Source organism: Xyrauchen texanus, chromosome 28 (assembly GCF_025860055.1).
Source record: "Xyrauchen texanus isolate HMW12.3.18 chromosome 28, RBS_HiC_50CHRs, whole genome shotgun sequence".
Taxonomy (NCBI): domain Eukaryota; kingdom Metazoa; phylum Chordata; class Actinopteri; order Cypriniformes; family Catostomidae; genus Xyrauchen; species Xyrauchen texanus.
Genome location: NC_068303.1, coordinates 35,191,728 through 35,247,253, shown reverse-complemented (window position 1 = coordinate 35,247,253; position 55,526 = coordinate 35,191,728). Strand labels below are relative to the sequence as shown.

The 55,526-nt window shown below is 38.9% G+C and overlaps 1 protein-coding gene across 1 annotated transcript; it reads left to right on the top strand.

The window, feature by feature from the left end:
• Window positions 1–1,919: 1,919 nt before the first annotated feature.
• LOC127621819 (thyrotropin receptor-like) lies at window positions 1,920–44,203 on the top strand. Its single transcript, XM_052095564.1, has 10 exons — window positions 1,920–2,141; window positions 13,404–13,475; window positions 15,610–15,684; window positions 28,311–28,385; window positions 32,578–32,652; window positions 32,764–32,841; window positions 34,293–34,361; window positions 35,688–35,765; window positions 40,183–40,371; window positions 42,215–44,203. The coding sequence occupies exons 1-10, from the start codon at window positions 1,978–1,980 to the stop codon at window positions 43,611–43,613; spliced, it is 2,274 nt and encodes a 757-aa protein (XP_051951524.1). The 5' UTR covers window positions 1,920–1,977; the 3' UTR covers window positions 43,614–44,203.
• Window positions 44,204–55,526: the final 11,323 nt, after the last annotated feature.

The following is a 55,526-nucleotide window of genomic DNA, read 5'->3' as shown; positions in this document are numbered from 1 at the left end:
AATAATCACTTTGCTTTAAGGCTCAGGCACCTGCCTCTGGCTTTATACAGCGAAGTCAGCACGCACAGCGTTTTACATGGGGTTCCCATAGCGTAAGCTACTTACGCAATAGGAGAGACCTCTCGATAAGGGAACGACTCGGTTACTAACGTAACCTCGGTAACGTAACCTCGGTTCCCTGAGAGAGGGAACGACTATTGCGTAAGCTGCCGTGCCTGTGCTTGGTCAGTCGCTTCAGTCGATTGAACCTAAAGAACCGGAATGACGGGATGCTCATTATATAGCCCTCATATGCTAATTTCAGCAGGCTATGAGCGCGCGAAAGCGGGGCCCCCGTCATTGGTTCGAGCAGTTGCCGCAGCACAGCCAATGACTGAGCTGCCTTGCTCATCACTGTCTGCTGTGCAGCTGCAATGCGTTTTACATAAAGACTTCAATATTTCTCGAGAAACTGAGTTTTCCCATAGCGTAAGCTACTTACGCAATAGTCGTTCCCTCTCTCAGGGAACCGAGGTTACGTTAGTAACCGAGTCGTTACACCTATCGCAGTTATTCTCCGTATAACTGTTTTTTTTACATTACTTCTTAATCAGTAACATACAAGTAAACCAGGTGTAACTTAGTGTTACCATGTTAACTGTAACACCTGCGTACACAGTTTTTAATAACACAATAACCATAACGCGTTGTTCATTATAAACGTGGGATTAGGAATTATATTGAGAACGTCATAACGTTATGGAAAACATGCCGTAATGTACCCTGAGTGTAAACATTAGCCACATTCATTGTGAAGCGTGCAAGCGATTTGCAAAGATTAATATAAAGGTTAATAAAAAGTTACACTTACTTCTTCTGGAGGTGCAGAGGGAATATAAATAGTTGGTACCGAATCTTTTTTCAGCAGCAGCTTCTTAGCAAAACCAGCTTTATGCTGACCCTCGTTTATAAAGCAGTCTGGTGAAAAATGATTCGAGCAAACATGAACGCATTGACGTTGCTCGTGGGGAATATTCCCATCGTAAACAAAACTCTGCGTCTTCAGCGGTTCAGATTTAGGAACATCAAAATGACTGCTGTGTTCGTTATTACACCGAAGAACAGAACACCACAATCGCTTGGCGCCATTCTGCTCCAGTGTATCAACAATGATGACGGACTATGATAGACAGCTCGCTCACGAGCGAGGGCGGGTCTGTGTTGAAACACTGCTGTCAATCAACAATCCTGGGAGGGGCGTCCGACCGTGTGACGTCACACGGTCGAACGGCTCGATTTGAGGCAGGGGAAAATATATAAGGAGATTAAAACAAAAACACTGGATGGATTTTTATCATAATAGGATGGTTGTGTACAGGTACAGCCAACACACATTTCAGTACAATCAACTTGAAAAAGTGCATGTACCATTATATGACCCCTTTAAATACGTATTTAATATCAAGTTACCATACCATGGTTGTTAGTGTACTGTACACCATGCCTGCAAGAAGCTTACCCTGATATACATTTCCATGTTCATGTGGGACTATAATTACAACAGCCAATATTCTTTTAATTATTATTATTATTATTATTATGGAGGGAAAAATTGTCTTACACATTTTACAAATGTACTGTGTATAAAGGCAAATCTATTCATTTTAGAGACTGAGTGAATGTTTTGTTTTATTTAATTGTATTTATTTATTTATCTTTAGACACTAGCCTACTACACCACTGTTCTTTATGCAAATAAAATGGGTGTGTTCTTCTTCCGTTATAAAGATTTGACAAAACTGTTTTTATGTCGAGTAGAACTATTTAGTTCCCATAGCAACCGCAAGAGCGCAGTCCCCCACCTCACTTAAGCAAGTTTGAGCCTCAAGAGTTCTCGTCAACGTTTGTGTCACTATTTGATGCTCCAGAAGCAGCGGGGAGCCAAGAATCTGATCCAGTGTCTGTGCGGTGGATGAAGAGAGATTTATTGTTTAAATCATGGCGACACGTGCGTTGTTAGTGCTGATGCTGTCACCTGTGTGTGTAATCGGACAATATATTTCATGCCCTCATGGCTGTGAGTGTTCCCAGTGGAAAGCCTTCTCTGTCTCATGCATGGACGTAGATGTTATTCCCACTTTTCCCGCAAAGACAGAAGTATTGTAAGTATAATTTTTTTATTATCAACTATAACACACGATTTTAAATGTTTTTCTGTCATTTGGGAAGCTTAGAAGATTCAATTCAAAGTGTTAGGTAATAATTACATAATATCAGTGTACTAGTTTGTAAAAACTTTCATTAAGCCTCATGTTGGGATTTTAGAGACTATTTTAATAACTTGGAAAATAGGCAAAATTCACAATTCCACCTTGATTCAATGTGTTTTTCTGGGGGTCAAAATGACCCAAAAGAGAAACAACTTAATTAGAAAGGATACATGTCACATCCCTGAAAATTGCCTACTCTGTGAGACAACAGAGGGTAAAAGCTTCAACAAAATCTTCCTACTTGGATATAATTTAGTCAGAGGAACTTATTACATAAAAGAATCTGAAGGGAAAATAAAATGTTTATTTAGAAATGACTATTATTATTTCTGCATAACATAAAAACATACATTCCGTTTCAACAACATGAGGGTTAATAAGATTAATACACATTAGATTATAATGGTTAACAGATTTAGTGTCATGTCTATATTCACATAGGCCTAATAATTCTCATATGGGCTTTTTTAATGAACATAAACAACAAAACTGTTAAAGATTAGGCTATATGGTAAGACTTTACAAGTTGGTTGTAAATGTTAACATTAGGTAATGCAAGAGTTAACATCAACTAACATTAAAAAAAAAAAACATAAATAAAGCATTATGAACAAACATTAATTAACAATGAACCATAGTATACTTAAAAATTAACATTAACCAAGATTATTAACTGCTGTAAAATATATTGTTCATTGCTAGTTTATGATAACTAATGCATTAAGTCATGTTAAACATATAAAACCTATAAGTGTTACTGGCTGGGCAGAAATTATTTAGCCTAATAATAAAAGTCATTAAATAATTGTAACAAGTTCAATTATATTTAAATGTCATTCTAAAATGAGGAATATGGAAATATTTATAGCAACTTTAAAAACATCACACATTATTTGTTAGGTACAAAATCAGGAGAGGTGTATGATATCAGTTTATTCTCTGGATAAGAGAGACACAAGAAAGGATCTTGATTACTTCCACACGGACTTAAGAAACACAGGATGTACCAAAAACAAAACATGCTCAGAGCTGTTTCTTTATTTCTTGTTTCAACTTAAACCTCTGATGCTTGAATTACTAAATCACAAAGGAATATAATCAATAACCAGAATATAATCATTGCCAATCTTTTTTCTATTTTACCTAATGTATAATACATTTTCACCTCTCATTATTACCAGTATAAATGAAATGCAATATAAGAGATTGTGTCATTATCTGAGGCGTTTGAAGTAATGAAGAAAGGCTGTGTGTGCATACACAACATTCCAAGCACCACATACACAACCCCCACATACCACACACACATCCACACATCTCACACACTCTCACACACGCTCATTCACATGTGGATATTGTGTGTCAATATAGTACATCCCTATTGCTCCCTGTTCTATAAAATATAAGCATTACAGGTTACAAAAAAGTCTTACATTAAGCATAATATTGTTGAATTGAAATATCTTGATGTGATAGTTGCATCTTTGTTGTTATTTTAAATACTTTTAGAAATAGTCGCTGTACTGCTAAATTGAAATTTCAATAGAAATGCACAACTCAAAAAAAATATATATATATATATATATATATATATATATATATATATATATCACTGTAAACCCTAATGCTCAAAATAATTAATGGTATTGAGTAGGGAAAAATAAAATCGTACAAATTAGTTCAAATAAATTAACCTTCGTTAGTATTTAGAACTTTCTTTTGAGTTCTCGAAACGGACAATTTTAAGTAACCTGAATCATTAATGTTTTGAGTTTAATGAACTTGTCTCTATAACTTCACTCTTAAATTTAACTGAAACTGGGAAGGGGATTTTTATTTCCCAGCATGCTTTACATGGCACTCGACGGGGAGAGTAATTGTTCAAATTAAGTGTTATATAGTGTGTCTTTGTGCAAGATGAATGTAAAGAGAGTTGTGTTGTTATGGGAGTTATTATTATGGTGAAGAGTGGAGCTTGAAATTAGGTTGAGGACAGGTACAATATTAGATCGTTCAACAGAATATTGATGTACTTGTTGAGCAATTGCTATGCTAATCATAACATGGTTTATCCAATTAGCAAGCATTCAGCATGCTAACATTCACTGTACTAGCTTGTTCTAGCTAATACTAGCTAGGTTCCATATCTACTTGACATATTTAAGATGTTTCCAGGGGTGGAAATTTCATCAAAATGTTGGGGGGGGGCAATAAATATAACAATTCTCAAGAGCAATTTTTGAAGGGGACACCAAGGGGTTTTGTTGTTGCCCGTTTGCATTTGTATTATTTTATTTCTAAACAATTATTTTAAGAATATATCATTATATTATTTACAATGCACATATTTTAATGATATTTTAGGGGACAACCTCAGATGGGGTCCTGACCCCCGCGATTTCCGCCTAAGGATGTTTCTACCTGGTAATTATAAGTTCAGCTAAAGAGTTACATTTAAAGTTAAGTACCATTAAAATGCACGAGTAGTTCAAAATCCAACAGTTCTGCTTACTGAATAATGTGCAGATTTTACAGATTAAGGAAACTGATACTTTCACCAAAGTGGCATTCAACTGATCACAAAGTATAGTCAGGACATTACTGATGTAAAAAACAGCACCATCACTATTTGAAAAAAAAAGTTATTTTTGATGAAATCTATAGACAGACCCCATTTCCAGCAACCATCACTCCAACACCTTATCCTTGAGTAATCAAGCTAAATTAATAATTTGATACTAGAAAACCATTACCATTGCCATTATATCAAACACTGTTGAAAGCTGTTTGGTTCATTAAATGAAGCTTAACGTTGTCTTTGTGTTTGTGAGTTGCCACAGTATGCAAAAGACTGGCTTGTCTTAAGGTTAATAGTAGGTCAAAAATGGCAAAAAAGAAACCGCTTTATCTAGAAACTCATCAGTCAATCATTGTTTTGAGGAACGAAGGCTATACAACACTTGAAATTGAAGATTTCATACAAAGGTGTATACTACAATCTTCAAAGACAAAGGACAACTGGCTCTAACAAGGTCTGAAAGAGACATGGAAGGTCAGATGTACAACTAAACAAGAGGATAAGTACATCAGAGTCTCTAGTTTGAGAAATAGACACCTCACATGTCTTCAGCTGACAGCTTCATTGAATTCTACCCGCTAAACACCAGTTTCATGTAAAACAGTAAAGAGAAGACTCAGGGGTGCAGGCTTATGGTAAGATTTGCATAGAAAAAGCCACTTTTGAAAACAAAAAGAAAAGGTTAGAGTGGGCAAAGAAACAGACATTGGATAACAGATAATTGGAAAAGAGTGTTATGGATCTTAACCCCATTGAGATTTTGTGGGATCAGCTAGACTGTAAGGTGCGTGAGAAGTGCCCGACAAGACAGCCACATCTATGGCAAAGTGCTACAGGCCAAATAAATCGCCACCACAGAGCAGCTATTGCAATACATCCACGTGGCAGACAATCACACATTTCATTCTGTGTATGTAAAGTTTTGGTGGTACATTTGGTACTTCATTAACACAGAAAAGCTCATATCTTCTTGAGTTGTTGCCTACTTACGGTGGTAAACAGCTGCTGTTTGTACTCACATTGATGACGCAGTCGGACTGAAATAATATGATGTGTAGAGAGACCAGCGGGGCAAAGGGAGAGGGGAGGAATCGAACTCTGATTCGGTTTAAGCAATCAAACCAAGTGTAAAAACACTCCGAAACTATCTTTACCGCACCTATGCAATTGATTCAGCATTTATGTGTGGAATGGTGTTATGTTAGATAAATACTACATTCATATTAACTGTATGCATTAATTAACCTAGCAACTGTTCAGCGTTAGGATAAACGATTATTTAATGTTAGCGTGGCGAGCAGAGCGAGGCCGGGAAGATAAGTGTTTAAATGAGTTCCACCTGTGTGCCACACTGGTCTCACATTTCATTGAGGAGTGGTGGGTGTAGTTGAGGAGAGGAGACAGCTGCAGATGGAGAAAATCACTTTTCGATGTAGTTGTTTGTGACGTTATGTTGAACATGTCTGCTGAAATGCAGCACATGCATTGAATATTATGGCTGAAAAACCTTTTTGTGTAACATTGAAAAGTGAATGTACAATAAATGTCTACGTGTTGTGTCAAGCTGGTCCCAGCTTCCTCCTTTGCCATCCTTGAATTCGTTACACTGGTGCCGAAACCTGGGAAGGAGGAAGGATGCGCGATCAAGGAGTCATCGCTGCTGACTGAGGATCACGACGCAGAGGGAGTGCTCGATCTGGTGGCACTGGAGCACTGTGTCAACCGGCAACCAAAAGGGACGGATGAGGGGTCCAGTGCCATCGCCTGGCATCACTGATGGAAGCAGTACAGCGGGCTGAGGGCCAGTCGACGACACTCAGTGGCCAGTCTCTTTCTCCTTTCTCTCTCAGTTCTCCCCTCTTTCCCTCATCCTGTTCCCACTCCCAGGCACGTGCAGGTCAGACCCGGAGACCATCCTGATGCGCCAATGCTCCCTCCCTAGAAATGGGGGGGGGGAGGTAGGACACCGACCTGAGTTTGGCGATGGGGTTACATGGCGAGCAGTTTGAGGCTGGGAAGTGGTGAATGAGTTCCGGTGGGAGTATTTGAGGAGAGGAGACAGCAGCAGACGTAGTGGTTGTGTGTGGCGTTATGTTGAACGTGTCTGCTGAGAAGCAGCAGGTGCGTTGAATGTTACGTGACAGGACAATAATTTGAAAAAAGAAAATTACTTTGAGGAAACACCAAGGGACCAACCAAGTTCAATATCTTTTAGTCTTATAGGATCTCTTAACGCTAGTGGAGAGTCTGGGACCCCCTAGCCCTCTCTCAGTTTGAACAAATGTGGGCAACAGGTGTTTCAATGGCTTATGCCGGTATCTAGAGATCAGGGTGACCAATATAATGAATTTGTATACATAATAATAGCAAATGAGATAACATTTCTGAAATTAAATTGAACATTATTTTACACAAAATGTAAAAATGGGGTGTCGACATCATTGATCTCCAAATCTTTGGTTTTTCAGCACATTGAAATCGAATGTGATGTGCTGTTTCTGAACTGTGGACACAAACATGTGCTAGATGCGAGCTCAGGAAGGGGAAGATTATCATTGAAAAATATTGTAATCTTTAAGTAAATATTGATGGTAATTTCATTTTTGTGGTGAATTTTTGCTTTAAATGTGAAAGCTATTTAAAAATACCACATAAAGTCATCCATCATGTCTGTTAGGAAGACATTGCTGAAATCCAGTGCTTTGTTATCTAGTCCCTCATGCCATGCTCTAATCCACACACTCCGTGGGTTTGTTTAGCCATCTAGAAACATTGCTCCATTATCTCCTTTTCCCTTCCATTTCACCTCATCAGGCACCATCACATGAAATTACCCCCAAATCAGTGCGCCAATTCAGGCCGCCAATGCCGCCATACTGCAGAGCACCGCATTCCTTCCTCCTCAGAGTGCTCACTTGACAGGAAAATGAAATATTCAGTGCCCCTCATGTCGTTCTAAACCTGTATGATGTTTATTTTCAAGAATGTTAAAGAATCCTTACACAACTACATTCTGTATAATGTTCATAGTGACAACACCAAGCGCCAAAAAGAACAACAAAAAAAGCACCGTAAACGCTCTTAAAACGTAGTCCATACAACTCTTGCACTCATCTGTTCTTCACTATTGTATGACTTGAAACTTGTAATATAGTGGACAAGTTGTTTTGTCTATTTTTGTCATTTTTGGAGCTTGGCAGATGTAGTTATTATGAGTTGTCCTTTTATATTAAATAGTGTTATTACCTGTCATTCAAAATAGTTAAGAACTAGCTTAAACTAGCTTTACCTTGAAGACCAATAAACTACCTAATACATTTCTAATTAAAGCATCTAATGAAAGAACAAGACCTGCTGTCCCACAGGTAAATCTGTGTGGTTTTACAGAGGTACTTCCATTTGGGGTGTTGGTACTTCACCCTTGTGTCATTAAAAATCTGTATGACTTTTTTTATCAGCTGAACAAAAATAAAAAGGAAATTTTTCAAATGTTGCTCCATTTTCTGATTTCAATACAGCAGGAGTTGATAGTGCCTTCACTTTAAATCTTAAAAAGCACTCAAAAGTGTCAAAAATGTGGCTCCTGCGACTCATGCATCATATTCCAAATATTCTGAAGGCTTACGATCTGTTTATCATTCATTACTTGTATGATAAACAGACTGAAATGTAAGTAATTATTCACTCAAGTCAAATCAAATTATTAATTTACTCTTTTATAAATTGCCGCTCTGACATGACGCTCTGGTGACCCTCTTACCTCATTTTGGAAGATTATCTTTGGATAATATGATGCTTGATCCAAAACACAGAAGTGACTTCAACCACATAATTTTTTTCTCTTTACATTATAAATAGCGGAGTGACCATTTGCACTAGGTGTAAATAGCACCTGCCACACAGTGCAGCTATATGCATTCCAATAGTCTGGTGGGAATACAGAAACTGAAGACAAACTGTCCCCCTAGTGTAACCACGGTGTGGATGTGCTTTTCCTGTGTGGATGACCCGGGTTCTAATCCCCCTTTTGTCCCACTTTTTCCCATCCTGTTTCCTGTCTCCACTCTTAAAATTTCCTTTAATATGAAATAATAATTGGGGGGTGTGGGGTTGGGTTGTATACAAGGAAATGTTTTTAGGTCACAAACTGGTAATTTCAAGGGTATTTTGCCATAAATGGAAGCGCAGCGTATTTCTAGCGGGAAGACTAGCAGCTGTACATCATCACATCATTAGCTGGGTAACTCCTAGCCAATCGCATGTAAGCCATTGCTTTATAAGTCTGCTCACAATCTATCACATTGCTGTTTCAGTGTGCTAACACGGCAACCTATACCACCCCACCACCACCAGTTGAGCCCCGTAGGGGGTAGGCTCCTCGCCCCTGCCTCCTATCTCCGGCAGGATATGATGGTTCCGAGTGGGGCCTACGCCAAAGAGAGACATTACTTTTCTGTTTTACATTCATCAAATAAATGGCATCTTAAACCTCACTCAAGCCTGCGTGTATTCCCGATAGAAATGTGGTTTATGAGGACATTTCTAGTGTCCCCATCATTTTAAATTGCTTAAAAAACATACTAAACGGTTTTGTGGGGGTTGGAGTTAGGTTTAGGGTTAGGGGATAGAATCTATAGTTGTATAATATAAAAATCATTATTTCTATGGAGAGTCCATGTAAGGATAGCTGCACCAACGTGCGTGTGTGTGTGTACTCCGCTGTATGTCACTTTGACTGTGGAAAGGAAAGCACAGACTCTCTTCAAAGTTTGAATAGCGTGACCACCTGCTTTCTCCAAAATCACAGTCAAGAGCTGGCTTATGCCTTTAAATGCAATGTTTACTTTCTGCCACGCACTTGTAAAACTCTCAAGTGGGTGCAATTTTTGAGCCCTACAATTAGGAAAAGCAGTGCATAGCAGAGTGTGTGAGGAGTCTGTGCTTTCCAAACATTTCAATTAAATGAAATCTTTTATTTAATTTACTTTGATGCACAAGACAAGTAGTATATTACAGCCAATATGCGTTAGTTAAGGCAGAAATGGACATGTATGCCTGCATGATGGTACTGTTTGCTGTCAGCCTTCTAATAACACCTTTATAAATGATGTTGGTTTACCTCCCTCCAAACCAACTCATTTTCCTAGTTTGCTTTCATGGTTTCCTTCTTGAATGACAAACTGAGGGAGTAATTTTCTTGGGTTTGGCACACACTCATGTCCACTTTGTAATGCAGTGCAATTATTTGGATTGAGGTTGAGGTGAGCTGGCCAGGAGTTTGGTGTAAAGTGACGGGATCTGTTCAGTGTCATAGAGTTTGTTTAAATTGTCAGGGTGGTCCTCCTTCTTTTGTGTCTGTTTACCTGTACCAGCTATGGACTGTGAATTAGCCCATTGTTTGTAGTTGTACACTACCAGTCCAAAGTTGGATACACGTGCTCATTCTACTCACTCATTATTCCTGTTTTACACAATTAAGAATAATAGTAAAGTCATCAAAACTACAAAATATTGCAAATAAGAATGGGAAGTAGTGATAAAAAAGTTTAAGTGATAGTTCACCCAAAAATCACCATTTATTTACGCTCATGTTGTTCCTCACCTGTATTAACAGTACCCACTTTTTGACTACTAAAATTGACTACCTAGTAGTTTCTGAATATGCTTATACAAACAACAGTACCTTGACAATATTATTAGTTATGTTTGCCAGGCAATTTTAAGTTGCTGTCATAGTCTGTGCAAACAAACTATTATAGAGACGGCATTTTCATTTCTGTTGCAATAACAGGTTAAATACTTGTTTGATTTGGCCACGATTAACGCACAGATGATTTTGTTTAGACTTGCCACTTCAAAGACCTGTTTCATTCACTCAAGGAGAAAACAGGCAGTACAAATCATTTCACTTCAAGACTTCGGTGTAGCTTTGCTCAGACCCTGTGTTGTGTCTTCCAGACTAGAAGCACACAAATTTCCAAACTGGACTTTAGATGGATACAAAGTCTCTTTTGTATCTTATCATGTTATATCTGTTTTATATCAAAGTTCTGCATTCTTCATTATTCAACAGAAGTAGTGACTAAAAATAAAAGACAATGTCATTAATGGCATATTTCTCATAGCACTTATTCTAGAAACCGATTCAAACTTTATAAAAGTAATTACATGATATGCCACTTAATTAATCGATTAATTGCATATATCAATATTTGCTGAAAAATATCACCAAATATAAATAATTCAATATAAATGAGTTAAAATAATAAAAATATTATGTCGCTGAACATAACCCTATCACTGACCCAGGTTGGACTGGGTCAAAAAATCATCCCTGAAAATATTCATCCCAATCGACCCATGCGTTCTCCCACGATGTCTTAGTTGTCTGATGGGGGAGGGGTGATATTATTATGTATAGTTATATTATTATTGAATCGCAAAGACAGTTAGCAATAATAATTATGTGCAGCAGTCAAATGTGATAAATAAGAGTGGGGCAATTTTGTAGTTGCACGAGTGTCAGGATCCCGACACTCTTGTTGTGTTTTCATTTTGCGTTGGGATCATGACACACAGGGGTGCCGATAAGGGGGAACAGGTGGACCTTTAATTCCCGGGCTTGAGGGTCCCGGAGTAAAGAGGGGGTCCACAGAAAGGCTGTTACATATTGTAGAGCACATCCAGACGTGGTCCTCCTCGGGAGACATTGAAATAAACATGGAGACAGCGTGCAACCGTGAATGCCGTCCGAGTGGCGCACGATGGGATAACTGTCTGCATAACATTGCCTTACTATTGTTCATTCTCCTCACCTGCCCTCCTTGTTTCCTCTTTATGTTTATTCCTCTGAGTTCAACCCTGCTCTTGAGCTGCCACACCTCGTTGTTGCTCCAGAACCACCTGACCTTCCTAGAGCCTCCCTTGGTCAGCCCCACCAGCACTCCTGTGGTCTCTAGCTTTGCCGGTGCTACCGTGGTCACCTGCTCCACAGCACCCCCATGGTTTTCACTATTCGGGTCCCCCCAATCCGTTCTTTCCGCACCCCCCTGACATTTTCTGTCGGCTTCTATCTGTGTCTCTGCTCTGATGCTGCCGAACGTGGTATCTGCTCTGGAGCCGCCCTCTTAAGTTTCCCCCTGCATCCTGTTACTTGCCCTCCAGCCCGCCAGCACCCCGTGGTCTCCAGCCCCGCCAGCACCTTATCTGTTCACTGTATTCCCGTTTTGCCAGCCCCCTCTGGTCTGTCATGCCGGCACCCCCTGGTCTGTTCCCTGTCTTCCTGATACCCCAAACCTACCCTGTTAGGCTGGTCCAGTCCTGGACTGTTAGGCTGGTCCTGCCCTGGTCTGTTCTGTTGGGTCTACCCTGGACTTGTTCTCCTACCCCCCCCCCCTCCCTTTTTTTGGAGTTGTGTGTCTGTTTTTATTTGACACTATCCTCCTCTCTTCTCTTTTTATTTGTCTTGTACTAGTGGTCATGTTCGGACACCAGGTAGTCATCCCTTCCACCTGACACATGCATCAGATGTGTATGAAATGTAGTTTGAAATGTCAATAAAACGCATCTCGAGACCATGCACTCTGCTTCGTCCAGCTGTCTTTGAATAGCGGTCAGTTTGTCGCCTGTACAGCTGGAGTTGCGCTTACTTCCCCTGCTGACTGTGACTCACAAAAACATCAAGGTGGTACTATAAGCTTGAAATGCTTAGTTGTTTGGACAATTACTTATTATAGAATTTATGTTTGGTCAGGGGGCATTATTATTTCCATTTTTCATATAATGAATTACACTGAATGAACATGTTACTGTTACTTTTTAAATTGCTGTCATTTTTCAGAGATAGAAAAAATAAATAAATATTAAAAATGAATAGACTCTGTTATACAGTACATTATATATATATATATATTTACTAAATAGCCTCTGCCAAATATTAAATACCCCAATCCAATCATTTTGTGTAGTTTGCACAAATTCTCTGCAATAAGTGCAAATAGTGTTAGATGCTAACATACAGTATAGGGGCATCACTACATCATTTTTATTGAGTATATTTAGAGTCCAACAGACACCCTACAACAACCCCTAGCCCTAAACCTAACCCTATCCTTCCCATACAAACATGAATCATGGTTTTACTACAATAACTTAAGTATCACCATGGTATTTTGTAGTAAAATTATTGTAACCACAGAATTAAACATGGTTACTAAATGCACACCATATTACTGTAGTAACACCATGGTTAATTTTACCTGGATCAAACCTGTCTCACAACTGCCGTCACCGTAACCAAATCACTGCATATTATACTGTACTATTTATTATTATAAGCATTATTAAAGAAATATTAAGACTGAAGACAGGAAACAGTATGGGAAAAAGTGGGACAAAAGGCAGAATCGAACCTGGGTCGTTCACACAAAAAAGCACACTGTCATTACTGTTTGTCTTCAGTTTTTTTGTGCCTTTTACACCTAGTGCAAATAGTCACTCCATTAAAATGTTGATATCTATCTGAAATTTAACGTGCAACATCAGACAAATCTGTGTTTGTATCTTTTCAATTCCAGAAGCCTCCATGAGACAAGACTGACCACAGTTCCCCAAGATGTCTTTGTAAATATGGTCAATATCTCAAGAATGTGAGTTAAAGTTGTTATTTTTTATGTTAGAGTAGATAGCTACACTAAAAGTATTTGTGAGTAAAGAGAACTTAAAGTGGTTGCAGAACTAATGAAATGTGTCCCTAGCATTCAGCATATTAAAGATTTAAAAGCTACTGTACTAACTGTATCAAACTAATGTGATATTTAAGCAGTAAGGTACAAGAGACCACACTATAATGTTAATATATTCAAGGTCATTGTTAGGCACGACACACAGAAGAGTTATTAATTTACTATATAGCACGGCCTTCAGTGCCTTTCTGGTTTTTATAAAACAATTACTTTATAATAACAATATTTATTACACAAATATTTACAATATAACACATATTTTCATAAAAATCTTATATAGGCTAACACATTACAATAAGGTACTACATAGGTTCTGCACTAGGTATCACAAGCTACCAATGAACAACATTTATTAATCTTGGTTAATGTTCATTTATAAATATAATACTGCTCATTTGTAGTTCATGTTAGTTTATAATGCATTAACTAATATTAACGTATACAAATTACGTATATATATTTGTATAATATTAATCAAGATTAATAAATGCTGTTAAAGTATTGATAAAGTTTGTAATGCTAAGCAGAGATGAGATGAGACGATGGATCTACATGCAGTCTTTTTAATGGAGATGATGAAAAAGTTGAATACAAACAACGTGGAGCCACACACACAACTAAATAGTAACATTAACACATAAGAAACAACGATCATAAGAACAGAAGGACTGAAAAGGGAGAATGGAAGTGAGGGCACATATATATATATATATATATATACACACAGAGGACTGATGAGGGAACAGGGAACAGGTGAGGAAGATGGGGAACAGATGGCTGTGATGAGGGCAGTGCAACATGGGAATTGTAGTATGGGGCAAACTAACAACAGAAGACAATAACCATCTCAAAATAAGAGTCCTTATGAACAGAAAGGAGACACACTGTGACAAGTATAACATATACAATATCAATGGTTGTTGCTCGGCTGGCGCATGGCTGTAGGGCACAAAATATTTAGTTACCTGTAGTGATGTCAAAAGTACTGGTACAATGGTACAAAGTCAATACATATAATAAAAATAAAATACATAAAATAAATCAGTTGAGTCCCTGCACGCTGTCTGACTGACAGCAGCACCAGAAGGATTTGTAAAAATAATGATTGTTTTCAAAGAGGTTTCCAGAACACTTCCCTGTCTGCCATTACATTTTTCCATTAAAAAATCCCACACTTTAGCTTTAATGAGTTATGAAAGACAATGTAAAAGTCAGCTGATAGAAGCAGTTCGTCAATTAGCAAGGATTCAATCTGAAACTGAACTGCTGTATAAATGGATGAGCTTGTTGACCTTAATGTTCTGAGCGACTCTGTGCTGAAATGGAACATGTACAGTATGCTTCTTATTTTAATTGCAGAAGATTGCTCATCTCAGCACTAATTGTTGATATTTTATTTATGGCTTGTGTTTTCCATCTAATAATAACTTATATATATATATATATACCTTATAATTGTTTTGCTACCTCTTCAAATTCTTTTTGCTCATCATTGTAACATAATCCAGCAGAGCATCAGCAAGTATCACCACCTATCAGAGATGAATGCTGTCTGATGACAGTAGGAATATAGGAAAACTATCTGCAGCCATAGCTGAAGCTATATATATTTTTTTTATATATATATTTCCAAGTGAAAGTGTAGTTCCATTGTGGATATTGTCATATGGCATCATGGCTATATAGTATGGAGTATTGATATTTTATAAATGTACTTAAAAATTAGATGTCATTTTTCTGTGAACTCTTTATTTACCATTGCCTCTAGTATTAAGACCTAACTCAGTACATCAATTATTTCATGTTAAGTTATTAGTTTTAATTTACCTTGGAGCAAAAGTAGGTGTCCTTGCTGATGTTATTTCCCCAGAACAGAAAAAACGCATATAATTGGTTTTGACGGACCTCTTAATTTCCAACAATGATGGAATGAAGTTCAGTTTTATAGTTTGATGGTGGCTCAAAATAACTTTTCTTTTAATTCTTTTAAAATGAACTTAAAATATTTTAACAGGATTTCCCTCTCTTCTTTTCTCAGCTATATGTCCGTGGATATCTCTCTGAGCAGGTTAGAAAAGCATTCCTTTTACAACCTGAAGAAGATCACTCACATGTAAGTCAACGCATCTCTATAGTCCCTTTGTCAAAACCAGTTATCCACGCTCCAAAAAAAATAAAATAAAAAATATTTAAGACTTTACAAACAGTTTCCATTTGTAAACATTAGTTAACATTGATAACTAACATGAACTAGCAATGTACAGTACTTTTACAGCATTTTAAAATCTAGATTAATGTTAATTTCAACAAGCTGTATAATATTAGTGAATGCACTATGAACGAACATGATCAAACAATGAACAATTGTATTAACAAAGATTAAAACATAAACAAAGATTTATAAATGCCTTAAAATATATTCTTCATTGTTAGTTCATGAGATCTAAAACATTAACTAATGTTATCAAATGGAACCTGATTGTCTTGATTTACTTTTCAGCATTGTGTACTTAAGGATTTCCATATAATCGTATTATTTTTGTCCTTCGACATGGAACACACGTCACATTTCCTGTCTTGCACTTGACATGAAAGTGAAGAGCTACATGAATATTTAAGAAGTAATCTGGAAGTACTGGTATAAAGTGTGTCCTTCAGAATAAATGCAATGCAGGTTGTGGAAACAGTTGATTTTGTACAACAGAATTCTATTTTTTAACAGAAAAAGGCCATAAAAGCTATATACACATAGCATGTTATCAAATGGCATCATATTACTATCTGCTGTGTTTGTAATATACACTGCACGGGAGATGCAATATACTAAAAGGAAGCACCAGACGAACAAAAAGAAGAACAAAAGGCAAGATATTGAGATAATGATTAATTTTACACATTTTACCAAACTAAGGTCAATTTTCTCAAAACAGCTATCTAAACAACAGATGGAAAAAAAAGTCAGAGCAAACAAACAATGAGGAAGAAGAAGGTGAGCAAGATTAAGAGGTGTAGAATGAGTTGGTAGAGGCTGTATATGGATTAAATGCCTACTCTTTGCAAGAGCATATTGAGATGTGAGCAGAGAGAAAGAGGATCGCATGGTGGAAGAAAAGACAGAAGACACAGTAGAAGCTCAAATGTTCTGGAGAGCCACTCTAACTGATCATGTTATAAATCATGTTCTCTCTCTGAGACAGACAGAGAGTTCAGCTTAATTTGAAGGACTTCAATCTCAACAAAAAAACGAAAAAGAGACAGAAATGGAATTGTCTGCATGCCACAATCCATGTCACTGGTCAACAGGACCCAGAACTACCATCTGCGTTTTTCTGTGCTGTCTTGGGGCCATACCACTAGCACTGGAACAAGCAAAGATATTCTTATGTTTGTGGACAACATTCAGTTCCACCAGAGAGTGCCTGGGTAGTTTGAAAATCAACCCCAGTTTGTGATAGTGTTTCTTTCTACACTGAAAACTGAATCTATTTATAAAAATATAAAAAAAATTAAGATATGAATAATCAAAAGATTTAAATGAATAGAATTAACTAATTCAAAGAACGAAAAAAGAAATAAAATAATATAGGCCTAAATGCTCAAGCACACACATTCGTACTGACTGTCTGCTCAGACTAACAGCCTAATGTGTTGTTCCTGTCAATCAGACACACAGTGGCAACCAATGAACCAAAGAGGTGTGAGGGAGGGCGGAGCCAACTTATTATGTTGTTCAGATAGTATTCATTTTGAATTGTTACATTTCTATGCACTTTGTTTATATGCATTAAAAAGTTATACTTTAAATGCACATTCATTTCAATTTGTGGAATGCTGCAGTTTTGCATATTGTTCTTTATTTTTCGTTGATATGGTGCAATATTCTATTATCAGTACCGTCGCTCCCTATAAGCAGACTACGCAGTATGCATAGGGTGCCAACTCCCTAGGGGGGGCACCATCTTACCCTAGGAAGGCACCAGAAAGTCCACTGGCTGCCCTTACTCGCACGTTATACGTTATGCAAGGACAGAATATTTGGCCACACTTTATATTAGGTGGTCTTAACTACTATGTACTAACATTAAATACATACAAGACTATGTATTTACTGTGTAACTACATGTTGTTCTGCAAAATTCCCACATTTGCTGCTACTGAGGTTGAGGTACGGGTAGGTTTAGGAGTAAGGGTAGGGTTAGGGTTTGGATTAGGGGTTAGAGTTGAAGTTAACAGTGTAACTACAAATGTAATTAAGTGAAAGTACTTTAATTGTAATTACAATACAACAACTTGTATGTACATAATATGTACATTGTATCAAATGGTTAAGTACATAGTAGTTAAGGCCACCTAATATAAAGTGGGTCCAAATATTTTTGTTCAATGTGTCATAGTCACAGTCACTAGTCAGCGAGGACCCAACATCACCATCTGTGTTGCTGTCAGCTGTGCTGCCCTAAGAGACAGTCAAAACAGTGGTGTCTGAGGGATCTTCTACTAAAATATGAAAATATTTTATAGAGTTGCAGTTGGTTATGAATGTTAAAAGATCATCTGTTCGTTTTGAAGCATAATGACAGCATATCATTTTTTAATTCAAATTATTTTTATATTTTGTTATGCATTCAGGTACATGGGGGCATAGAAGCCCTTGTGACTGAGGAATGATACTGTATGGGTGAGAGAAAATGTAGAAAATTTAAAAGTCTGAATGGACCATTTTTATAATGTATTTTCATTCAAGTTGGAAAGACTAGGCTACAAACTAGTGCTTTTATTGTCTTTCTTTCTCATCCATGCCAGAGATGATGACATCTGATTAATTTCACAAAATTAGAACCTAGAAATAGATAGAATCTATTTGTTTAGGCTGGTAACATGCTGATTAATAAAGCTAAATTTAGAAGGAAACAGCGTTAACATATGCGGCGCCTCAAGTCTACTCAAATGCAGGGGAAAAGAGGCAATATGTGCAGAGCGGGACAGGGCATAAATGAAGCGTGTTCGGTGCTAGAGAAAAATATCCAAGAATACAGTGCAGAAAGATCAGATCTGGTATGCACAGCACTGTTGTTTTGTCGCACTGTTCACTTGAGATGATGAGAGGGCGCAACCATCGTCATGATGTCTTGTGGACCATATGGAATCAATCGGTGACTAGCGTAGCCTAATCGTTAGCAAGGCAGCTAACGTTAGCAACATACATACAGTCTGAGAAAGCCAAACTGTTTACATTTTTAGCGACACGCACCTGATCGTCTAGATGTTGAAAACAGACTAAATATCGAAAATTACTCAAAAGCTTAACATCGATATCGTGGATTTTTTTATCGCAATAAATGCCGAGATACTTTATCGCCCAGCCCTAAATGAGAGGATAGTACTCTCTGCTCCGTTTAAAATTTGTAATCGTTTTTAAATAAATTCAACTGAATTCTATTGAGCCCCTAAGGGGACGTGTTGGTTGAAAAAAAAATGTGGTGAGGAGTTTTCTCATGAAACTTTTCCATTCTCCCAAGAAACTTTTGCGTTCCCTTGCAAAACATTTGCTTTATCTCGAAAATAATTTTGTGTTCTCTTGAGAAACATTTGCGTTCTCTCGCAAAATTAGCATTTTCATGACAGACTTGTGCTTGTACATGTATGTGCATTCCAGCATTATTCAAGTTATTGCAAGTCAATCTCGTTCAACAAGAAGAGAAAGCGAGTGCATTGAAAAAAATTAAGTCCTAAAGACAAGTTTAATATTTAGGCTATGTACAAAGCATGATCCTCAATTTATGAACGTGAAAAATGAAGACTATGCCGTTAAAATTACATTAAATGTGAGTGGTCTAATTGGAATGAATGCTTTGGTGCACATTGTAACACAATAGTTTGACATTTTGTGCCTTTTTTCTATACCTTCCTAAAAGTCAAGCTCAGCAGTTGTAAAAAAATATTAATTGAAAACAATAAAACGGGAATTATAATTACGTGAACTGGTAACAAGAAATGCCAAATTGAGAGTTAGGGCTTTTAACCTCGATGCATCACCAGCAATAGATAAGCATAACCACAACGCAGCAAAAGTAGCTCCATCGGGAGCTGCATTTGGACTGGAGGGTTTCAGCCTTTTCATAGCTGGAGCAGCCCCACCACTGTGCCCATGGAGACCATGAAGGATAAGGATGTGGTAGCTTGCATATAATCACAAATGGGATGGGAGCTCTCTGACGCCTGAAGGCGCTGACCCAACTACATCCAAACGGCAGAGCCAACTCGACGACCGAAGGAGCCCATGGTATATGCCATGGTATATGCCCACTGATGATGCCATTGCATCTACACTACACACTGCTCTCTCCCACCTGGAAAAAAGGAACACATATGTGAGAATGCTGTTTGAAGACCACAGCTCAGCATTCAGCACCATAGTGCCCTCCAAGCTTGATGCGAAACTCCGGGCTCTGGGCTTAAACAGCTCACTGTGCCGCTGGATCCTGGTCTTCCTGTCAGGCAGATATCAGGTGGTTAGAATGGACTGCAACATCTCCTCATCACTGAACCTCAACACTGGAGCCCCGCAGGGCTGTGTTCTCAGCCCACTCCAATGCCATCATTAAGTTTGCTGACGATACGACGGTGGTAGGTCTGATCACTGACAATGATGAAACAGCCTACAGAGAGGAGGTGCACACTCTGACACGCTGGTGTCAGGAGCACAACCTCTCCCTCAACGTCAGTAAAACCAAGGAGCTTGTAGTGGACTTCAGGAAGAAAGACAGAGAACACAACCTCATCCCCATTAATGGAGCACTGGTCAGCAGCTTCAAGTTCCTCGATGTCCACATCACTGAGGAACTCACATGGTCCATCCACACTGAGGCCGTTGTGAAGAAGGCTCACCAACGCCTCTTCTTCCTGAGATGGCTGAGGAAGTTTGGAATGAACCACCACATCCTCACACGGTTCTACACCAGCACTGTAGAGAGCATCCTGACTGGCTGCATCACCACCTGGTACGGCAATAGCACCGCCCACAACCACAAAGCCTTGCAAAGGGTGGTGCGAACTACCAAACACATCATCGTAGGTGTGCTTCCCTCCCTCCAGGACATATATAACAGGCGGTGTGTGAAAAAAGCTTGGAGGATCATCAGAGACTCCAGCCACCCGAGTCATGGTCTGCTCTCACTGCTACCATCAGGCAGGCGGTATCGCAGCATCAGGACCCGCACCAGCCGACTACATGACAGCTTCTTCCCCCAAGCAATCAGACTTTTGAACACTTGATCTCTCACGATCGATAATAAGCACTGCACTTTATTAATCTTATATCTCACACTGGACTTTCATAATTATATTCTCCACAATACTACTGTATATATATATTTTTTTAGATACTCTTTATTTTTAAATTTTTATTGTATGTGTATTCTATATTGTGTGTATTGTTTACTGTACATTGTATATTGTGTTGTGTAATTATGTGTACATTTGATATGTAAATTGTGTTGTGTAAATATGTTGTTTATTGTAAATTGGTATATGTCTCGTCACTGTCACGGTTATAGAATTGATCCAGATCGATGGATCGTTCCACCCCTAATATAAAGGTAGCATAAAAGTAATCCATACAACTACACTGGTAAAATACATGTCTTCAGAAGTGATATGATAGGTGTGGGAGTCCATTTTAAGCCCTTTTTTACCCTAAATTCTCCTCTCTGCCCAGTAGGTGGCGATATGCACGAAGAATGCGAATTGCCAAAAACAAAAGAAGAAGAACTCTTAGGAGAGAAGAGCGCTTAGGAGAGCTATTTGAAAGTGGAGATTTTATAGTACAAAAGGGTTTTAAAATGTAGAAAATCTCACCCAAACCTGTCATATCACTTCCGTAGACATGTGTTAAACCATTGGAGCTGTATGGATTACTTTTATGCTGCCTTTATATGGTTTTTCATCTTAAAGTTTTTGACCCTGTTGACTTCCATTGTATGAACCTACAGAGCTGAGATTTCGGGTGAACTATTCCTTTAAGTATCAAACTTAAAGGAATAGTTCACTTTCCATGTGGGTATGCTAAAACCAGAATAAAGGAAATAAACGTTACTCAATTGTAAAGGAAGGAATAGGGAAAACCTTCATACATACCTGCAAGGACATGGGGAAAGTACCTTTAAATACATCTGAATTGGGGGTAACATGACACTAGCAGGCAGGGACGAACTGGCCATTGGGAGAACCGGGACTTTTCCCAGTGGGCCGGCCACAAAACAGGGCCGAATGGGCCGCAATAAGCTGAAATGGGCTGCTGCGTTATGCAGAACGGGCCACAAAACGGCGTCGCGATTTGTAAAATCCCGGGCTGATTTCTCTTCCCAATCCGCCCCTGCCAGCAGGAATCACTGGGATGGACCTATAGAGAGAGCTGTAGTGAAACCGATAAAACATCCTGTAGATATAATGGATCAAGCTCTTGTAGACACCTGCTGAAGGCTAACATATCTGTAGAAACCCCTATTTGTGCATAAATAAACATATCAGCCAATGCTCCAATGCAAGCATATTAGAATAGTCGAGATGCTCCTAAGGGAGCAGAGTAAAACATAGCAGCTTTATGCAAAACGGTTAAGTATAGGAAAACAGGTCTGGAGTGGAGGCCTTTTGTGCATTAATCTACACCAGATTTGAAGAATTAAAACTAAGGCAATAAACAACACTAAAATTAAAGTGGCAGTCACCATAGCCACAAAAGATAAAAATATAGAGCTGCTGTGGCAGCTTTTGTTGAATAACATCATTAAATGGGATGGGAGAGCTTCACTTAATGAAGGTAAATGTTCTGAGCTGAGTAGTGAGTCAACAAAGGCTCGCTAGAGTGAGGTAAGTGGCAGTTTATATATTCTGTGGGTTGATTGGCAGATTAAATGAGCAAGCTCATCCCAAACCTTCGTTTATAAGAACTCCATTTATTAGGTGGGAAGTCATGTCAAGTCTTTTAGTAAATCTATAGACTAAAATGTTTTAACATAATATAGGGAAAAAGTTGTTTCGATCAATAACGACTCAGGGTACGTTCCATTCGGATGTGACCATCTCTTTGCCCTATTCCATTCTAAGAGCTTCGGAGAGCTGAAAGGTGTGGTGCTCAAAAATAAGGGCAATTTGGAACTCACTTTTTAAGTCATTTGTATTTGAATTTGAGTTTGGAACAACTCTGCAGCTTGGTAACCATGATTGTTCTCACTTCGAAGTGCCCTGTGGAAGCATAATTTATGCCACCCACTTGGCACGCAGTGTCAGTGTTTTAAGCAAATCTGTTGACTGAATGATTCAGTGACTCGCTCATAACACATTCACTTGTTGCCATTGCCACCTATACAGAAATATGATATATGGCCATATATACATATAAAATTAGGCTACAGATATTAGAGCATATATAATTTTCAAATTCCACTAGTATTGAGAAAACATATGCTACATAACCAGTACTGCACAAAAAGTCTTAAGATGGTTATTTTTATCTTCAGCTTTAGTGTGTCAATAGGAAATATAAATGTTAGACTCCCAAACATTACTTTTGTAAATAGAAAAGATTAGAATAGAGGAACAGGGAGCCCTGCAACAATGTAATGGCCCCCACAAATCCCCCCACTGAACATCATGTCAGTCTGAGATTACATATAGAGACAGAAGAAATTGAGACAGCCTAAATAGAAAGAAGAATTGTGCTGAATTTTCCAAGAAGCTTGGAACATCCTTTCTGCCAACAACCAAGAAAAACTTGTGTCCAGGTGTATCTAGGAGAATTGGTGCCATTTTAAATCCAAAGGTGGTCACACCAAATATTGATTTAGCTTTTTTAATGTTTACTGGACTTTGTATGACATTAAGTGATAAATGAAAACTATTTATGTCATTATTTTTGGAAGACCAATTTTATAAAAACCATATATTTTCCATATTGGCATATATCAGAATTCTGCACTCAAATAATAATAGAAAGATTCATGCATTTTAATTTCATAACAAATTTCTATCAAATTGAATTGTGAAATTTTTAATGAATTAAAAAAATATATATAATATTTAGTTATTTATTAAAGATCTCTCTTTTATTATAGATAATTCAGATAGATTTTGGTATGGAATTGAAATTTGTAAATCCTAAAATATATATTTTTGGAGTGTTTATGGCCTAATGATGCAATAAAGAAAGGATTACTGTATCCTCTCAATCTTTTTACATGATACAGTATTCCCACAAAACGTAAGAACCGGCACCCATCATCTCGACTTATCTCTCATAAATGCTAATGCAAACTTTTGTAAGCGATAAATAATTAGCAGATTCCTTTTGGGCTTATATACGTTTAGCAGACTGATTACACTGTGAATTCGGCAACAGTAGGTTTAAAGTTCTGCTGCTGAAATCGGTCTGCACCTACTGAAATTTGAATCACTGCCCCCAGTGGCCGAAGCTGGAAGTGCTGTGCACATGTGAGCTCATGTTTGGGGTGAAATGTCCACAGAAGTGGTGGTAAAAGCCAGTTGTATGTTGTGTTTTAGTTGTAAATGATGTAATATAGTCAGCGGGAATGCATATTTTATTAACTCTACCCCTAACCTAAACCCCAAACCTAAACCTAACCGTGAGTGTAATATAATTTTAAAGCCAAAATGCAACCTTCAAATAACACTCACCATTGATTAATGTGAGTGTGATTAATTCCTGGTTACCACGGGACTATGGGTCTTGGAGATTGCTAAAGCAAGACACTCTCAGTAGCTCTAGAGAGAACACATGAAGTGATACAAACAAATGTGGATGGTAGGTGGTGCTTTCAGTAATTTGGGTGAATGGGATTGATTTCAGGGTATATGAACTTTGGGAAGCAACATCGGAAGTCGATTTCCTGTATAATCATGTTGCATTCAGAGCTCTTTTAAAATAAAACTTCAGTGATTACAAAAGCAAACTTGTTAGTGGTCTTTTTAAAGTTTACTTCATATACAGTGCATTCAGAAAGTATTCAGACCCCTTCATTTTTTCACATTTTGTATGTTGCAGTCTTATGCTAAAATGCTTTAAATTATTTTTTTTTTTCCACATCAATTTACACTCCATACCCCATAATGACAAAGCAAAATCCAGATTTTGATAACTTTGCAAATGTATTGAAAAGAAAAAACTGAACTATCACATTGACATAAGTATTCAGACCCTTAACTCGGATGATTACAACATCAAGTGTTTTTGGGTATGATGCAACAAGCTTTGCACATCTGGCCATTCTTTTTTGCAGATCCTCTCAATCTCTGTCAGGTTGGATGGGGACCATTGTTGGACAGCCATTTTCAGGCCTCTCCAGAGATGTTCAATCGGGTTCATGTCCGGGCTCTGGCTGGGCCACTCAAGGACATTCACAGAGTTTTCCCTAAGTCACTCTTGCCTTGTCTTGGCTGTGTGCTTGGGGTCATTGTGCTATTGGAAAGGGAACCTTTGGCCCAGTCTGAGGTCCTGAGTGCTCTGGACCAAGGGCCGGAATCACGAAAATGTTCTTAAGAAAAAGAAATAAGTTCTTAGAATAAATTGTAAGTTCGTAAGAATGTTCCTAAGTGCAATTCTTGAAAAAGTCTCAAATATTTTTTTAAAAACACCTAAATTTTTATCTTAAGAATAAAAAGACAGGCTTTGACATTGCCTGATCAGCCTGCTCATGGGCTTGCCTTGTCTAATAGCCTACAACAACTTCAATTCTTCAAAAAGGCTAAGCTTTCTTTTTTAAGTAGCAAGCACCTCGCAATAGTTTTTTAAAATATAAAGTGTGTCAGATATGTTAGTAAGGAAAAATGTCTCCTTGGGAAGCTTGATAATAATATCACGTCGGAAAGTACGAGGCAGGTAAATGAGAAAGAGTGGCGGAGGCTGTCTCCACTGTGCCAACTCGGAGGGATGTGGACGGAGGGTGAAAAAGAAAGTCTCTGCTTTCTAGTGTTATAATTATTATGTTTCTATGAACTCTAAAGATTGTGGAAAGAGAGCACTATATGTAGAACCTCTGTTTGAATTATGTAGCATGATTGGTCACCACATTAATAAGCTTCAGAACAACATTTATTGTTTGAATTTGTTGATAACATTTACATGGTTTACAAGCTGAAAATAAAAATGTCATCATACACAAAATATTCAAAATGTTTTTCGGTCTAAAATAACATTTCTACGTACAGACTCAACATGAAAAACAAAGTAAATTCATTAAATATCTTACCTTTTACAATTTAAGACAACTGTGAAGTTATCCTAATTTACGATGTTATTTAAGAAAAAAAAAATTGAGAATTTGAATTCTTCTTAAGTTTTTTCTTAAGAACAATCTACGAAAAAAGATAAGCACTTTCTTAAGAAATTTATTTGGGAATACAAAATATTCTTAACTTTTTTGGTAGAAGTAGTTGATAAGAAAATGGTCATTAAGAAGAAATTTCTTCTTAAGAACGTTTTGTGAAACCGGACCCAGGTTTTCATTAAGGATATTACTGTATTTTGCAGCCATTAGATTTCCTTCAACCCTGACCAGTCCCCGCCGTTGAAAAACACCCCCACAGCATGAAGCTACCACCACCATGCCTCACCGTTTGGATGGCATTGCGCAGGTGATGAGCGGTGCCTGGTTTCCTCCAGACATGACACTTGGAATTAAAGCTAAACAGTTCAATCTTCGTTTCATCAGACCAAAGAATCTTGGTCACCTCCCTTACCAAGGCCCTTCTCCCCCAATTTCTCAGTTTGGCTGGGTTGCCAGCTCTAGGAAGAGTGCTGGTAGTTCCAAACTTCTTCTATTTAATAATTATGGAGGCCACGGTACTCTTGGGAACCTTCAGTGCAGCCGAAAATGTTTTGTAGCCTACCCCAGATCTGTGCCTCGACACAATCCTGTCTCTGAGCTCCGCAGGCAGTTTATTTAACCTCGTGGCTTGGTTTTTGCTCTGATATGCATTTTCAGCTGTGAGACCTTATATAGACAGGCGTGTGCTTTTCCAAATCATGTCCAATCAGTTGATTTTGCCACAGGTGGACTCCAATCAAAGTGTAGAAACATCTCAAAGATGATCCAGAAAAATGGGATGCACCTGAGCTAAATCTAAAAGTGTCATAGCAAAGGGTCTGAATACTATGTGATATTACAGTTTATTCTTTTTAACAAATTTACAAAATCTTGTTTTTGTTTTGTCATTAAGGTGTATGGAGTGTATATTGATGTGGAATGTTTTTAAAACATTTTAGCATAAGGCTGTAACATAACAAAATGTAAAAAAAAAAAAAAATGAAAGCGTCTGAATACTTATTGAAGGCACTATATATTTATTCTAAAATGTACATAGGCAGAATAAAATAATAAACAAGAAAAAAACAAGAAAAACAGATCTTCTTTCCGGAACTTTATGATAAACGCATGACTTCAATAGAATATAAACGCATGACTTCAATAGAATATGTGTGGGTCTATATCTGAATATGATATGTAAATATCATAATCATATTATATGTAATAATCAAAATTATTTTTAACAGAGAGCATGAAGATTTAATGTCACTATTTATAAATAGTTTTAGTGTCAGTATTTTTAATAAATGTGTTAGCTGTAAATAATTTAACTTAATTTAACTTAATTACGAGTTTGTTTGCATCAACATGATCACATGTTGTTTCCGTGTTGGAACTCTCGGAAACAGTGTTGTTTCCGAGAGTTCTGGTTACCTCAGAATCGGCCATCTCCTATCAGCAGGGGTTAATTTGGATTCTCGAGGACGCAGAACCGTGGAGTCGGCAGAACTGTATGAGCGGAGGTAGGTGGGCGGTTGGTCGTATCACACATTTTTTCCCACTGGTTGCACTGCTTGAAGCAGGCAGCAGTGCAACTATAGGTGAATATAGCTGATCAGGTTCTGATGCAAGACTACATCAAGGTTCTTGACGTCAAAGACTAGATTTGTTTTGTTTTTTGGAATCGGAGGTGCAGAACGCAGTGCCGAGGTGCCGGAACTCCATTCCAGACCATTCTGCCCCAATTTAATCCCTGCCTATCAGCCATGTTTGGTTAGGATAGGTTAGGTTAGGTTAAGGTTTGGGGTTATGGTTGGGGGGACAGTTTATAAAATATACATTCCTCTTCACTGTATTAGAGCCTGTACAGCTGAAAACAACTCGCTTCACAACTTGCTTTTGACACCCCTCCGTGGACATTTCATTGGAAAGTGGAGATCACACATGTCCATACGCCCATCAACACTTACGCTTTGGCCACTGGAGTCAGTGTTTTGAATTTCGATAAGCACGGACTGATTTTAGTTAAACAATAGTCAACCTACTGTTTCCAATTTCACTGTGAGATCAGTCTGTTTGGATGGCTGTATTTGGAGGACATTGATTGGAGAAAAAATATGACCACTTCTGGTTCATTTTAATATGTTTTCATGACATGTCCTCTGTGTTCTTACTTTCCTGGACTTTTCTCTTATTGTACAAGACAGTTTGCTTTGAATTACCCAATCTGGCTGAGTAACTTGTAGAAGAGCAAATGAGGTCGAAGTTTGAAATGAATTCAATTACATTCAAGTGTAATGCAATTGATTTTTGGGAAGCACAAGGGTGTTGTGTACTGCACTCACATTTTAAAAAGACATATCAGTGCATGTTTTACATTTATATTGAGATCAATCATTCTTTCTCTTTCTTTTTTCAGAGAAATCAGGAACACGAGAAATCTGACATTCATCCATCCAGAGGCTTTCAAGAATCTCCCTAACTTACAGTATTTGTGAGCAAAACACTGTCCACATACTGTAATTTTATACATTGTGTTATGAGCAGGCCCTGGTGGAATCTACAGACTTTCCCCAAATTTTCTGCACTGAATTCTGTGGAATGGAATAAAACATGGTAGATAAGAGTACTACACTCTTATTGCAAACGTGAACAAATACTCAAAAAACAAGCAAGCAAGGGCCGAGGGATGTGAAGAATTTTATTAATGACATTCCAATTCAGTGGAAATCTGTAGAGTTGCATGTCGGCCTGGTTATAAGTTGTGTTGTGATGAATTTTAGCCATTTTATCTTCTTCTAGACTTTTGACTTTGGCATAAATACTGGTCTAAATTGCAGCTTATTTTGGCAAAGAACCACCCACTTAGACAAGAAGAGACCATCTGACTGACATGTAAAACAGCCAACCATGCATGCCACCCAGGGGCAGGTTTATCTGATACCATATTAATAGACCAGAGTGTTTTTTTTCACAGACAAAAAAGTTTCAAACATATACTGTTCAAGGTATACTGTTTGCGAACGTTCAGACACCCAGCTGTGGGAGGCGTTAAGAAGTACATTTAAATACGAGGACGCTAAATGTAAAACCTTAATTAATGTGATATTAAAATGTGTTACTAATTACTGTATGTGTAATTCTATGAATACAATTCACACTAGATCAGTAAAAGATGCTTTTTTACCCACTTGATGATGATTTAAAGTAATGCAGTAGAAAACGTCTCGGTTACTGATGTAACCTCCATTCCCTGATGGAAGGAACGAGACGTTGTGTCGATGAGTTGACACTAGGGGTCGCTCCGGCAGAGCCCAGACATCTCTAATCTTGAGAAAATGGCAATAGAAATTGGCGTGTGAAATTTGCATGCCACTCCTCCGGACATATAGGTATAAAAGGAGTGACGCTGCAAACACACATCAGGTATCGCACTGAGGAGCCGAACCAAAGACCCGGCCCTTTCAGCAGTTGGTTCAGTGTTGTGGCAGGAGGGACACAATGTCTCGTTCCCTCCATCGAAGCAGACAAAGAGCTGCTTGGAGCTTCTAAAGCGATCCAAGTAGATGCGAAGAGCGCGCACCGGATAGCATGCGGCGAAATAACATTTGTAAAGAAATAAGGATTCTTCACCCGACCCTCCAGCGGGGGAGGGAGTGGTCTGCTTACCAGCTCCCGTAGTGCAGTTTCCTGAGTCCCGGGGCTGCCCATCTCAGGGGCGGTTTGAAGCCTTCTTTGGGTTCGTCCGTAAGGCGGGTGGCATCGCAGTCCTGCGGGTAGCTCCGCGCCGGGGCCGGCCCCGAGGGGGCGGGCTGTGGCGGGGCTGGTGTCGGTGTTGGCACTGCAGGGGGATGCCCTGGGCGACAAGCAGACGGAGTGCGGTGTCTTTGGCTCCGCCTGGGTAGGATGTGCGTTATGGCCTTCATCTGCTTCCTCACCGCATTGAACTGCCGGGCGAAGTTTCCAACGGTGTCGCCAAACAGCCCAACCTGGGAGATGGGGGCGTCAAAGAAATGCACCTTGTCAGCCTCTCGCAACTCGACCAGGTTGAGCCAGAGAGCATAGCCGTGAGCGGCGCTCTGGCCCCAGGAACGAATCATTGTGCCGCGAGGGTTCGGGGGGGGGGCAGAGGATTCCCCTCCAGCCCGACACTCGCGGCTGCCCGGGCAAGCATGGACGTCAGCTCTGCGTCGGCCTGCGACTGAGCCGCCGCACCCGAGGGTGGGTTCCAGCCGAGTCCTCGGCTTCAGACATGACGAACCCGCGTGACAGGGAGTGGGAGGTTCATGGGTCAATACCCGGCGGAGAGGCTCCCATTGAGGTCCCCATATCGCCCCCAGTGCTAACCGACCCCGCATCATACCCGTAGGTAGAAGGACCGAGTCGGGAGCCGCTGGGGTGGCTTGCACTGTTACGAGGGCGAGCCGCGACCGCAACGTAGCCATGGTCATGTCCTCGCAGTGAGGACATGAACCATCCACGAACGCTGACTTCGCGTGGGTGGCACCAAAACACGACAGGCAGCAATCGTGGCCATCAGACGGAGAGAGACATCAACCGCAAGCAGGAAATTGACACAAACGAACAGGCATCTTGAAAAAGACGTTTGCGGCACTCTTTTAGAGAAAATATTACTCTTTTGTGTGTATTATATATATAGGTAGGTAGGTAGGTAGGTATATATGAATATATATATAAACGAAGTTGTTCACTCCGTGAACTTTTTTTGCTGCTGAAGCGCCCAGGGGTGTGTGCTCAGCACAACGTAGTGTGTGAGGGGGAGAACCGCTGGAAAGCGCCGTAGATCCAACAGCGTGTAGAGATGAATGGAGGCGGCAGAGGAATTCAGCTCTGTGACTTGCTCACTCGGCTCCGAAGAAGATATCTGATGTGTGTTTGCAGCGTCACTCCTTTTATACACGTATGTCCGGGGAGTGGCATGCAAATTCCACACGCCAATTTCCATTGGCCTTTTCTCAAGATCAGAGATGTCTGGGCTCTGCAGGAGCGAACCCTAGTGTCAACTCATCGACACAACATCGAGTGAGTGACAGATAGGGAATGAGCAATTTGTCTTGTTTACAGTCTGAATTCATGACGCTAATGTGCTAACACGCTATTCGCTGCCATAATATGGTGCATAATTGGTGCGATTAAACTCTGTTATTGTAATTTATGGTGACTGATACGACTGCAAAGATTGGTGTATAAGAGAGTGTTAATTGGAAGAATATAGACAAAAGAATGATGATAAGAGGTGCATACCTTACTATGGGCGGATGTGTGAATGGCTTTGTCTGCAGAAGGTACATATGTGAAGCAGCATATAAAAAAAAATTTAATGGGCACTTAATGAGTATTTGAGTAGATTTTATTCCCTTTGTAGATAATTAAACAAAAAATATGCATGACATGTTCTTGGAAATGTCTCTACGCAAATGATCATGCAGATCATCCAGTGGGCAAATTTGCACCAGCTAAATAACTGCACTCCGGTGTATTCATGTTGACTGAACTTAACTGACTGAACGCCGTGAATGGGAATTAGCTGCTGGCTTCAAGGTAGTTGGAGCTTCAGGTCACACCTCCCGATGATGTGGACCAATGGCAGTACGTTTTATCAAATTTAGCAGTTAAGAACCACCGAAACAAACTCAAAAACAGATTTAGCTCTAAATGACGTAACACCTCTTCACTCATCGATTTCATATAAAGTATATCAGGGCATTAAGTGTCAAAAAGAAAATGTATCTTCTATTACACTCTAAATATTAAAAGATTCTCAAGGCATCACTTGGGGTTTCTCAGCTGCCAGACAGGTGTAATCCTTTGAAGATTCTCAAACACCCTTTCAGTTTTCTGAAAACATTCCATGTGTACTCAAGGAACTTATAGTATACTACAATTAACTATAATTTCAAGATCCTTGAAATGATGGGGTTACTGAAGGAACCATTGACTGTCTTAAGAGTTCTTGAAGGAACTTAGGGTAAGCTTCTCAGACAACTGAAAAGGTGTCATGTGTATCTTGTCATTTTTACAGTTTATCTTCAGTGTTACCTGGCAAATTTTGTCTAATCCAGTGCCTAGTTGTTCCTCACTAGCGCTCATATGATCAGACCAGTGCATTTTAAACACAATTTTGTCTCTCTGTAGACCAATAAAAACCTATGAATCCAGAAGTTGCATTTTAATGGGACAATCTAATTGGATCTTGCAATTTTCGCGAATGTTTTGTAGTTTTGTGCGTAATAGATACTAGGTGCTCAGTGAACAGACTGTGGGTAGTCCATCTGAGGCAGATTTATTTAAAAAAGCTGAAATTTTCACATTTTGTGGCATGACATATCATATGACTAAAGGGGCTCCCACAAGACTCACGTTGGGGCGTCAACACACCACTCAACGCAAGCGACATTGATCTCCACGTGAAAATCGCAGCAGAGGACATCTCATTTTGATTTTAGCACTGGCATCACCTTTGTAATGATACGTTATCTGAATGATCCCGTAATCATTTCCCGGTCCTTCTGAAAATTAGTGGCAACAAGGTCAAAGTTGAAATGGTAAAGCTGAAGTTGACGCTTCTCTCCATAGAGCTCAATGTATTCGGCAATGCTGACACAAGTCATGTGAAAGCCCCTTATGAACACAGAATGGCAACCTGAGATATGTTGTGTTTTCAGAGGCTTATTCAACACGGCCCTCACCAACTTCCCTGACCTGACCAACATCCAGTCTGATGTCTCGTACTTTCTGCTGTGAGGAGCACTTTAATGCTGCTGTTTACATACACATGTGTTTATGTTTGATGAAGTGTTTTTCTTTATTTAAATTGTTTTATTTTATTTTATGTTTTGCTCTTTCTGCAGAGAAATTAGTGATAATCCCTACATTGCTGAAATTCCAGCTAACGCTTTCCTCGGCATTACCAATGACATGCTGACAGTGTAAGTTCCACATTTCTGTCTTACTCTGTATAATTTTCTCCCAATGTGGCATGCCCAATTCCCAATGTGCTTTTAAGTCCTCATGGTCACGTAGTGATTTGCCTCAATCCGGTGTAGGAGGACGAATCCCATCTGCCTCACGTGGCTTGCTGAGTGCGTTGCCACGTTGCGTTGTCTTCATGCCATCAACCTCAGCATCCACGCTCAACTCACCAAGTGCCCTCCGAGAACTAACCACATTATAGTGACCACGAGGAGATTACCCCATGTGACTCTACCCTCCCTAGCAATCAGGCCAATTTGGTTGCTTAGGAAACCTGGCTGGAGTCACTCAGCACGCCCTGGGATTTGAACTAGCGAACTCCAGGGGTGGTAGCCAGCGTCTATACCACTGAGCTACCAAACTGATTAAAGGAGTTAAATAAAATGATTGATTATCAGAAGTAGTTATTCCATCATCTGGGTTAACCACTAGTTGATGGTAAATGGCAAGTTTATAATCAGACACCAATGTTTGATCCCTTCAATGTTTGTCATATTCCGACTTAAGCTTGTCAAGGAGGCACACATGGGCCTCAACACTTTGCATGTAAATTACAACGATGGTGACAATCATTAAACACACCATTGAGTAAAATGTTGTGCTTTGAATTATTTTGCTACAGTGCCATGAGCAAAGTACATGTAGCTCAGCGAGTATTGACGCTGACTACCAGTCCTGGAGTCACAAGTTTGAATCCAGGGTGTGCTGAGTGACTCCAGCCAGGTCTCCTAAGCAATGAAATTGGCAAGGTTGTTAGGGAGGGTAGAGTCACATGGGGAAACCATCTCGTGGTCACTATAATGTGGTTCGTTCTCGGTGGGGCGCATGTTGAGTTGAGCTGGGATTCCACGGTGGACGGACTGAAGCCTCCACACGCGCTATGTCTCCTAGGTAACGCGCTGAACAAGCCACGTGATAAGATGCACGGATTGACGGTCTCAGATGCGGAGGCAACTGAGATTCGTCCTCCACCACCCGGATAGAGGCGAGTCACTACGCCACCATGAGGACTTAGAGCGCATTGGGAATTGGCATTCCAAATTGGGGAGAAAAGTTATGTACCAGCTACTGATATCATTTGCCGAACTGTAGACTGTTTATGGTTGCCAAGCAACATAGCAACTTGGCACATTAATAGGGAATGTGTGCTCAGACGTGTATGTTTATTTGTATTTTTCAACAAAATTCTTAACTACCCATTATAAAAATGAATTTTGGGGGTTTTAGTGATTTAATGATATTCAGAGAGTTCTAGTTCCTGGTACTTATTAAATCATTCAAGAAAATGTGTGACATAGAAATGTCTTTACATATCAATTTATTGTCAAAATGTGAGCCATAAGCAGACACTGTTACTAGCAATAAATAACAAAGGATATAACTCTTGTTATTTCTTTTTGTACAACAGGAGGCTGTACAGTAATGGCTTTACGAAAATCCAACATCATGCTTTCAACGGGACAATGCTGGACTCAGTGTAAAGTTCTTTACACTATAATCTTATGACACATATGATCAAATAAAGATCATTAAATAGTGTCTTCTTAATCACTTCTCATGGGAAAGTCAGGAAGGGAAAGGGTTCTAAACCAGGAAGCCCCCTATTTCTCCGAAAATAATGTACTTGATTAAAAATACACTTTGTGGGGTACGATTACTCACTATTGCTGTTTCGAAAATCTGTATACTTATGTCTCCTCTAATTAACCTCTGCTCTCAAGAGTTTTCTGTTAAGGATATGAGATATTAATTTAAGACCCCCCTCAACCTCTCAAAGCCCCCTAGGTTGTAACCTGTTGCTAATTTCTGTTTTTGCACGTGTTTACATTGGACTGCTAAACCAGGACAAAGGCACAAGCTGAAAGTGGAATACTGAAATTCAATTTCAGGATTATAAAATGTTTTGTCATGTTGGGACACATTTTGCCCTGCAGCAAGGCTTGTTAGGGTGTTGCATTGTGCTGTAGAGCAGGGGCTTTTCCCAGTGGGCCAACTGTGAAACGGGACTGCAATATGCCAAAGTGGGCCAGCTGTGAAACGGGACTGCAATATGCCAAAGTGGGCCGTGATAAACTGAAGGTGGCAATGAAATGGTGTTGCAATATGTCGAAGGGTGTCGCGATATGCACAAGGGGACAGCGAAACACATTGCCAAAACTAATTTTACAAACCATGAATATGGCTGTTAATGGCAAATCTTTTTTCATTTCCTCGAAAAACAATTATTCATGCTTGCCCATGCGAAAGTCAGCAAACTAGCTTATACGCTAGGGTGTTTTAAGTGGTTTGGCCCAAGTCAAAAGACCCCACCCTGAAGTCTCTATTTTTGGATGCTATATTTGGCTTGGGTCCCTTCTTCAATGCAAGTCTATGGGATTCTTTTGAAATTTGTAAACTTCCCTCTTAGTGAAATAACAGAAGACCTTTTTTCAAAGGCGGAACAATTTGATGCGATTCTTGTCCATAGCACAAATTACATTTAATACATTTAATTTGAACAAACCACTAAATTTAAGTTTAAACAATAGTATGATAATAGACACATGATTCAAAATCCTTATACTTCAAGGGATAAGTCAACCCAAAATTTAAATGCACTCATCATTTTTATCACTCTCATGTTGTTTTAAACTTGTATGACTTTGGTTTGGAACAACATAAGGGTGTGTAAATGATTAAAGATTTCCCATTTTTGGGAGGACTGTCACTTTAATTTCACAAAATGGAGATGACATTTGATGACATTGTTCACCATAATCACAAAACTGATATTTGTTCTTTTTTTTGCTCTTTTTCTTACCAGGTACCTTCACAGAAATAAGAAACTTACGGTGCTGGATGAGAGAATGTTTGCTGGGAGCAGCAGTGGGCCAATGCTCCTGTGAGTGCTTTTGTTTCACTCTGAAATCACTTGAGATTCTGTGTCTGCAGTGCTATAGTTCCTCTTAGCTCCCAATGTTTGCTGCCCTGCTCCACTAATGATTTGGTTCTATTTTGGGGGCATAATAGGACAAATTAAGAAGGTTTGTTATTAAGATTATGTCTGTGGGACTATAAATAAACATGTTGCAGTGATGCCCCTATACTGTATAGTAGTATTTAATTAGGGGTGCATATAGCATCTAACACTATTTTGCACAAAATATGCTTTTTGTTGCTATTTACACTAAGCAACAAAAGTCTCTGCCTTCTATATATATTTTATACTTATCTAAGCTGCATATTAACACATTGTAATGAGAACCTATAAAGGACAGTGTTGGGTAAGTTGCTCTAAAAAGTAATTAATACTAACTACTAATTGAATCATCTTTGAATCATAATTAGATTACTGATTACTGTGTCTGAAAAGTAATTGCATTACTTATTACTAATTACATTTTAAAACCCTTATCTACCTCTACCAGATGAAAAATACAAGGATAGACATGAAACTGTTCTTTTAATTCTTTGAAATAAATCATACAAAATCAAATCAATTATTAATGAACTGGCCAAAGAATTTAAGGGGTCAGCGTTAAATTAGAAAACATATATTTTAACATTAGATGTTAAATTCACTATTGTTTTATATAGAATTGTTCTATAGTCTATACAATATTTAACACAATTACATCAGAAATAAGTGTAAATAAATTACTGAAAAATTAACAGTAATCCCTTACTTAGTTATTTAATTACAGTAATTAATTACTTAGTAACGCATTACACCCAACACTGATAAAGAATGAATTTTTGCACCTTACTAGCTATTGGTATTTTACCTAATAAGTTCACTGTTAGGAAAAAAACAAATGTAAAGATGTCATTTTAAACAAGTCCGTAACTAGTCCCTCACTTGTCCAAATTTTAGTCATTAATTACGGTCTAATTTCTGATCCCTAAAATAAAGTGTTTCTGATTACTTTAAATATCTGGCTAAGTATGTGTTTGTAAAGAGTTCGTTTAGAGATTAGATTGTTAGTCAAAGTAATAAAATATAATTTTTAATGGTTGCAAATAATCGAAAATCAGTTTTATTTATTTATGTTATTTATTGATTATTTATAGTGTTTACAAGGCAGCACTTTAAAGAAAAATTCCTCTTGGCGGCCTGTTTAGGTCAGTGAGTATTGACGCTGACTACCACCCCTGGAGTCACGAGTTTTCTCCTAAGAAACCAAATTGGCTCGGATGCTAGAGAGGGTAGAGACACATGGGGTAATCTCCTCGTGGTCACTATAATGTGGTTCTCGCTCCGGTGGGGCGTGTGGTAAATTGTGCGTGGATCGCAGAGAGTAGCATGAGCCTCCACATGCTGGGAGTCTCCGCGGTGTCATACACAATGAGTCACGTGATAAGATGCAAGGATTAATGGTCTCAGAAGCAATTGAAGCTTGTCCTCTGCCACCCGGATTGAGGTGAGTAACCGTGCCACCACGAGGACCTACTAAATAGTGGGAATTGGGCATTCAAAATTGGGGAGAAATTTTTTTTAAAAAGTTCCTCTTTCTCTTCTCAATTTTCTGCAGTTAATTTGACTTTTACCTGCACACTCAAACTTAGTTTTTTAGATATTGTCAGCCTTATGTGTGTTAAACTTTATATTTTTAGGAAATTATTCTTAAGAAAAATATGATATGCTAGTTGTGGCCTATATTTAAAGTCCTCTTTGAAGTCATATGATAAATGTGTGACAAATCACACAAAATCTCATTCAAATTTACTGTGTTGGTTTAGGTTTGGCGTAAGACTAAGGTTTAGACTTAGGACAAATCATAAGAATTTGGTAGTGCCAAAATATAGATTTTTAAAATGTTGTTTGTTGGTTGGTTGATTTTTCTCTATGGGAATAAAAGTTGTTTGTTTTTTGTTTGAGCCAACTCATACAATGTCTTATGATTCTGGTTAATTCTGGTTAACGTGTGGTTATATGTGCTTTAAGCGATTTTAGCCATTCTAGAATTTCCACAGACTGAGCCATTGGATTAGCCACGCCCCCACTTTCCAAAACCCCCACTCCAAAGATACCTATTTAGAATTTTTGAGACCATTATCGGCAGAAACGGTAGTCAAAACAACAGCAGCAAAATAGCACCCTCAACTGACAACTGTTATGAGCAACATGGCATAAAATGGCATTAAGCCTCAATAATTCGCTGCAATTATAATATAAGAATGTGCAAAATGATTGACAGGCAGAAAGCGTCATTGTACACAGCCCGTGGAGAAATTTTAGTTTGCTTTATACAGAGTCTAGAGCTATCAGAGAGACAGATGAGATATCTCAGGACCCTTATTTCAGCGATATCTTTCAGGGAGTAGGCACATGTTCGGCATACTATTCCATGAAAACATTGCTTACAGCATCTTTAGCTCATAGACAGATTTGATATATGGCAATATAAAATAAATATATGTTCACATAATGATTTTCACTGGTATAAAAAGTCACATACTTGCACATGAATGCAATATTTCAAAATACTATAAAAATAGAAATTTTCACATATATAAAGCATATTTTCCCAATTACTAGTGGAACTTGAATATGTAAATAAATGCTTATATGTGCAATATAATTACTATAATCATATATATGTTACCAACTTACAGGGTGTGTGTGTGTGTGTGTGTGTGTGTGTGTGTGTGTTCAATCATTCAAATATCCTGTCCGCTCGATGCAGGATGTTGACCATAGTAACATCTTATCTGCCTGCTGAAAACATAGTTCTTTAATAAGTTAATAATATGGCCCCTGAGCTACACTCTCAGGAGTCAGTTCAGTGTGAAATCATCGCTATGAGGTCACCGACTAACTATCTCAAAATTACTAAATCAGACACTAGCAGGCTCCAGGTTTTTTTTTTGTTTTATTATTATTCATGTTGCACAATAAGCTCTTTGGAACATCTGTTTAAAAATAACAAGCTGACATTATAATAGATATTTATTTTGTCTCTCCATGTGTGAGGATCCGATAGTGAAGATATTATTTGATTTATTGAGAAAATAAAAAAATATATAGATATAGTCCGATTTATTCATTTGAGGGAAATGGTCGACATCAGATGATACTAAAACTTCTTAACTGTTTCTACAATGGGCAGGGGTTAAAGGAAAAATTTTAATTCTCTAATTATTTACTAACTCATATGCCTTTCTCAAACTTTTATGCCTCTCTTTCTGCAGCTAAACACAAACAAATATATTTTCATAGAGGTATTATGTTTTTATATCCATAGAGTGCAAGTCAATGTGGTCCAAAACTTCCCAGTTCAAAAAAGGACAAGCTTTTATAAAGACAGCATAAATATAATTTTGTCACATTCCGTCTCCCTTATGTTTTTCAAGGACTCTTATTTTGAAGTTTTCCCCCTGACTACATTTCCCAGAATTCACAGCCCTAATCACTTCCATTTGTTCCATATCATCCTCACCTGTCGCCATTCCATCATCTACCCTTGTTTGTATAAACACCCTCCTGTTTTGTTCATCCATTGTCAGTCCTTGAAGTGTTACGTTCTGTTAGCATGTTATTGTTTGTTCCACTCAAGTGTTTGTTCCACTCCTACGTATATTATTAAAAGATTTAAAGTATCCACTCCTGCATCTCTTCCACTCCAGATACCCAGCGTTACAAATACATATGACTCTCTTTGTATGCGTCAACCACGAGGAAGTCGAGCTTCTCTCATGAACGTGCCAAGTAATCTGCTGATGTCAATATTTATAGTGAAGAAAGGAGTTACATTTTTGGTCTGTTTCTTAGTTAAAAACAATCACTTCAGAAGACATAGATTACACAACTCATGTCGCATGAATTATTTTTATGCTGCCTTTATGCCCTGTTTGGAGCTTGGATGTTTTGAACCCTATTGACTTGCATTGTATGGACAGAAACACATCATACATTCTATAAAAACATCTTCATTTGTGTTCCGCAGAAGAAAGAAAGTCATAGGAAGTCATACAGTATGTTCTTCAAAATGGTGAAACATTATTTTTGCCCACATATTGGTGTACTTACAGCATCTACCAGCAGGGGCTGACTGCCAAAGCAATCCAGCCAAACCAACCAACACCAACCCCCCACAATGCAACTTAAGAACCCCCACCTAAAAAATATAATTTTTTCTTGTATGTACATAAGCAATAGATAATTCCAATTTTGTTAATGCAATTGAAACAAAACCAAGCATGTGAAATGAAGATTTCACAGACATCAATGGGGAAGGAATCTGAAAATTTTCCCCTCTTTCTGTAGGGCCCTAAAGCAGAACATCTTAACCTTTTTTTAAACTCTTCTGTCTTTTAAGTGATGTTTCAGAATCAGCCATCACCTCCCTCCCAACCAGAGGCTTAGAGTTGCTTCGGGAACTCAGTGCTCGGAATGTCTGGACTCTCAAGAAACTACCACCAATCAAGACCTTCAGACACCTGATTACAGCAGACCTGACCTATCCCAGCCACTGCTGCGCATTCAAGAACTTGAAGAAAAAAAGAGGGTTTGTGACTTTGAGGATTCATTACAATAGTGTGAAATCTGAGAAGATCTTAAGGGTGAATTAATTGTTGTTGTGACACTTTTGCACACTGTTTTTCATCACAAAAACCAATATCGTATTCTCTTACCTCCTGCAATCCCACTTAACCAGGTGCTAAATGTACTGAAATAATGTCATGAGAATTTAAATTAAGTCATTGTCATTCTTTTCAGTACAAACATGCATTTTTTTTATATGTGAATTAGGCTTATTATATACTAGAAAAATGAAAAGATACAAGGCACCATTTGGAGTTCCTCAGCTGCCACAAAGACAGACCCCTCTGTAGATCCTCCAGACAACCTTTACATTCTTTGAGAAATGTACTCATAGTTCCTGCAAGAACTCTAAGGACTGTCAATAGCAACAAGCCTGGGCTATCAACTGGCCAGCCGGGGCATATGGACTCAAGACTCGAGACCAAAATGGATCTGCGTTCCAACCATCAGGCCAATAACTCCACAGTGTTGTCGAAAAACCCACCCTTAAAACATTGCTGCGGTGCCAACGTGACACACCCCATCCATTGCACAAGCATGAGGGAAGCTCAAGCTGAGGTATCATGTTATCTAATTACGTAGAATATCGAGTTTATATAGAATGTAAACAGCAAGATAAGTCAGAATTGACTACTCACCAACTGTAACTGCCATGATGTCCCTAGTGGTGTCTGCACTAACAGTGCGACAAAATCCCACCTCACCGCTCTATGATAGTTCATCGAACCATTGAATTTCTTTGGGCACTACTTGGTCCATTTGGCGTTTTAACGGTTTTATACTGTTCCCGCATCTTTTGATTTTTTTATTTCCCGAACCTGTACCATTGTGACAAACAACCTGGGATGTTCAGTGAATGTCTTTTACATTTAATCCACCTGAATCCCCGGTTGTCCTTGTTCGGCCCAAGGCTAATCGGTGGGTCAAAGGCCATTGGACATTTGCCCAGAGAAAGCCCAGAGGAGGCACGATGAAGTTCCTTCTGTAACCCCCATCTTAAGAAAAATGCCTCAAGGCTCTTGAAATATTTCTTGAAGTTCCTTGAGTACATAAATAGGATATTTGATGCTCCTTTAAAAGGGTGTCTGGAGGATCTCCAGAGAGTTCCACGACTGTCGTAGCTGAGGAACCTCAAATGGTGTTTCAAGTATCTTTTCATTTTTGTATAAAAAGGTGTAGGTTACACCTTTTTCACAAAACTTGTGCTATTTTCCTGATGCAAATTACATTGTGCTGTTACCACCTGAGGAATACAGGCAGTAAACACATTTTTTTTTTTTAAGTGATGTTCTTTTGATCATGGCAGGAGTAATTCATTAAATGATGGAGAAGAGTGTTAGAACTGGGAATACAGAATATGACACATTGTTGTCGAGTGCACTTTCTGCATTTTAAGGAGCTGACTGTGGAGCAATGAGGTCCCATAAAAACATGCGAGATCGCAGTAGTCTTCTGCATCCTCCACAACCTAGCAATCGGAACTGACTTACAAGCTGAGGAATTGTGCCATGCAAATTGTGTTCAGCACTTATTTTTTGGCCTTGCATGGACCGTTACCTGATTTGCATAATTCCTTAAGTGCTAAAACAAAGTAGACAGCATGCACAAACAAACAATGCTATCACCGAGTGCAGTTTATTTTTTGATGAGTGTTTGTTAGCATGGTCAATTATTGATATGTAGTAAGATTGAACTGCTGTGTCACATAATCGGTTGCCAAATTTGTTAAGGTAGCTCCTTTTTGACATTTTAAAAGTGTATTTTCCAACATGAAAGCATAAGATGCTTTTCTCTTTAAATGGCAGGTACTTGGAGGACATCATTTGTAACCTGACTGCCAGGTATGATCAAATTCAGAAGAGATCTGTGGGCACTTTGACAGTTCCTGGTCTGCACAGCAGTATGGAACCCGGTATCGACTCTGGCGATACCCTCTTCAGAGACACCTATGACCACCAGGACTTTTATAGCAACCTGCATTACCACACCTACTTTGGTGGGCACCCAGATGATGATGTGGGCTTTGGGGAGACACTGAAGAACCCCCAGGAAGACACCAGCCATGAGTTCGACAGTCGCTACGACTACATTGTATGTGAGGAGGGAGAGGAGGTGGCCTGTTTTCCCGCTCCAGACGAGTTCAACCCTTGCGAGGACATCATGGGTTTCAGCTTTCTGAGAGTGTTGGTGTGGTTTGTTAGCTTGTTGGCTATATTGGGGAACCTAATTGTACTGTTGGTGCTGCTCACCAGCCACTACAAACTGTCAGTCTCGCGCTTTTTAATGTGCCACCTGGCCTTTGCTGACCTGTGCATGGGCATTTACTTGCTGCTCATCGCTTCCGTGGACCTTCACACACTTTCAGAATACTACAATCATGCTATTGATTGGCAGACAGGTCCAGGATGCAGCCTAGCTGGGTTCTTCTCAGTCTTTGCTAGTGAGTTGTCGGTGTATACACTGACCACTATTACTCTGGAGCGCTGGTATGCCATCACCTTTGCCATGCGGCTGGATCGTAAGTTGCGCCTATCCCATGCCTCCGCCATCATGTTATTGGGCTGGATCTTCTGCCTACTATTGGCCTTCATGCCTCTTGTTGGTGTGAGCAGCTACCAGAAGGTCAGCATTTGTTTGCCCATGGACACCCAGACACTTGTAGACCAGATCTACATCCTCTTTGTACTTGTTCTCAACATTTTGGCTTTTGTTGTAATTTGTGCCTGTTATTTCAAAATCTATTGTGCAGTCCACAATCCCAGCCATCAGTCTGTCAACCAAGACACCAACATTGCCAAGCGGATGGCTGTGCTCATCTTTACTGACTTCCTCTGCATGGCACCCATATCGTTGTATGCCATGACTGCTGCGTTGGACCACCCGCTCATCACCGTTTCCAACTCCAAGATCCTGTTGGTGCTCTTTTACCCACTGAACTCCTGTGCCAACCCTTTTCTCTACGCCATCTTCACTAAATCCTTCCAAGGAGACGTCTTTATCCTGCTCAGCAAGGTGGGGCTCTGTCAACGACAGGCTCAGCTGTTCCGTGGTCAGACGGTATCCTCTAAGGCAAGCAGCAGAGGAATCACAAGGCGTGAGATGGAGCAAATGAAAGCAAAGGAACCCCCTATTTCACTGCTGGATTATCCTGGCAATCCACCAGCCACTCAACAGCAGGAGGACAGTGATGATAAAGAAACGTGAACCCTATGTGAATCAAGGCCACAATAACTGGAATGTAGACATCCAACAGGGTTGGAGTCAATTAGACTGCAATGCAGCAAAGAAAAGACACAAACCATATTCATTACTTGAAAGATCTGCATTGCAATGGATGGATCCATTTTTAGTTTAATAAATTCAGTTTATATCTTGAATTGTTAATGGTGAAATCACAAAACATCTTTACACATTATTCCTTAAAAATATTAAAAATAATTATGAAAACACATTGAAAGTTTAAATTAAATTATTTAAAGGCAATGTAGTTTTATTAATGTTAAAATACTTTCTCCTATCTTAATATGCAAAGACAAATTAAAGTAAGCCAGTCCTATGTTGATTCCCCAAAAAGTGTAAAAATTGCTGTTTGAACAGCGAGATATTTCAGCATTGGTTCAACCAATGGCGTGAGTATCTGTTTGTCTGACCAATGGAAGATGGGGAAGTGTTTGTGAAACCTGTTTAAAAAGTAATTAATTTCGCAATTCTGTTTGGTTATGTAACTAGGACTAAGATGGTGTCTACAATTTTAGGCCGATATGGATTTAAATGTTTTACATTTATTATTTTATGTATTGTTTCAGTTTAAAATCATAATAAGATTGTATTGTCATTCATGTAATTGTCATGTCTAATAAATAAAAAAACAAAATGCCCATGGGCTTTTTTTTATTCATTTTGACCTCATGACAAGTTGTTGTAAAAAGAGCAGTTAGTTCAGGATTGTTTATATTTATATAGATATTATTATTTTTTTAAATATATATATATATATATACAATTATATTTTTATTTGTGAATTCCACCCTCTTAGACAACATGGAATCATGCCAGGTCTATGGTTGACTTTTATTCACACTTTAAACTTTAAACAATGTCCCATTTAAAAATTGGGGTTTTTGAATTGATTAATTTTCCTCATTCATTTCTTCCATAACTTATAAAATACTTCATAAAAGAGTTCTAAGCCGTGAACCAAACCAACAAGCTCCGAACTGAATCACAAACAAACTTTGTTTTGAGGCAAAACATATTTGAAAATCGGACATAAATAGAAAGGTACAAGGCTGTGTCCTGTGTACTTAACGTCTCTACTGAGGGCACAGACTACAATCCCATGTAGCATTGCAAAAGATGTCACTGAATAAAAAACGATGGGAATATAAAAGTATTGATTTTAGGTTGCTGATTATAAGTATATAAACAATACATTTCACGTTTATTGCAAAATATTTCGATATGTACAATTACAGAACATAAGTAGTTGGGGGGGGTTGGCATGCTTCTGTCAGCCCCCCTTTATAGAACCGCCTCTTTATCAAAAAGATCCTGAATTAAAAAGGAGTGTGAAGTCTTTCAAACATCCTAAGTTGAATCTCCTCAAAATGTGATGTCACATTAAGGAAAGATTTTCTCTGTTGTGGTAGAGACAAAATTATGAAATGCCTTAAAATGTATTCAATTTCATTTTTTTTATTTCATATATATACTCTATACAATTAAATTGAAAACGTAATCCTATTGGGAGTAATCTCAAATTATGTTTTAAATGTAATATGAGACGATTACTTTAGGGACGGAAATGAGACTGCATATGGCAGGTGTTAATGTAATATATAATGACAGTATAAGCCTGCAAGAGTCTCATTGTTTTTCCATATGATGGTCATAGTTAGATTTGTAATGCTTTAGAAAAATGTAGGCCTTGGTTATATGATGTACAGAAAAAAATCAGATCACTCTAAATGGCATAAAGGGATTTGAGTTACACCTCCATAACCCTCTCTAACCGAACTATCTGACTCCAACTGAAACGAGACTCACGTATGGGAGTGAATCCACCAGTCTACTCTCCATTAAGGTCAATCATTTATTTTAAATTAGCTTTTTAGTATCACGTTTTCATTCAGAGCACAAACTGGGCTGCAGGAAGAAATCTTAATTCCTCGTTTGAGTTATGACGACTTCTTTGTTGAACCTTTTCACCTACTGAATGATCAAACAGAATGAAAATAAACTCTACCTACCTTAAACAGTTCAATACCTGCCATTATAACTGCCAAAAAACTTCAATGTTTTGAAAGAAGAATTGATCAAATTACATTGACACTGAAAACAATTACCAAACATAATGTAGTTTCATTTACATTACGGTTCGTTTTGAACAAGTTTGCTAATTAAAGATATCAATTCTGGACTTCCTTTCTTGGAATGTGATGATTCTTCCAGATGTCAGATTATTCTATCCTTGTGTGAACTATCAAAAGTTTTGTATTTTTTTTCCACAGGCTAGCAGTCAAGCAGTTGGCACTTTCACTGAAGCATAGCTTGTAAGAAACCAAACTGTTGAGAACTAAATGCAGGGATGTGATTATAAGACACCTTTAGTGAAAATGTGTCTGCTATACATCTGGTTAATATTTTAACTGAGCCGGTTTCCAAGACATGCAGATGGAAAGTACTTTTTTTTTTTATATCTAACACCCACTTGTGCTCTCATTGGTGACATTATGCTTTAAGCTCTCTTCACCTTCAGACCGTGTGACTTTTAAAAAAAGCTGAAGTGTTTCATTTCTGCACCAGTAACGTCAACAAACAGAACTGCAAAAAGCACTGTTTTCAAATAGATTCCAAAAAACTCCCCATGTCTTCTATTGGTTGAACAGTACAGCCCCAAAACTTACGTCATTAATTGAGCCGATGTTGCTGTTGGGTTGATAGGCCATTCAAATAGACAGAAAAGAATTAGATAGCTACACAGATCCACAGTGTTACACTTTTAGGTAAAATAATTCTACATATGGTTGCAGTTACACAAAAACAGTAATCCACTTCAAATGACTTATTACTTAATGGAAAAATAATCACATTGCAAATTACTTCGCATTTAACCACCTGAGAACCGAGAATGGCTGCTGTGTGCATTTTCCATTCCCCATTTTTATTTGTAACTAGTACCACCTAATAAACATTCATCTAGAGAAAATAGATTTCCTAAAAGTGTATGGCATATATGTGGACAACGGGACTGAGTTGTGAAGTTTTAAATAATGCCAAGCTAGAAGTGTTTCCAGAAGTGTTGAAAAAAAATTTCAGACATTACAGTTGATGTTCTTTAAAGCTGCATTGAAACAATGTGCATTAGTAAAAGCAAAATGTTTAAAAAAAAAAAAAAAAAAACTATACAAATAAAAATAATTTGACTTGTTACAATGTTTTTTCTACTCTGGCAACAAAATTTCAATGTTCTCTCTTCAAACAAACAAGTGATAGCCAGTGTTGAAGCGTTTTACCAATCAGAAATTAGAATAATTAATTAAGTATTATACAATCGAGTATTGGCCAGCATCGTCCAATCACTGCCAACAATGTTGAGTGGTTCAATCATCATCAGCAGTCTGAAACTGAACTTTTGATAGAAGGTTTGGATTGAATGCACTTGGCTTCATAGGAAAGCTATAGGATGCTCCCTTGCTCTCTATTTAGGGAATTACTTAATCTCCAGTGTGCTGTCTGTCTGCACTGGTCTTGGAACGGTTTGAAATGCACCTTATTTCCATCCTAACTTCATATAAAGCCTCTGAAAGCAAAAAATAAATAATTATCATTATGTAAATGCACAGTATATAGGATGTAATATATGATTTACGATTAAATCCTTGTGCTTTTGTATACATTAGTGTACACTGTGTTTAGCAGTGTGGTGTTACGTGATAAATCGCTCAACTTTTTAAAATGGCATATTGGACGAAACTAGAGACTCTAATCTTTTGATTCAAACAGGTTTAAATATAAAAACTTAATTAGGTTTCTTACCAGATGTAGTTTTGTTGGGATTTCTCTTAAAAACTCTGCTGTGGTTAGCACCATGTTGTTTTGTCACGTGACTCTGTACATCAAAAGTTTACTGACAAAACAGTCTCCTGAACTGAGATCAGTCTGTTTAAATTTAATTTAATTATGCGTTGCATGTAGCAAAGCCAAAATACAACGTCCACGCATGTGTATGCAGGGTCACACAATGTTAACTTACTTTCTAAAACAATTTTCACAGATTAGTTTTTGTTTTTCAACTTAATTTTAAAATCATGTCTATATTTCCTCTTTGTTAATTGTCGTTGTCCCTTCAGCTGTCTCAGAAACTTAAACAGACGTACATATGAGCATAATTCATGTTTTGAAATGGTTTCTACCGAAATAATATTATTTAAAAAAAATATGACAAGACAAAATAACAACTGAATTACCCTGTTTAAAAATTTACCCACTCTTGATTCTTAATATTATGTGTTGCCTCCTTGAGCATGAATTAATTCTTGCAACATTTTTTGATAGTTGTGTATGTAGGGACGTAAAGGGTATGTAACTTTGAAACAGTATAATTTGTGTACATTTTTATTATTATTTAGTTATTATTTGTTTTGTGGAATATGTAAATACCTCTCATCTCAAATAGCTTCATAAGTGCAATACAAAAAACAAACTGTGATTTTTATGATCCTTCTTACTTTTTTAAAGAGTTCCAAGGGGTATGTAAACTTATGAGAAGAACGTGATATGCTAACGGCTGTTTTTATCTTCTATAAACGTGGAAAATCCTGGATTTCAAGGCAGGTTGAAGTAATGAGATCTTGTACAAAGTAATCTCTACTACATTCTTGAATGCGTTTCCCATCTGTGATTATTCCTCTCTTGGTATTCAAAATAAATCTACTTGAGACCCGCTCATTATTTAAGCTAGGTAGCGCTTCGGCGATGGACCAGCAGCTAGATAGAGTTTCCGAGGGAAAATACTGTGAAGACAAAAGTAAATCAATGAAATTGCTCAGATCAACATTGATTTTCATAGGAAAGGGGATTTGTTTTGTAGCTAGACTTCACCCTTTTCACAGACTGAACTGAATCACTTGAAATGGGGCCAGTCTGTCTCTCGAGCTTCCTGAATACATGAGTGTTTTCGGCTTTACACAAATCAAAGGCCACAAAACAATTCCCCTTTTAAAGGGAAAAATCACCAAAAATGTTCTGTCATTATGTACTTACCTTAATATCATTCCAAACCATCATGCTGTTATTATAAGTCATTGAATACTGCTTGTCAAATAGCCCTGCGTGTCACTATATAGATGGCAAAATCACCCTCAAGTATCTGTGACACAGCCGGTAAGCCCATTGCTTCAACAAGAAACCTTTGGCGTCAATAGACTGATGTGAAAGACATCAGTATCTTTCATCAAGAAATCATATGTTGGGTATAATTTTATCATCATGAACTTCATCAAAATTATGATTTTTAATTTGAACCCAGCAACATGTATTAGTTTGTTTAGTTTAAGTCTTTGTCCCTCCCCACTCACCGAAAACAAATCCTGCACTAGATTAAACATAAAAAAATGACCACCTCAAGAAGCTTTACGACACAAATTTGACATCAGTGATGTAAAATCCCATTGGCTCTCAGCGATTATTCTTCACACGGAGCTATTGTGTGACTTTGCAGGACTTTTGAAAGCCATATGAGTAATTTGGAATACTTTTCATTGGGCTTTTTGACAGATGTTTTCGATTGCCAACCGATTTCAATATTTATACTTCAGCGCACTGAACTTTGAAAATCCAGCTTTGCACATATATGTGAAGGGCGAGGGTAAAGGGTGGTTTGATTCTAGGGCCCCACAGGTCCAGGGGGGCCCACAATACATTGTAAAAAGTATTTGTTTTATATGAAAGGGGTCCAGACTAAAATACAGTCAGGGAGCCCAGGATTACTTGGTACGGCACTAGCCGGTACCAACACTCCTCTTTTCACCAGTGAGAAATGCATCCATGTTGTAGATATGCTATTGCTGGTGTCACTGGAGGAAAATTGCTGCTCGAGATTAAATAGCCAGATGTAGCTGTCCCTGCACTGAAGGAATCCATGGCAACCAAACCAACAACATGTGTTATTTTTCAAATTACAGCAATCGCAGACATCTGGATCCTTATAATTTTGTAAATATTAATTAATGATTCATGGTCACTTTATTAAGAAACATATATATATATATATATATATATACACACACACACACACACACACACACCTGTATGTACTGTATATATAATCAATTATTTAATAAAAAATTATAAATATTATGTGACCTGCTCCATCATTTTAAGTCACATTGACCCAGAATCAGTTTGAGTATCATGCACTTAAGTAAAAAAGGACCCAGATAGCAACAGAACTTGGCCCTAGGCTGGCTTACATTTGGCACTTCTGGTTTGATTCTGAGAGTGGAATGTCTCAGCTTTCTAATTATATATTTTTTATGCTTCTATCCCAAACTGTTGCTGAGATTTAATCATTTAAATGTTGGCTGTCATAAAACCTTGTTTTTGAGAAAGGTGCTGTAAGTGATTTCTTCTTGAAAAGGTATGCAAAAAAATTGTCCTACTCCCTGAAAGATATTAATGAAATAAGTGTTGTAAGATATCTCACCTGTCTTTGTGACAGCTCTAGACTCTGTAAACAGCAAACAAAAATGTGTCCGCAGACCACGGACGCTAAAGATTTCTGCCAGCCAATCATTTTACGCATTCACTAATGAGTCTTATTGCCATTTTATGCCATGTTGCTTATAACAGTTTTCAGTTGAGGGCGCTAGTTATGATTTATGTTAATACATTTGGTACATTAAATGACTATGGGTGAACTCTTTGTCAGAATGGAACCCCTTATGCGAGTTTACACTACACGATTTTAAGCCTGATTTTCGTTCGCCGACAGTTTTGTTGGAGATCGCTGACAAAAGCCTGAAATCGTAGGCAAATCTGAGCTCGCTCCCGTAAGTCTCAACAGAAATGTCTCAACAGAAATTGAGACTCATCAGGCCAGGCAACATTTTTCCAGTCTTCAACTGTCCAATTTTGGTGAGCTCTTGCAAATTGTAGCCTCTTTTTCCTATTTGTAGTGGAGATGAGTGGTACCCGGTGGGGTCTTCTGCTGTTGTAGCCCATCCGCCTCAAGGTTGTGCGTGTTGTGGCTTCACAAATGCTTTGCTGCATACCTCGGTTGTAACGAGTGGTTATTTCAGGCAAAGTTGCTCTTCTATCAGCTTGAATCAGTCGGCCCATTCTCCTCTGACCTCTAGCATCAACAAGGCATTTTCGCCCACAGGACTGCTGCATACCGGATGTTTTCCCCTTTTCACACCATTCTTTGTAAACCCTAGAAATGGTTGTGCGTGAAAATCCCAGTAACTGAGCAGATTGTGAAATACTCAGACCAGCCCGTCTGGCACCAACAACCATGCCACGCTCAAAATTGCTTAAATCACCTTTCTTTCCCATTCTGACATTCAGTTTGGAGTTCAGGAGATTGTCTTGACCAGTAATTAATTAATATTCTTAATATTCAATATTATTAAACATAAGCCTATCATTGGCCTACAGTTCACAGCAATCCTTAATGCAGTTGAATTTGTCAATCTGTTTGAGATGCGTAATTATTTCCCCCAAACCACAAGCGCAAGCCACGCCCCGCAGTCATGACTAAACCCTCAGGGACATTTTCATTGGTCATTTCAATCACAGTGCTGATTGGCCACACGATGCTACGTTCCTGTGGTTTTATTAAATAAACAAATGGTTATAGAAAATTAAACATGACAAACAAAAGGTTAAAATACAAAGAAAAAATAAGATCTTTATATATATATATATATATATACACACACACTCACCTAAAGGATTATTAGGAACACCTGTTCAATTTCTCATTAATGCAATTATCTAATCAACCAATCACATGGCAGTTGCTTCAATGCATTTAGGGGTGTGGTCCTGGTCAAGACAATCTCCTGAACTCCAAACTGAATGTCAGAATGGGAAAGAAAGGTGATTTAAGCAATTTTGAGCGAGGCATGGTTGTTGGTGCCAGACGGGCCGGTCTGAGTATTTCACAATCTGCTCAGTTACTGGGATTTTCACGCACAACCATTTCTAGGGTTTACAAAGAATGGTGTGAAAAGGGGAAAACATCCGGTATGCAGCAGTCCTGTGGGCGAAAATGCCTTGTTGATGCTAGAGGTCAGAGGAGAATGGGCCGACTGATTCAAGCTGATAGAAGAGCAACTTTGCCTGAAATAACCACTCGTTACAACCGAGGTATGCAGCAAAGCATTTGTGAAGCCACAACACGCACAACCTTGAGGCGGATGGGCTACAACAGCAGAAGACCCCACCGGGTACCACTCATCTCCACTACAAATAGGAAAAAGAGGCTACAATTTGCAAGAGCTCACCAAAATTGGACAGTTGAAGACTGGAAAAATGTTGCCTGGTCTGATGAGTCTCGATTTCTGTTGAGACATTCAGATGGTAGAGTCAGAATTTGGCGTAAACAGAATGAGAACATGGATCCATCATGCCTTGTTACCACTGTACAGGCTGTTGGTGGTGGTATAATGGTGTGGGGGATGTTTTCTTGGCACACTTTAGGCCCCTTAGTGCCAATTGGGCATCGTTTAAATGCCACGGCCTACCTGAGCATTGTTTCTGACCATGTCCATCCCTTTATGGCCACCATGTACCCATCCTCTGATGGCTACTTCCAGCAGGATAATGCACCATGTCACAAAGCTCGAATCATTTCAAATTGGTTTCTTGAACATGACAATGAGTTCACTGTACTAAAATGGCCCCCACAGTCACCAGATCTCAACCCAATAGAGCATCTTTGGGATGTGGTGGAACGGGAGCTTCGTGCCCTGGATGTGCATCCCACAAATCTCCATCAACTGCAAGATGCTATCCTATCAATATGGGCCAACATTTCTAAAGAATGCTTTCAGCACCTTGTTGAATCAATGCCACGTAGAATTAAGGCAGTTCTGAAGGCGAAAGGGGGTCAAACACAGTATTAGTATGGTGTTCCTAATAATCCTTTAGGTGTGTGTGTATATGTATGTATGCGTATCGTCGTCGGCAACCGTCCGTCTCGGGAGACGATGGTGTAGCTCGGTGCGTCTATCTGCACCGCCGGGAATGGCTGTACAGACCAATTCTAGAGTGGCAGTCCTTGCCGCACTGGGCGCAGGAGAAGGGGGATGGCTGGTCAGGCTGCTGTTGCCGCTGCTTCCGCCTAGCTCTCTTTGCCACGGCAGTGTCGTTTCGTGCCGCTTCTGCTTTGATTGTTACCTGCCGGACTGCTTGTCGCCAAGCGGAGCGATCATCAGCCAGTCTCTCCCATGCGCTGGGGGCAATGCCGCATTGCTTCAAGTCCTTTTGCAGACGTCTTTGAAGCGCAATTTGGGGCGCCCTGTGGTTCTGGTGCCTTCAGCCAGCTCGCCGTAGAGGAGGTCTTTGGGGATGCGGCCTGCGTCCATCCTCCTGACATGCCCAAGCCACCGCAGCCGTCTTTCAGCTGGCGTTGCATACAAACTGCTCATGTTGGCTCGTTCCAGCACCTCGGTGTTGGGGATCTTGTCCTGCCACTTGATATGCAGTATGCGACGCAGGCACCGCATGTGGAAGCTGTTGAGTTTCTTCTCGTGCCTTACGTAGGTGGTCCATGACTCGCTGCCATAAAGGAGCGTACTGAGCACGCAGGCTTGGTACACGCCGCAGTCTGGTCGTCTCAGTGAGGCTAGAGTTGTTCCACACTCGCTGATTTAACTTGGCCATGACTGCGGCTGCCTTGGCGATTCTGCTGTTGATCTCAGGGTCGATGGATAACGAACTTGAGATCGTGGACCCAAGGTACGTGAAGTTCTCAACAACGTCCAGGCTGTACCCGTCGATGGCGGTGTTTGGAGGGGTCTCTGCTCCCTGCGTCATGACGTTGGTCTTCTTCAGGCTGATGGTCAATCCAAACTCTTTGCAGGCGTGTGAGAGGCAGTTGACAAGCTGCTGGAGTCCGTCTGCCGTGTGTGAAGTCAAGGCTGCGTCATCAGCGAAGAGCATCTCACGAATGAGTACCTCTGTGACTTTGGTCTTGGCACGGAGACGGGCTATGTTGTAGAGCTTGCCGTCCGACCTAGTGCGGATGTAGACACCCTCGCTGCGGTCTTTGATGGCGTATTGGAGGAGCATGGAGAAGAAGATACCAAAGAGTGTGGGCGCAAGGACGCAGCCTTGTTTCACTCCACTGCTGACTGGGAAGGCTTCGGATGTTGCGCCATTAATATATAGTATATTAATATATAATATATATTAATGTTATTAGGAGTTCAACTTTTTTAATGAGGAGTGCACCTTTAAAGCTTCTGGGCTTTTCTGAGCAAACAGGTCTGGACAAATGTGAAAGTCCATATGGATATGCTTACACGTAGTGCTGAGATGAGACGAAACTCAATTGATGCCCTTGAAAGTGCAGCTTCCCATAGCCCATCAGCATGATGACATTTAGGGTTCAAAGCTGACGGATCACATAAGTGTGTATCTCCAAGAGCTCACCGTCCAATTACATTCAAGTCTCAAAAAGTGGCTCGGTTTCATACCACCTGGAAGTCTGATCCACACTTATAGAGAAAACACAGTAGCCTCAAGGGCTCTTATTTAGTGGCCTCATTCAACATGCCTTCAGTTTAAGATGCTGTTTTAATCATGCCTAATCATTCACCTCGATGACAAATTTAATAAGATGAGTCTAGGATTGTCATTTTGATGGTTCAGGTTTGTCAAATTGAACTTAACCATAAAAATCATTATTCACAACTTGATAGGCTCAGAAGTATTTGGGAAATTTCACTTCTTAAAGTTCTTTATCAGCAAAAAATAGTTTAATATGTTTTGACTCTCTCAGGGGCTCTGTGTTAAAAACAATAAAACACATTTCTGAGATTTGTTCAACAGATTAGAATCATCTAAGCAAATTACACAGGAAATTGGACTGGCTCTTAAAATAAGTATCATTTCCAAAACGTGTGTCTCTTTGAAATGCAGCTCCCTGTATTCGTAAGAAATGTCCAATTTTGGCTAAACTTGTGCACATACTCCATACACCAAACAATACACTTCACATTTATTGTGGTTTTGAAGTAAGTAACTATGACAACAGGAGAGGACTTGAAGAGCTCTCAAAAACGCTAATGTTCTCCTGACTGTAGACTCGCTCAAATAAGAACACAGAGACGCAGCGCCATCTGCTGGAAACACTGGAACATTACATCAGCAACTATAGTGTGAACGTTGTGCTTTTTTTTTTTACACAACATTATTATTATTAAAGTATTTACTGCATTAGTGCGATCATTCGATGCTCTTTGCAGATGCTGGACAATTTCACAAAGCTGTCTAGCAATAATTATATAAATTAATATTTTGATTAAGATACACTAGCCATTCAAAGTCATCATCTTTAACATGAAACCGTTCAAACGGAGCATTTTTTTTTAGGATGAATCGCCCGGTGTCAAGTTTCATCACATTCAATGTGTTGATATTAAAATGAATAAATGTCTAATTTTCCAGCCTGTTGTATTAGTATTTATTTATCACCCCTCATTTATTTTAGATACAGTTCCTATAGGCTATATTGTTATTTACACTGGGCAAATATTCTATTTATCAAATGTACTTTTATCACGTATCGTATTTTAATGAGGATATAATTTATTACAGCTGACAGTTACGTGAGCAAACAGGATTTGAACATCAACCTTAACCAGATCAAATTGAAGTTCTCAGCTTTTTAAAACGTCTAAGCACAGATTTGGGCTGCTTGTTAGATCAATACAGTTAAACGACATATTATGCGACTACGCATTACTTTACGACCTACTAGTAAGAACAGGTGGTGCAACCACATTAAGGCACTGACTTAGTTACTAAGACCTACTGTGAACTTTACATCTTAACTTACGTGAGACCTTACGCCTAGCTGTTGCAACCCTCCCTTGAGCGTCTGGG

Bases quoted from the DNA above. Each gene is read 5' to 3' on its own strand.
- LOC127621819 (XM_052095564.1), top strand. From the start codon at position 1,978: ATGGCGACACGTGCGTTGTTAGTGCTGATGCTGTCACCTGTGTGTGTA. The intron at 2,142-13,403 runs GTAAGTATAATT...TTTCAATTCCAG, and splicing joins CCCGCAAAGACAGAAGTATT to AAGCCTCCATGAGACAAGAC. The intron at 32,842-34,292 runs GTAAGTTCCACA...TTTGTACAACAG, and splicing joins ACCAATGACATGCTGACAGT to GAGGCTGTACAGTAATGGCT.